This window comes from Capricornis sumatraensis, chromosome 2 (genome assembly GCF_032405125.1).
Source record: "Capricornis sumatraensis isolate serow.1 chromosome 2, serow.2, whole genome shotgun sequence".
Taxonomy (NCBI): domain Eukaryota; kingdom Metazoa; phylum Chordata; class Mammalia; order Artiodactyla; family Bovidae; genus Capricornis; species Capricornis sumatraensis.
In genome coordinates, this window is record NC_091070.1 from 81,322,930 (window position 1) to 81,385,788 (window position 62,859).

The window sequence follows — 62,859 nt, forward strand, 5'->3', positions numbered from 1 at the left end:
TGTCCACAGTCTGTTACTGATTCTTGATGGGTACACACAGAAACCAAGAGTAATTTCATGTCTGTTGAATCTGTAAAAATTCAGCCTTGTATTTTGTATGGATTTTTTAAATTTCATTTTTCTAGTGATTTATTTTTATTGGATTTTTTACAAAAGAATTGGTCTGGATTGGATTGGAAAATTAAAAAGCAATCCTGTACCACAGAAAGTTTGCAAAGCCCTGTTTTAGAAGTTCCCACACATCACAAATACACTAAAAATAAATGGATTAAGGAGCACTTGGAATCTGGTGCTCAACGGGGGCAGAGCACAGCCTGCAGGTAACACAGTTCGGGCCCCAGGAAACACCACTTTCCTATGCCCTAGACACAAAGAGCAGCCATGTCTGAATGTCACAGAGGTTTCAGGGCTGTGCTTCTGCAACATCGGAGACAGACACTGCTTCAGAATAAGAGGAAGATTTGAGTGGCAGAAGCACTTAAGTAAGAAAAAAAAAAAGACAAATTAATTAACTTGTCAAATCCTTTTTCTCAGATAGCATGAATGTAGTAGTTTCTTGCAGGATGGAGCACCGTTTCCCAGGAGGGCCATGCGTCCATTTTCATGCTTCATTCTGTGCTCCAGTTTGTGGTCCAGTGGGTACTCGTGAATCAGTGTGGTTTACACAGTTTCACATGGCGGCTGAGGAATATTTTGCACTAATCGCACTTTATTTTACCTTTAAAACAGTATATATGTTAAGTATAGATATATGACACTAATTCTTCCTATCACTGCATGAACCTAGATATTCCTTTAAGAGACAGTAAAATTTACAGTGTAAGACGTAAAATTTTATATTGTGAAATTAAAAGATTTTATAATATTTTCTGCAATAATATGGTTTATCTTAACTTTGTTAAAATATTTAAACAGATTTGTACAACTCATGTTTCACTTGCAAATTTAAATATGGTTTTTAGGGTACTTCTGTGGTGGTCCAGTGGCTAAGATTCCACATTTTCAATGCAGGGGACCCAGGTTCCATCCCTGGTCAGGGAACTAGGTCCCACATGTTGCAGCTAAGACCCAGAGCAGCCAAAGAAATAAATTTTAAAAAAATAAATAAATGTGGTTTTTAAGATTCTGATGACAATCTCACTTATTATTGAAACTTTCTCCAAATTGAAATGAATTTTTAAATTTATCTAAGAATTTCGTTGATTCAAAAAAGATAGTCTAATTTGTCATCATTTTCAATAGAGCATAAATTGTGCAAAAATCTTGCACAATGGTGATTAAGTAATTTTGCAATAAAGGAAGAAAGTAAAACAAAGTTAATGAAAAGTTTATTGTTGTTGTTTATTCGATAAGTCCTGATGGACTTTTTGAGACCCCATGAACTGTAGCCCACCAGGCTCCTCTGTCCATGGGATTTCCCAGGCAAGAATAGCAAAATGAATTGCCATTTCCTTCTCCAAATCTTCCCGACCCAGGGATCAAACCAGTGTCTCCTGCATTGGCAGGCAGATTCTTTACTGCTGAGCCACACAATAATTTATGATTTATGTAGATCTTGATTTTATTACTTATCTAAACATCACCAGCCAGTCATATCCCTATTTAGACACAGAATATCCAAATATGTGCAAAAATAAATTCTGTAATCCACTGGCTTGCCAACTTTCATTTACATAAAAACCCTAGTGTTATATTGTAACTAATTTTTCTGTCTTATGAAGGTATATTTTTCAAGATAGGAGGATAAAATATTTTTATCTAATAGTTGATTGGCTTGGCTTATAATTTTAAATATTTACCCATGTATCACGTGGGCCTCCATTTAGTATAGAGACCTGCTTAGAGTTGTCTTCCTGAGCTAAGCCACGGCTGCCCAGCAATCAAATGGAGGTTAGTGAGCTTGGTTCACACTTTAATTCCCTTAAGGGAGAGAGCATCAGGTGAATGGAGATGTGACTTGAATGCAAACATCTGAAGGGAAACATAGCTTTTAGATAATAATTATTTGCAATTGGTCTCTTGTCTCATTTATTCTTCAGGTAGTAGAGATTGTTACCTGACTTTGACTTTAAAAAGCCACTGTAGGCGTGACTGACAGTGGATATCCATAAGAACCACCTCTGTGATCCTCCTCTGCGGGTGTCCCTTCTTTGATCCTGCAGGGACAGGATCTGAGCCCTGCTGAGATAGGATGCCACTGTCCTAAATGGTCACTGGTCCAAGTCCTGCTCTGGAATCCAAGCTGCTGGTTAAGAGGAAATGGGCTTTCGATCATCCCCAACTGTCCACCCTCCCCCGCACTGGAGGTGAAGACCTCCTATGGACTGAAAGATCACAGTTTACCCTGAGGCCTCTGGACTGTGAACCCTGAGGGAAAGCACTATCATTTATACCACTTCTCTGCTGAAAGGCATTTGCTTCAGGGGGCAGGTGTATGTGTATGTCCGCACACACAGGCACCATGCATGCACCTCTCCGATAAATGCTGCAATAAACACCCTTGTACATGGGCCCTTAGGTGGAGACTTTCATTTCTCTGGAATAGATTCCCTGGAGTGGGACTGCTAGGTCAAAGGGCATATGTATTTTTAATTTCAATGGATTTTTCCTGATTGATTTCCAAGAAGGTTGTAATAATTTACATCTTCACCAGCAATGATTAAGTGCACACTTTTCCCCCATATGCAATAGATATAGAAGCTCTTTTAATTTTGCCAGCCCAAAGGGTACAAATTGGTAATCTTATTACTACTTTTACATTCCCCAGAATTGTAATGAATTTAAGCATTTTTCCATATAGTTGAATAATTTTCTTCTCTGACTTGGATTTGCATCATTTTATTTATTTCTCCGTTGGGTTGTCTTATCAACGGGTAAGAGTGTTTTACACATTACAGCTTTGACTATCACCCGCATTACAAATATTTTTTCCAAGTCTAATGCTTATTCTTGACATTGTTTGCAGTATCTTTCACCATAAAAACGATTTTTAAAATATCTATATGCAAAAATAGCTATCTTTTTTATCCCCTAGATTTCCAACCTTAGTTGGGAAGGTCTTCTAACCCTAAGTTTATACGAGGCCTCCTTGCCAAAAATTTTATTGAAGTATAACATACGTATGAAATAGCACACATATTTTTGTGGATCCATAAAATCTCACAAGTAAAAACATTCATGGAACGAAGGACCCAGCTCAAGGAACAGAATATTCCCAGCAGCCTAGAAGCTCTTTCATGTCTCCTTCCAGTCATCACCCTCCCTAAAGGTTAACCTCTACCTTGACTTCTAAAATCATAGGTTAGAGTCAAAATTTGCTCAAATGAATCATCCATATGTATTCTTTTGTGTCTAGTTTCTTTAAGTCACCACTGTTTTTATAAGATTCATTCATGTAGCCCACTCATTCTTATTCCTGTGCAGTATTCATAATACTGAATACTGAATATATATATATGAATATACATAATATTCATATATATATAAATATGCCACACTGTATTTATCTGTCTTACTTTTGAGTTGCTTCCAGCTTGCAGCCTTTACAAACAGTGCTGCTATGAATGTTCTTATGTTTGCATTTCTGTTGGATATTTACCCAAGAATGTAATTTCAGGAGAACAGGATATGTGTACATCCAGCCTTTGTAGGTATTGCCAGTTTTCCGAAGTAGTCATACCAATTACCCCCCAGCAGTAATGTGAGAGATGTCTTAGTTGTTCTATATCCTCCCCGGAACTTGGTATCATCCGACGTTTTCATTAGGTAGGTACACGCTAGTGTTGTACTGTGGTTTGTCTTGCCAGACTCCCAATATTTTCTTTTTTACATTTTAAGCCCTTAATTCAGCTGGAGTTTTATTTCTGTATATGATAAGATAGAAGTCCACTCTGACTCTGTTTCAGACACATAGCCAGATGTGCTAGATTAAATAATATATATTTTTGCCCTGCTATGTTTTGAGGTGTAAGTAGACATCTGCCAGGTGGAGTGAGGTTGGGGAGAGCACCCCACGCTGACGGGCCTGCAGGAGCAGAGGCATGAAGTGGCATGATTTGGCTAAAATTAAAAGTGTGAATAGTGGGACTTCCCGAGTGGTCCAGTGGCTAAGACTATTCCTTCATAGGGGATGCAGTTTCGATCCCTGGTCAGGAAACTAAGATTGCACCTGTTGAAGGGTGTGGCCAAAAAAAATTTTTTTAATAAATAAAAGTGTGAGCAGCAAGAGGCACAGAAGGGGAGACAGAACCAACTCTTGCAGTTCTTGCCAGAGACCACAGGCACAAGGCTGCTGCTGAATGGGTGCACAAAAGGAGGAAGGATCCCCTCCATTTCTAATATTTGAGGACCTTCTTTGAGATCCTCATTTTGAAAAGTGTGATTATCAAAATGTCACTTTCAAGGGAGTGCTCACTGAAGTATTTATTATGATCCATGACATCTATTATTTCATTTAATCCTCACAATGACTTCACAATAGGGGTGCCATTAATCTCAACTTACAGATAAGGGCTCCCCTGCAGGAGGAAATGGCTACCCACTCCAGCATTCTTGCCTGGAAAATCCCATGGACAAAGGAGCCTGGCGGGCTACAATCCATGGAGTTACAAAGAGTCTGACATGATTTAGTGACTGAACATGCACAGACACACATGCACAGATGAGGGCTGGGGGCTCAGAGAAGTCAAGTGGCCTACCCTCAGTCACACAGCTAGCAAGAGCTGAGGCTGGAACCCAGGTCTTTCTCCTTCCTGAGTTCCTATCTCTTCCATATACACTGTTGGCACTGTCCATGGACAGTGACTTGAGCTTCCAGCTGCTTTCCAAATAATGGAGCATATGATGAAGCAGAGATTTAGAGTCACTCCTTCAAGCCCCTGCAAACAGACCCTGTTGGTGGCTATTTCCTCTTCCCCAGTCACACTGACAGGTTGATTTCTTGGGAAACCGAGTTGCTGTTCCAGACAGCAATGGCCACTTCAACTGAAAGGCAAGCAAACTCAGACTGAGGTGGCTGCTCCAGGCTCCTGGGGAAGTTTATGAGTCCACAGAGAGACAGGAGCACATCCCAGGAGAACAGAGTGTGGTGATGGAGACAGAGAACACGAAGTTGCCTCTGTTCTCCGCCCTTTTCCCATTTCCAGTTCTGGGTAACAGAAGGCCCAGCTGTTCTTTTTTTTTTTTCCCAACTGGGAGAGTTCTCTACTCCCTGCAATAACTGCCCCCCACCTCTGTAACCTGCATGAGCTCTGTTCTCCACTGCCAGGGAAACGTGGACAGTCACTGACAGGAACACGTTTGTGCCCAGACACACATCAGACACGGACACGTGCAGGTGACACGCAAACTCCACGCTGACACAGCAGGGCCCAACCCCCACTTACACAGAAACTGCCTCCTGGAATAGGAGATCCCAGAGAATCAATCTAGCTCAAGGGTTTTCAAATTATGCCAGGTGAATTATTCTGCAGAAAGAAGTCACACAAATAATGAAGCAATTTCCCACCAAAGGGAAGATGTTTAACTGCTAGAGATAACTGTAGAAAAGTGCACTGAAATTATTAGGTGTCATTTTCCTCTATCAGATTGCAAAGATTTAAAAGTTTGATAATATCCAGTGTTGGTGGGGGTGTAAAGATAGGTTATATGGTAGAAAAAAAAAAAAAGATTACAATTTCTGGGATAGGTAACTTGGCAATATATGTCAAAACGTTAAATGTAGCTAACCTTAAACCCAGTGATTCCACTCATAAAATTTACCTTCAGTTCAGTTCAGTTCATTTCAGTTGCTCAGTCGTATCTGACTCTTTGCGACCCCATGAATTGCAGCATGCCAGGCCTCCCTGTCCATCCCCAATTCCCGGAGTTCACTCAAACTCACGTCCATTGAGTCGGTGATGCCATCCAGCCACCTCATCCTCTGTCGTCCCCTTCTCCTCCTGCCCCCAATCTCTGCCAGCATCAGGGTCTTTTCCAGTGAGTCAACTCTTCACATGAGGTGGCCAAAGTACTGGAGTTTCAGCTTTAGCATCAGTCCTTCCAAAGAACACCCAGGACTGATCTCCTTTAGAATGGACTTGTTGGATCTCCTTGCAGTCCAAGGGACTCGCAAGAGTCTTCTCCAACACCACAGTTCAAAAGTATCAATTCTTCGGCACTCAACTTTCTTCACAGTCCAACTCTCACATCCATACATGACTACTGGAAAAACCATAGCCTTGACTAGACAGACCTTTGTTAGCAAAGTAATGTCTCTGCTTTTGAATATGCTATCTAGGTTGGTCATAACTTTCCTTCCAAGGAGTAAGCATCTTTTAATTTCATGGCTGCAATCATCATCTGCAGTGATTTTGGAGCCCAAAAAAATAAAGTCTGACACCGTTTCCACTGTTTCCCCATCTATTTGCCATGAAGTGATGGGACCAGATACCATGATCTTCGTTTTCTGCATGTTGAGCTTTAAGCCAACTTTTTCACTCTCCTCTTTTACTTTCATCAAGAGGCTTTTTAGTTCATCTTCACTTTCTGCCATAAGGGTGGTGTCATCTGCATATCTGAGGTTATTTATATTTCTCCTGGCAATCTTGATTCCAGCTTGTGCTTCTTCCAGCCCAGCGTTTCTCATGATGTACTCTGCATATAAGTTAAATTAGGAGGGTGACAATATACAGCCTTGACGTACTCCTTTTCCTATTTGGAACCAGTCTGTTGTTCCATATGTAGATAAATATCACCGTACATAAATACTTATTAAGGAGGTTCATTATACTATTTGTTTACAAACCAGAAAATTAGAAACACCTAACAAAATCTGTTAATAAAAAACTGGTCAAATAAGGGTATCGAACTACTATATATAAAATAAATAACTAATAAGAACCTACTGTAGAGCACGGGGACCTCCACTCAATACTCTGTAATTACCTATATGAGAAAAGAATCTTTAAAAAGTGGATTTATGTATAACCGATTCACTTTGCTGTACACCTGAAACTAACAAAACATTGTATGTCAACTATACTCCAAGAAAAATTAATTTTAAAAACGTTAAGGGTACACAAAACATGGAATACTACTCATGCTAAGTCGCTTCAGTCATGTCCGACTCTTTGTGACCCCATGGATTGCAGCCCACCAGGCTTCTCTGTCCATGGAAATCTCCAGGCAAGAGTATTGAAGTGGGTTGCCATTTCCTTCTCAATATACCTCTTAATCTCCTACTATTACCTGGCCCCTCACACCTTCCCTCTCCCTACTGGTAACCATTAGTTTGTTCTCTTTATCTGAGTTTGTTTCTTTTTTGTTATATTTACTATGTTGTTTTATTTTTTAGATTCCACATAGAAGTGATAACATACAGTTTTATCTTTCACTGACTCATTTCACTAAGCATAATACCCTCCATATTCATCCATGTTGTTATAAATGGCAAAATTTCATTTTTTAACTTTTTATTTTGTATTGGGGTATAACCAATTAACAATATTGTGATAGTCAAGGGGACAGCGAAGGGACTCAGCCATACATATATATGTATCCATTCTCCCCCAAACTCCCCTCCCATCCAGGCTGACACATAATACTGAGCAGAGTTCCCTGTGCTATACAGTAGGACCTTGTTGGTTATCCATTTTAAATATAACATTGTGTACATGTCAATCCCAGACTCCCTATCTCTTCTCCTCATCCATCCCCTCTGACAACCATAAGTTCATTCTGTCTTTCTACTATGTAAATAAGTTCATTCGTATCATTTCTTTTTAAATTCTGCATATAAGCCATATCATATGGTATTTCCCCTTCTCTGTCTGACTTACTTCACTCAGTATGACAATCTCTAGGTTTATCCATGTTCCTGCAAATGGCATTATTTCATTCTTTTTATGGCTGAGTAATATTCCATTGCATATATATTCCATTGGCTATACCACATCTTTTTTATCCATTCATCTGCTTATGGACACTTGGGTTGTGTCCTTGTCTTGGGTATTGTAAATAGTGCTGTGTGAACATCAGGGTACGTGTATCTTTTTGGTTTATCATTTCATTTTCTTTGGATATATCTCCAGAAGTGGACTTGCTGGATCAATACAGTTCTATTTTCAGTTTTTTGAGAAACTTCCCTAATGCTTTCCCACAATATATTTTTTAATTGAAAAAAAAGTAAAGTACAGAAGAACAAATTCTTTTTATCCCATTTGTATTTTTAAAAACATGTTTGTGCATGCATAGAAGGTACCTACAGGGTATATAGGAAACTGTTACAGTGGATAAGTCTGAAATTGAAAGGGGAGAGGGAGGGAGGGGAAGAGAAGGGAGGCTGATTTTTTTACCTAATAACCTTTTGTACTATTTGACATTTTTACAATGAACATGTACTAACTGTATAATAAATTATTTTAACTGAAACATTTAAAAATATATTAGGGTTTCCTGCAGGATTTCACCTAGAAAAGAGTGCCACAAAAATTTTGAAGAAACTTTGTGCCACCCAACCCTACTGTACAGTCAGGAAAAATCGTGAAAGTCCTTTGAAATGGGAGGAAAAGTACCCTATCGAATACTGAGCTAGTGTAACCTTCCAGGTTATCTGACTCTAAACTGTCATTGTCTTTGAGTCCATAAGTTATAGAAAACTGAAAGTTATACAAACGATTCTTGTCCACAGCAGCAAATGAATTTTCTCAGGTGGAGATACAATTGATTTCTCCCTACTGTGGAAAAACCAATTTTGGATCAATTAACAAATTCATTTCATTATTCTTGAGTGCCAGTATGTATAACTGGTCTTTGTATTGTCCCCTGAAGAGATGTTTAACACATCACTGGTTTCCTCATTAATTAATTAAAATCTCACACGTGTTCATGTTGTATATTTATGAGTTATGATTTTTCCTTCTAAACAACGATCTTTTAAGAAAGTGGAGAAAATGAGGAGGAGTTTTGCCCAAGGTTAGGTGCCTGTGGTTGCAAATATAGAACTAACCTCCAACCCTCAAGGGCTTCCCAGGTGGAGCAGTGGTAAAGAATCTGCCTGCCAAAGCAGGAGATACAAGAGATAGCAATTTGATGCCTGGGTTGGGAAGATCCCCTGGAGGAGGAGATGGCAACCCACTCCAGTATTCTTGCCTGAAGAATCCCATGGACAGAGGAGCTTGGCAGCCCCCAGTCCGTGGGGTCGCAAAGAGTCAGACACAACTGAGCACACACATCCCGGCCCTCAAATTTGTCCATTTTACCTATACCATCAAGTAACCAGGATTGAAATGCTGTCCGCACTGACATATATTTAACTCCATATAGACTATCATTCATTTAGAAAATGCTTTCTCCCAAATATCCACACAATCACATATGCACACTCTGCTGACATGTAAAAACTCCCACACAGAAGCAAGACCCACCCATCTCACACACACACACACACACACACACACACACACACACACACACAAACTGGGCTGGGTTCCATTCTGCCAAGCAGCTGAAGGGCTAGGACTGGGGCGTGATCCCTTCCCACAGACCCTTGACTGTGCCACGCAGAGAGAAAGAGGCGGTTCCCTCACTTATAACCATGAGCCAGAGGCAGTGTGGTGCTTAGGTGTCGCGATAAGGGCTCGAGTTCAAGGAGGCAGCCAAAGCCCCATCCTTAGACAGCCCAGCCTGGGAAGTGGGTCGCATCGGGACAGGACCAGGCTCCATCCGGGCGCCAAGCCCCCGAGATCTGGGGGAGTCAAGGAAGGCTGCCCTAAGGCGGTGGCCTCCACGTTGAGGTTTGAAAACCCTGGAGCCAAGACTTCAAGCCCAGGAGCAACTGCACGGCAGCTGCGGGACTGAGCAGGGGATGAAAAAAACCCACGCTCCAAGCGCGGACAGGCTGGGCTGAAGGCGTTTCTGTTTGTTGTGCGGAAAAAGAAATCATAGGAGATGAAGACCCATTGCGGGGCCTAGTCCATGAGCCGCGAGGCTCGGGAGCCCCTCCCGGTGGCTCGCGCGGTCCCCACCCGGCGAGTCTGAGGCTCTTGCGGTGGGCTTGCGGCGCCCCCTGGGGGCTCCGAGCGGCTCTCCCTCCTGGCACGGGCCAGCCCGGAGACGTCGGCACGAGTTGAGAGGCGCTCCTAGGCTGCCCGCCAGACTGTCCGGTCCTCGGTCCCCTCCAGGCGCCGGGAGAGCTCCTGCAGGCGCGGCTCGGTTCTGATGCATCTCTGAAGGTGACCTCCACGCATCTCCATCACCGAGAAATCCCATCCTCATTCCGCAGATGAGGAAGCCCGGATTCTAAGACACATCCACGGGCTCCAAGAGGAGTCTCTGGGACCCTGAGGCCCATCCTCTCTCGTCTTTTTCCGCCTAGGGACCCCATCCTTTGCCCTAGAGAGCCTAGATGTGACCTCAGACATGGTTTGAGTCCCTTTCTACCTGCCGTCTCTTCGCGGTTTCTTGAAGCCAGAGAGGTCACCTGAAGCATCCTTCTTGGGATGGGCTGGCAAGGCTGCAGTATGAACAAGAGTGTGTGTGGAGTGGGGTTATTCTTAGCTACTGCAGAAGGAAGGTAGAGCAACTTTAATGGAGAATTATCTGAGAACATCATTGGAAGTGTCCTCGGAGGTAGGTGTGACTCTATCCTAAAGAGACATTTAAGAAACTGCAGATTCTGCCATGAGAATGTTCCTCCTTCATGGTTTGTAATAGTAAAAACTTGCGAACGGTGCAACTTTCTACCAGTAGATTAGATAACTAGTAGCCTATGCAGCGGAGAAGGCAATGGCACCCCACTCCAGTACTCTTGCCTGGAGAATCCCAGGGACGGCGGAGCCTGGTGGGCTGCCGTCTATGGGGTCGCACAGAGTCGGACACGACTGAAGCAACTTAGCAGCAGCAGCAGCAGCTTATGCAGCCATGAAAAATCATATTGGATTAAAAAAATTGGTGATATCACAGTGTTCATTATATTGTTAAGGAATAAGTTATTACAAAACAAAATATGTAATAAAATTCCACTTTTGTGAAGATGTATGTATCTGTGTGCACACATTATATTTAAAAGTCTGTAAAGGGCTTCCCTGGTGGCTCAGTGGTAAAGAATCCACCTGCCAATGCAGGAGACATGGGTTGAATCCCTGGTGCGGGAAGATCCCACATGCCTCAGAGTGACTAAGCCCATGGGCCATAGCTATTGAGCCCGTGCTCTAGAGCCTGGGAGCCACAGCAAGAGAAGTCACTGCAGGGAGAAACCTGCCCACTGCAACGAAGAGCAGCCCCCAGTCACTGCAACTGGAGAAAGCCTGAGTGCAACAACAAAGACCCAGCACAGCCAAAAATAAAGACATAGTAGTATTTTTTTTAAGTCTGCAAAGATATACAGCAAAAAACTGAACATTGATCAATGGGATTAAGGGTGATTTTTAAAGTACTCATTCTTTTCTATATTTTCTAAACAATATATACTGAATATGTATTGTTTTATAGTTTCTTTTTTAAGCAGAAAAAGTCCAGCATTCACTTACTGGAGAAAGAGCAGCCAAAAAACTTGGATAAAGGAAGTAGGAAAGAGGATTATGGGGGCCTTTCCTATGCTCACGCCAGAATAGCCACAGGAATCATGGTCACCAAGAGCGGCTCCTTCTGAAGAATGTGATAGTGATGATACATTTTCCGAAGTGTTGATTATAACACAGTTTGCCGCATGACTCAGTTTAGAGGATCATGCATTTGGCCACAGATCAGAAGCTCTGGAAGAAAAACTGCTACTGGATACCCATTCGAGTTGTACTGGATAAAGTAACTGGCCAGTGCACCAAATTCCAGAAGGTTGATGAATATGCAGTAAGTAATGTGGTTTCTTTCTTGTATCAGCTCCATGCAAATTGACCAGAGTATATAGAACAATGTTTGAGATCCAATGAAGAAGCAGAGGATTTATCTGCACCAACCTGGGCTTGTCATTCTTGGCTGTGCATGATCAGCATGTGAAGCCGTCCTGTTGATGGATTCAGCTGTGATTGGGAGCAGGGATGACAAAGTAGGCTGTCAGAGAGGAGCAAGTCATCCAGATTCTCCCAGACAAGAAGACAACACTGAAACTACATTGGGCTTTTTCCTTCTGAAATTTGGCAAAGTGGAATTTGCTGAAAAGTAAGCAGTTCAGTCTGTTTTTAATTTCACTTCTCAAGAAAGCCAGCTAACTTTCATCATGACTTATGAAGCTTGTATCTTTTTTCAAATTAACTTTTTCATAAACCTTAATTGAAGATATGCAGAATTTTTACATGTGAAAATAATTTTGCCAATGTATTACCCAGTATTTTTCCACTGTATCACCCAGTTTTTATTTGAAAAGTTATTCTCTATTGTTCTAAACAGTTCAGTGCAGTTCAGTTCAGTTCAGTTCAGTTGCTCAGTCGTGTCCGACTCTTTGCGACCCCATGAATTGCAGCACGCCAGGCCTCCCTGTCCATCACCAACTCCCGGAGTTCACTCAAACTCACGTCCATCGAGTCGGTGATGCCATCCAGCCATCTCATCCTCTGTCGTCCCCTTCTCCTCCTGCCCCCAATCCCTCCCAGCATCTGAGTACATAGTGCCAAAAACTAAAAAAATATATATAGTTTCAGCATCAGGAACGGATTGTTTAAAGAAATCAGTTTGCAATAGGTTGTAATGAACTATAATGGCCCTTTAAAGATTTAGATGACCTTTTAAAGAATGGTTTAGAAGTAAATTGCTGGAAATATTAATTCATTAACAAAAAGAAAAACATAAACATCAGGGGGGATGAATTGCCTGCCCTTTTTGGGAGGTAGGGAAATAACATCCACAATGGGACCTGTAGGCCCTGCCACTGCTACTGAGGCCAGTGACCCCAAAAATTGACCACTTGGGATGTTCGCTACCCATGGCCTGGCACTAGGGTCTAAGTCTGTGGTATTAAGAAGAGCTATTGGGCTTCCCTGGTGGCTTAGTGGTAAAGAATCTGCCTGCCAATGCAGAAGATGCGAGTTTGATCCCTGATAAGGGAAGATTCCCCATGCCAAGAAGTAGCTAAGCCCGTGCGCCACAACTACTGAGCCTGTGTGCTACAGCCCACACACACCACAACTACTGAAGTCCACAAGCCACAGAGCCCATGTTCCACAGCAAGAGAAGCCACTGCAATGAGAAGCCTGCACACCACAACTAGAGAGTAGCCCCAGATCACTGCAACTGGAGAAAAGCTTGTGCAGCAAAGAAGAGCTGGCACAGCCAAAAATAAAAATAAAGTAATAAAAAGAAAAAAAAAAAGAGAGAGAGCTACTGTTAAGGAGATAGATGCAGTCGCCTTCATTCTGCTCTGCTTCCTGTTTCAGAATTTTTTTAAGAAGAGAAGGTAGTGTGTCTTTAGAAATCAGAGATTCAAATCTCAGCACCCAACGTCCACCCCACCACCACCAACTGTGGTTTGGGGCAAGTCACATAATCTGTCTCAGTTTCTCATCTGTGACATGGAGAGAACAATATTCATATTGTGCAGTTGCTGAAAGATCTGTTATTATTCAACAAGTATTTATTGAATGCCAGGCACTATTCTAGTCGCTGACTAGGACAGACAAGGTCCCTGTTTTCACAGAATTCATATTCTAATTGGATGAGATCACAATAAACAAATGAGAGAATCAGATATGAATAAGTTCTAGACATAAAGCAGAGGGAAAGGTGAGAGTCCTCCAGGCTCATGATGTTACATTGGCTGCTCAGGGAAGCTCTGTGTGAGCAGGCTGTATTTGAGCAGAGAGATGAATGAAAGACTCCACCTACAGTACAGGAGATGCAAGAGACCCAGGTTCAATCCCTGGGTCGGGAAGTTCCCCTGGAGAAGGAAATAGCCACCCACTCCAATATTCTTGCCTGGAAAATCCCACAGAGAAGGCTGGTGGGTTACAGTCTGTGGGGTCACAAAGCGCTGGACATGATTGAGTGACCGAGCATGCACACGCACATGGATGGCAGGAAGCAACCAGGCAGAGATCCAAGGGAGAATCTGGGTGAAGGGTCCAGAGGACTACTCTGAACCATTTTCTTGTGGCTTCCCATGAATCTATAACTATTTCAAAGTAGAAAAGTTCTTTTAAAAGCAGTTAACTTATTTTTTTAAATATTCATTTATGTATTTGACTGGGTCTTAGTTGCAGCATTCACGATCTTCCATCTTCATTGCAGCATGCGAGATCTTTAATTGTGGCATGTAAACTTTCATTTGCAGCATGTGGGATCCAATTTCCTGCCCAGGTATGGAACCCCCTGCATTGGGAGAGTGTAGTCTCAGCCACTGGACCACCAGGGAAGTCCCCAAAGCAATTAACTATTGATACACACTACAGTCTGCATGCTAAGTCGCTTCAGTCGTGTCTGACTGTGCAACCCTGTGGACTGTAGCCTATCAGGTTCCTCTGTCCATGGGATTCTCTAGGCAAGAATGCTGGAGTGGGTGGCCATGCCCTCCTCCAGAGGATCCTCCTGACCCAGGGATCCAACCTGCATCTCTTAGGTCTCCTACAGTGGCAGGTAGGTTCTTTACCACTAGCCCCACCCACTATTGATACACACTAGCACATACTGTACGGTTTTATTTATATAAAATTCTGGAAAGTATAAACTGACCAATAGCAACAGAAAGTATGTCATCAGTTGCCTGGGTACAGAGTAGGAAGCAGGGATGTCTGGGCAAGAAGGGATGAGAGGGTGGACATGAGGAATCCTTCAGGGTGATGGATATGCTTATTATCTGAGTTGTAATGATGGTTTGGGATGTGTATACGGGGTAAACTTATTAAATTGTATACTCTATTGTGAATTTTATTGTATGCTAATTTTATCTCAATAAAGGTACTAAAAATCTTAAGCACCTAGAAGTAAATCATGCTAAAAATATGCAAAGCTTCTACACATAAAAGTTTACATTATGCAAAACATTTAAGTAGGTCTAAATAAATAAATGGACATATTGTAGTCTTAGGAAGTACAACTCAATACTGAAAAGATGTCAATCCTCCCCAAATGAAACTGATGAAAATCTTAACTGTTTTCTTGGTTTTGTTTTGTTGTTGTTGTTGTTGACAAGTCAATTTGAAAACGTATTCAGGAATTAAAAGAAGGCCAAGGATAGCCAAGCTGCTCTTGCAAACTAAGGCTAAAAAATTTACATTCTCATATCAAAATAGTGAGGTGCTGGTATGAGGATAAATGAATAGACCAATGGAGCAGAATAAAGAGCCTCAAAACAGATCCACGTATATGCAGATAATTGATATTGAACAAAGGTGGGAATGCAGAGTTGTTGAGAAATGACCAATAAAAGGCACTGTGCCAATTGGATATCTATAAAAATTCCCGCCACAAAATACAAAAATCAGTTTCAAAGTGGATTAAACATATAAACATGAAACATAAAAACTTACACCTCTGAAAAGGAGAATAGGTGAATATTTATTTTCATGACCTCAAGTAAGGAAATATTTTTAAAAACAGTAACAAAAAGTACCAATGACAAAGGAGAAGGCACCAATAAAAAGGAAGAAACTATTAACTACAGTAAAATTAAGAACTTTATTCACTAAGGATATTATGAAGAGAATGAAAAGACAAGCGACAGGGGTGGAGGAAAAGATATTCACAACTAATAGATGAAACCTTGTCAAAACCACAGTAAGACACCACTGCACATCTGATAAAATGGCAAATTTTTAAGAATCTATTGTTATGTATTTGGAGCAAGAGAAACTCATATGCTGCCAGTGGGAGGGTAAACTGATGGACCACTTGGAAAGATGTCTTATATTATCTAGTAAAGTTGAGGAGGACAAGGGTTAGCATATGACTCAGAAATGTCACTCTTAGTGTATATCCTACAGGAGCATCTGTATATGTATATCAGAAGTGTGTGCAGAGCAGTATTATACATAATAGGAAAACACTGGGAAAATTACAAATGTCCTACACACAGTAAAGTTGATAAATGAACTGTCATATTTTCATTCAGTGGAATATTGCATAGGTGCTGAGCAGCTAAAAATTAGAAAAGGTCACTGTACAGTGATCTGTGCAGAGATGCCAGTCCTCCTTAAAGTGAGAGAGTGGCAGTCCAGGAGGCCTGAGAAGAAAGTTAAACACAGTTCTCAAGAACCAATCAGAGCAACGGCAGGGAGTGCTTGGGCACATGTCAACATGTAGCAGACGTGTGGTAGGCTCTTTTAGGATAACTCTACCGCCCACAACCATTTGGTAACGTAGGAATTATTTTGTAGGTAAAGAAACTGAGGAACAGAAAAGTTAAATGACTTGCCTGAGGTCACACAGACAGTGGATGGCAGAAGTGGAGTTTTAAAACCAACCATCAGGGACTTCCCTGCTGGCTCAGTGGTTAAGACTCCTCACTTCTAATGCAGCACTCATGGGATCAATCCCTGGTCTGAGATCTAAGATCCCCCACATGCCACGTAATTTGGCCAAAAACAAACAACAACTGGAAAAAAAAGAAAAAACACAGGCATCAAGCCCCACAATCTCTCCATTTAAGTAGAAACTGGTGGTTGCCTGGCAACAAGCATTCACTGCCTCTCCTTTCTTTCAGAGCCCTGATTTGATCCTTTCAAAGCCATCATGATTTTGTCATGATGGACTCCCGCCTTTCTGCTGTCCCCTAGGGATGGCAGAGCAAAAGACAGAACAAGTCTGGGACCCTGATGACTGGATAGCAGAGGTGTCCTGCCAGATCAGTTTTTGCTTCCTTTCATTTATTTTTTTTCTTTATTTTAGTTTGGAAAACAACACTCGAAGGCAGAATGCTTCAAGAACCATTGAGGTTCTTGAATTAAGAAGGAAATGCAGTTTAAAGGCAGTTTCCATTTCCTTCCAAACATATGCTGCAAGGGTATCAGAACCCAAATCAGAACTATAGCATATACTGCACGATGCATGACAGGGCTGGCGGACACGGCTTGCAGAGGAACACCAAGCAGGAGGGCCTGTACACACAAAAAGGCTGCACAGGCAGTGTTTGTCTATTTTTAAAAATATTTATATATGTATTTGCCTTTGTTGGGTCTTAGTTGAGGCACACGGGATCTTCACTGCCGTGTGAGGGCTTTCTAATTGTGGCGCACGGGGTGGGTAACTGCAGCACAGGGGCATAGTTGCCCAACGGCATGTGGAATCTTAGTTCCCCGACCAGGGATCAAAACCGAGCCCCCTGCATTGGAAAGCAGATTCTTAACCCCTAGACCACCAGGGAAGTGCCCAGGCAGCGTGATGGCAGTATTCCAAGGAACCTGAGGTGTCCAGAGAGCACCATGGGACCAGCCCGTGCTTCCCCTGCATGCTGACTAGTTTGCCCTGTGAAGCTCTTGGGTCCCCGCCAGACAGAAGCACTGCACCTCCCGCTTTCCCCTGCTCAGCACTCTCTCCGAGCAATTCATCCTGAAGTGTAAACGTAGGACTACTGCACCGTTACATCCCCACACACTAAGAAGCTCCCAATCCATGCAGCAAGGTTTGGTCACTGGCAAGGAACCAGCACACCTCTCTTCACTGCTTTGCTGCCACCATTCTTGTCACCCAGCTCCTGCGCCTCCAAGGGCACCGCCGCTCCCTATGCAGCAGCCCAGCCTCTGTTTTGCTGGTTTCCTCCTGATGCAGCTTAGGGAGGAGGATGTCTGACAGCCTGAGAGCTCTGGCTCCAGACACAAAGCCTACTCTTTTCAGATCCCAGGACCCTTTATTTCTTCTTTTTTGTCTCCTAGGAGTTTTCTATAACCGTCAAAGCTGTGCTCTGATGCTGGCCTTTGGGTGTGACCTGTGTTGGGCGATGTCCCCTTTAACAGCAAAGGCCTTGACACGGTATGGACTTCAGCGAGCACCTTGGATCAAACCCTAGAGGCTTGAAATGATGGGAAAAAGTGGGTTATCCCAGCTTTCATGAGGCCTGTTTGGTCCTACTTTAGTTTCTATTCCAAATGTGGGAACAAACTTGCCTCTTAAAACCTTTCAGGTCACATGGGTTGTGTGCTGGCTGGTGGTTATGTCACGGCTAAGGACTGTGCATGTGTTAGTCGCTCAGTCGTGTTCAACTCTTTGCGACCCCATGGGCTGCAGTCCTCCAGGCTCCTCTGTCCATGGGATTCTCCAGGCAAGAACACTGGAGTGGGTAGCCATTCCCTTCTCCAGGGGATCTTCCCAACCCAGGGATCAAACCAGGTCTCCCACATTGTAGGCAGAGTCTTAACCTTCTGAGCCATCAAGGAAGACCTTGCCTTAAGCTAATTTGGGACTGACAGGACTCTGCTAACTCCGTATATAAATATGGGATCTGCTCCTTGGCCTTCCAGGTCAGGGTCTTGGGTGGGACACCTGTAGCCTCCATCTGCCTCTGAATTTTCTGAAATAAAGTTGCTTTTTGCTCTCACTTCAAGGGCCTCAGAGAGATAACCAATAACAATGGCCATGTCTGGAAGCAATTTGGGTTGGGGGAGGGGTGCCTTGAGGCTTGTACAGTCCTTTTCTATTTGTTCAGAACTGGGCAGCCCCACCTATCCACTTAGGGCTGTTTTGTATAACTGCCCCCAGAAATCTAACTTCAAGAAAAACAATTGGTTTGTAAAGCATTCCAGAGTCATTAAACAGATCGATGATCAAAATCTGAAATGACTATTGCTCACTAATGAAATCTTTCAAGAGGAACTGTAGTGCCAAGAACACTGAATGCCTGCCCCTGAGCCCTTAGTGAGGAGTAGAAGGAATCAAGGTCCCTGTGACTGGTATGAGACCAGAAGCCCCAACAAGCTCCACCATGACGGGCAACGCTCACTCATATTCTGCAATTCCTGCAGCTCCTGCCTCTAATTCTCGGTTAGAATTAGATGAGCACCATGTCCAACCCCATCACCACCCACAATGCAAACTGACACTGAACCACCAACCAATAGGAGCACAGAGCATCTATCTCTAGCTTGCTGCAGTTGCCCACAGAGTACTAGCAACCTGTTAGGACTTTTTTTTTAGCTGCACCTTGTGGAATGTGGGATCTTAGTTCTCCAATCAGGGATCCAATCCAAGGCCCCTGCATCGTGAAGCTCAGAGTCTTAACCACTGAACCGCCAAGGAAGTCCCCTTTGGACTTTTACAGGAGAAATCAACTTCCGTTTTGTTCAAGCTGCTGTTGTTTGTTACCAGCCTGGGTTCTTGAACTCTTTAATCTACAGAAATTAATAAGAGGCCAAACAAGAAATCCAGGCAAGGCTTTACTGGAACTCATGATGTAGCACAAGGCAGTGAAAACAAGTAACAGATGTCTTTGCTGGCTCTCTAAGGGAGGACGGGTGAGCTGGTCCCTTAAGGGGGGTGAGGGTAAGGGTGGATTGGTGGGTCTGGTTGGAAGGTTGGCTCAGGTGGTTTGCCCACCCTCTTTGTGGTGCTGTGTGCAGGGATCACATTCAGTACTCTGGTTTGGCTCCCAGCACCTCAGAAGTGGCAGCTGGCAAAGGGGAGGAGAATGGGAGAGGGTTGGATTGGGAGTTTGGGATTAGCAGATGCAAACTGGTGTATATAGGATGGATAAACAACAAGGTCCTACAGTATAGCACAGGGAACTATACTCAATATCCTGAGGTAAGCCATAATGGAAAAGAATATGAAAAAGAATGTACATATTATGTATGTACAACTGAGTCCCTTTGCTGTGTATGAGTAATTAATACAGCACTGTAATTCAACTACACTTCAATTTAAAAAAAGGTGGTGGGGGCGGTGCTTCCCTGGTGGTTCAGCCGGTAAAGAATCTGTCTGCAATATAGGAGACCTGGATTCAATTCCTGGATAGGGAAGATCCCCTGGAGAAGGGAATGGCTACCCACTCCAGTATTCTTGCCTGGGAAATGCCATGGACAAGAAGAGCCTGGCAGGCTACAATTCATGGAGTTACAGAGTCAGACACCACTGAGCAACTAACACTCACTTTCAATAAAAAATATGTTTTAAAAATTAATTAAATTTAAAACAAGAAGTGGCAGTTGTGTTTTAGCCTTTTTGTATCTTATAGTTCATAATTTGCCTGACTCCCCATGTATGCAGTTATTTTTAGTCCCTCACAGTTTCTTTGTATTCTGTTTCTCCAGGAGGAGGGGAGAAGACATTTCCCAGATTCCAGCCTGTCTCAGCTTTGCCTCTGTGAGTAAACCTCAAATTCTAGTATGAAATATTTGAATGTTGCTAATAGAGTAGATCTTAAAAGTCCTACAAGAAAAAAGAAAATTGTTATGTAGGTAATAAATGTTCACTAAACTTTTTGTGGTAATCATTGCACAAAATGTATGTGTAGTACACCTTAAACTTGTACAATGTTATATGCCAATTATATCTCAATAAAACTAGAGGGGGGAAAAGTTCTGGCAGGCCTTAGGAAAAAGCAGAAGAAATCAGTACAAAGTGCTGGCAGCTTAGCAAGTCTCCTGGGAGCCAGAAGGGAAGGCCCCAGGTGGCTTTCTCTTTACATCACTTTTCCTCTTCCTCTAAGCTTGTTTGCTCCATGGTCTTCCCACAGTTCAGCTTCCTCAGCTCCCCCCGCTAAAAACTCCACCTTCGGAATATATATAACTGGCCCTATCTAACCTTCAACGTTACGTGACCTTGCAGGTCCACAACCCAAACCAACTAGCTACAGACTCTCGACTCTTGGCTCAAATTCTCAGTGGACAGACGTGCTTTCTGGCCAGTGAATTCACTGCTTTTGAATTACATGCTGGTTCAGTCACTTACAGGGTGGTAGGAAAACCTGCTCACTGGGGGTCATGTGGGGGAGCAGTCTCTCTGGGAACTAACTGGCACGTCTCCCTGAGGTGAGAGAAGGGGCAGGTAACTCTAGTGAAGACAGCTTCACACAGATCTCACTGGCTCCTTTCTTTTCTGTAATAGCCCAGATCGCTTCCTGTATGAACACCTCTTTTGAAAGGGATGTTATGGTCAGGTGGGCTGGGTGGGGTGAGACAGGGAGGGTAGATGACCAGGATGGGGAAATGCTGGGGGAAATGAAGCCAAATGCCCAAGATCAAAGCTAGAGAAATAAAGAACCACTGCCAAGCCCAAAGGTCAGGAGCAGAGTGGAAAATCGGACGCAGAGCCAAGGTCAGGAGCCAGCAGGACTGGAAAAATGGAAACCATCCAGGAACAAGACCAGGCCTGGCAAGACTACTGCTGAGAATAAGCTGGCAGCAAGCCTAGCTTCACTGACTCTCAACCGAGGCTCACACACAGAAGAGTCATAGTGAAGACAGGGTCTGCTGGGTTTAAGTCATGTAACCAAGGGAGAAGAGGAGAAACCGGGGTTTCTTATCGCAGGTCCAGAACCCCTTGTGTTGTACACAAGATTGTGTGCATTTGTGCATGTTCTGAGGTTGTTAAAGGGAACAGCGCCCCCAAAGGGTTATTTTAAGGTTCGAAGCTGATCATCCAGCGAGGACAATCCCTGCGGACTCCCCTCAGTCTCGGCAAACGCCCCCAAGCAGCTGCAGGTCTCGGTCACCCTCCAAAGGCACAGAATCCCCCTGCCACTCGTGTCCCCAAGGGCTCACAAGCAGCGCTGCTGCCATTGTATTCCTCCGGGGAGCGCCAAGCCCCGGGTCTGAAAGAGGGTGAGTTTAGCTAACAATGGAGGATGGACAGACGGGCAGAGGGACCGATTAAAACAGGGGGAGTGTGATTTGTGCCCCTCTGAGGAACTGAGGGTTCAGCTCAAATGGGAACACCGACAGGCTCAAAGACTGACATGAGGTTTACCCGCTTCTTCAAAATCGGTCTGGTTTATCCTACTAGGAAAACAAACGGATCCTTGCCTCTCTATTTTTGGGTACGGATGGAGTTCTGGGAAAAGGTACAGCGCCCGGACAGGCATTATGGCCTTTGTCCAACCTCCCTCAGAGACTCAAAACCGCGCGCGCCCCCAAGAGCTAAGATTCCGACCAAGGAAGAGGAGTCTCCGCCCCTCTCCACCGCCCCGTCGCGCCCCGCCGCGCCCCGCCCAGCCGAGGGACCACGACGCGCCGGCGTGACGTGGCGCGCGAGTCTGCGTCGGCGCGTGCTGAGCCCGGAAGAGGCGCGGGCCGGGCCAGGAGGTGTTCTCCGCCGCTTCCACGCGTCTGTCTCCATGGCGCTGTGGCGCGGCTCCGCGTACGCTGGCTTCCTGGCGCTCGCGGTGGGCTGCATCTTCCTCCTGGAGCCGCAGCTGCCGGGGTCGGCCCTGCGTTCGCTGTGGAGTTCGCTGCAGCTGGGGCCCGCGCCCGCGCCCCCAGGAGCCGGCTCCCCTGAGGGCCGGCTGGCAGCCGCCTGGGACGCGCTCATCGTGCGGCCGGCCCGGCGTTGGCGCCGCGTGGCCGTGGGGTGAGTGCCTGCGGGGCCTGCCTCTCTGGGTGTCTCCAGGAGGTGCGGGCGCTCTGGGCCTCTGGGGGCCGCCTTGGCGGAGGTCAGACGGCTTGGGAGCTGGGAGGTAGAGCCGGCGTGGAAACAGGTTCCTAGAGGTCCCCCGGAGGGCCCCCGGTGCTGGTGTCCACACCACCTGCCTGGCTGGAAGCGTCGCACGTCTGGGACGAGCCCCATTTGTCACTGCTACCGGGACTCACCAGACTGCTTTTTCCTCTGTGCTGGCCCCTGCACCTTCCTCGTCTCTGTAGGACCAACCCCTGCTAAGTCGCTTCAGTCGTGTCCGACTCTGTGTGACCCCATAGACGGCAGCCCACCAGGCTCCCCCGTCCCTGGGATTCTCCAGGCAAGAACACTGGGGTGGGTTACCATTTCCTTCTCCAGTACATGAAAGTGAAAAGTGAAAGTGAAGTCGCTCAGTCCTGTCCGACTCTTAGGGACCCCATGGACTGCAGCCCACCAGGCTCCTCCATCCATGGGATTTTCCAGGCAAGAGTACTGGAGTGGGGTGCCATTGCCTTCTCCGGGACCAGCCCCTAGAACCAGCCTAATAGCCTCTTGGAAATCCCGCTCAGCCTGACTCGGTAAAGTTCAAGTCGCTTTCATTCCAATCTCGGCTCTTCTGGCGGTTACTCCTTTGCAGTCAGAAATGCTTGGTCTTTCCATTTCAGTGGCACTCTCTTGCTTCTGAACTACTTGAAGGTGTGGTCGCTGTCTTTAGCTGCTGAGTTTCTTTATGCCTTGTTTTCGCTTCCTTAATGCCATAGTCTGGAGACCACCACTCTACTGAAACTTCTCTCTCAAAGCTTATCTAAGCCTTGTGGGTTTTCATAATCAGCTTCCACTTTTAGTCTTCACTGTCAGCTCTCTGCAGCCTTCCACACATTAAGCATGCCTTCTCCTTGAAACTCTTTTCTTCCCCAGATTTCAATGACATTGCAATTTTAGGATTCTCCCAAATCACAGTGCCTCCTTTATATTCTCCTCTTGCTTATAAGTAAATTATTCCCTCTACGAATTTTAGTTCTTGTCTAAGTTCAACTTGAATATCTTGCCACAAAAGCAGATCTTCTACCAAGCACGCTACTAGTTCTGTGAGTATTGGGACCACAAAGGGTAAGGTAAAGCAGAGTTATCATGAAGATTAAATTATCTTTGTTATTTAGCATAGTGTCGACTTTAAAGAGCAGACAGCTAATGTTAGGTAGTACTTATATATATGTTAACATTTTTACTGTTTCTTCATGTGTATCTTCTTTTAACTCTTCTTTCAAGTTCAGGCACTTTCACCTGTATCCTTATCAGCTTAATTGTCCTCCCTGGTTTTGTGAGTCTTCAGTCAATTCGTGGGCTTTCCAGGTGGTGCAGTGGTAAAGAATCTGCCTACCAATGCAGGAAATGCAAGAGACATTTTCTTGCATTGCAAAATGCAATGGGTTTGATCCCTGGGTTGGGTAGATCCCCTGGAGCTATTCTTGCTTGGCAAATCCCATGGACAGAGGAACCTGGTGGGCTGCAGTCCATGGGATTGCAAAGAGTCAGACATTACTGAGCACACGCTTTCAATAAATATTCATTAACTACATGGTATGCGGCAGGTCCATGCTAAGTTCTAAGAATCCGGGGATGGATGAAGCAAGGTCCCAGCCTCATTTTTTGGAAACAAATATGTTCATTATTGCATTAGTTCACTCAGGCTGCCGTAACAGAGGACCTCAGACTGGGGGCTTAAACAGCAAAAATTTATTTTCTCACAGTTCTCCAGGCTGATAATCTAAGAGGAAGTCCTCTCTTTCAGGCTTGCAAATGGCTGCCTTCTCACCGTGTTCTCACATGGCCTTTATTCATGAGCACTTCCGGTGTCTCTTCCTCTTCTTAAGCTGACAGTAGTCCTATGGATAATGGCTGCATACATGCGTACTCAGTCACCTCTGACTCTTTGTGACCCCAGGGGCTGTAGCTCACCAGTCTCCTCTGTCCATACAAGAAGACTGACTTGCCATTTCCTGCTCCAAGGCATCTTCCCAACCCAGGGATCGAACCCTCACCTCCTTTGTCTCCAGCTCTGGCAGGCAGGTTTTTTTTTTTTTTTTTAAACCACTGCACCACCTGGGAATCCTGGATAATGGCCTCATTTAACCTCAATTACTTCCTTAAATAGTCCCTATCTCCACATATGGTCACATTTGTGGTCAGGGCTTCAATATGAATGGGGTGGGGTGGGGGAGAGGGACATAATGCTGTCCATAACAATTTTTAAAAAGTGCTTTCTTGTGTCCCAGAGAATAACTAGTAATTCTTCCCAGGATGAGGTTTCAAGAGAAGCTCCATCTACAAGCTGACAATCCATTTGCTATTGCTACATCACACATTACCCCACAACTTAGCTTAAACCAATGGTCATTTTATTCCATGATTCTGAGGTTCAGTTGGGCTCGGCTAGGCGATTCTTATTTGGGGTTTCGTGCAGTTTCAGGCAGATGACGGCTGGGCCTGGGATCATCTCAAGGTGTTGATTGTTGTCGTCAGCTGTGACCTAAGTCGTGGTTTTACCTGAACACATACAGGTGGTTTCTCTTTGTAACTGTTTAGCTTTCTCACCGCAGGATGACTGGGTTAGGGGAAGGAATTCCCCAAGAGGACCGGGCAGTAGCGTTAATGCCTTTTATGACCTAACCTTAAAAGCACACAGTGTCACTTCTCCCATAGGCTCAGGTCCAAATGGTTTTGAGGAGACGGGACAGAGAACACACCTGGGAGGGAGGGACGTCAGCGTCTCATTGTAAAATGAACACGTGGGACGGGACATCTTGTGGCCACCTCGGAAAATATATTCTGCTACAGTGACTTGCATGGCTCAGGCCCTGGAGAAAAAAAGAATTTATCCACAAGAAGGCTGGGGAATCAGCCCACCTGGGAAGAGAGAACCAAATGTGAAAAGGTATTTGGCTTGTTTGGCAATAGCAGGTTGGTCCTGTGTTTAGGGCAAGGACTTTATAGATGTCAAGCTGAATCTGAAAGGGGCCTTATGTGTCAGTGTGGGTGATGGGAAAACCATAAAAGTTTATAAGCAGGTACAGTCCATGGAGTCGCAAAGAGCTGGACGCAACTGAGCATGAATGGGCGTGCACACACACAAATGATGCTGAGTCCTTTTCACAGACTTAACTGGAGGAATGGAAAATTTGAGAGTGGTTCTGACCTATTTGACTGCTTCACGTTATTTTTGTGGGTAACAGACTAATAAAGAGGAAAGTCTTGAGACCCTGACACTAGCTACAAAGCCATAGAGCTTTATCTTGTTTGGCATTGGCGCTAAACAGGTGAGATTTGACAAGAGGTTAGATGTGGTAGAGTAAATAGAGGCAGTTCCAAATGACACGTTCTTAGTATTGGGGATATTATAACTTCGTGTAGGCAGACACATATATTGTCAAGCTTTCCTAGTGGCTTAGTGGTAAAGAACCCACTTGCAGTGCAGGAGATGTGGGTTCAGTCCCTGGAGAAGGAAATGACAGCCCACTCCAGTATACTTGGCTGGGAAATCCCGTGGACAGCGGAGCCTGGTGGGCTACAGTCCATGGGGTCACACAAGAGTCAGACACAGCTTAGCATATATACTGATTTGCCCATGATCTCACAGCTGTCAGGTGCCAGAGGTGCAGCTTAAACCTGTTTGTGGCTCTATGTGCCACATTGTTGCCATGAAGAGAGATTAAGGAAGGAACCAGTATGTGGTGAAGGGGAACCAGTTTGGTTTCAGAGGGGAGAAATGTGCATGCCTATAGGATTATAGAGGAAGCTGAGCCCTCAGCTGCTGACAGCTAGAGGCTGTAGTTGAGGAGCATGGTCGCAGTTTGGAGACTCCAGCACCTAGGTTGAGGCCAGAGGCTAGACAGCATCACCCAGGAAGAGAACAAGAAGGGAAGGTAAATGGCAGGGGTGGGGGAGGGGTGGGCACTGCCATGTAAGGGCCTGATGGGAAAGGACCAGAGAAATAAAGGAGCGGTTTCAAGAAGATGGTCAATGGCAAGCCCACAGCCACATTTTTCTAAAATGTATGCTGCCTCCTCTGCTTCAGAATCGGGCTCTGGTCCTAAGACTTGTTGGGTGCATGATGAATCCCTCATTTTAGCACTCATTCTCCCTCACCTGCTGCACTCTGACCTTTGAAACCTGCCTTGCTCTTCTTGGACCATGTTCAGACTCTCCTAACTGGATCACCATTCCTGTTGTGTCCAGGCACAAGGTTAATCCCTTATTCTATGTCTTTGTGCATGCTCCTTGTGGCTTTCAATGTCAGATAAATCTGGGTTTGAATGTGGGCTCCTCCAGTCATGACCTTGGAATGTTAGTTAGCCCCCAGCCTTACTTTTCTCAGCTGAAAGCAGTGATGACTACTTCCTATCTTAGAATGTTTTGCAGATTGGTGTGGTCTGTCTGAAAATGCCTGCCTTCTCTGTCCAGGGCATCATCCAGGGTGTGGCCCAAGGACTACTGATCCTGCCCTCTTGGGTTTCTCTTCTCTGTGATTGTGTATCTTGGAGCGATTATGATTAGCTTTCATACTATCTCAGGCATAGTGTGAAAGCTGAAAAGAACCTTAGGAAACGTTTTACAGATGATAAAACAGAAAGGAGGTGATAAGAACCACGGTCCTTGTCTTTAAGGAATTTACAGACTAGAAGAAACTATTCCTCTTTCCCACCCCAACCCCAAATCTCTGATAATATGCCTGGCAGCCCTGGCTCCCGGTGCCCTCTGCTAGCACAGCTACTTGTGTAGGCATTCAGCGTCGGTTACCTCATTTTACCTTCCAGTTGTTTTATCTGTGTCTGTGTTTTCTCAAAACTCACATTGTAATCTTTGATACATTTCTGTGAAATTCTGTGTAAGTGTCAAATGAACATAATTTTGTCTTCTGGTTTTTTTGTTCTGCCCACATACTTCTTTTCCCTATAAGTAGTATGGTTGTTTACATTTTAGTATGCTGTTGAATTTATGTAAGTGCAGAGAAAGATTCCTGTTCTGTTTGAAGCATTATAAAATATAACTAGAAAGCAGGGGTAAAGGTACTTTGTTTGGTATCTGGCACACAGTAGGGTACAGTGATTTTATTTTAATAGCTACCAAGTAAGTTTTTTCCTAAGATTTTCCTCTTTAGTATTCATGGCGTAATTAGGTGGGGGATGGAAAATGTTCCTGTGGTAGTTACATTGTTTAAACTCAAAATTAGTTCGGTTGGGTTTCGTTTTGTGCTGCAAAATGTGCTAAATAGTGTTCTTTTTGGTTTTGTCTTTTGTAACTGGAACTTTCTCCATTCTCATCTTTAAGAAATCAAATTACTTAAGTTCTCAGCAGAACTAGATTCGAAAGTGATGTGTTTATTGACGTCTATTTTGAAGTCGTTATTTCCAAATATGGGTACATCCCTTGGTATCTGAACCTTTGCTATGCAGACTCAGGACCCAAATCCATTTAGATACATTTATTTTAGGTAGGACTGCTTCATGGAAATAATGTCCCACACTATCCAAACTTTCACTGTGTGAACATTGGAAGCCTTCTGGAGTCTGAGAGCCAGGGATACCTGTATTCCTTTTAAGCTTCTACCCTTCAGACATCTAATGTGATGTCCAGTAGAAATAAAGGACACTCCGTGTGAGGTGCCATGGAGACCAGTTTACAAGGTGTGTGGTTAGCATCATGTAAGGCTGTGACGTGCGGTCAGTGTGTTTTATGTGCTTTGTATGATAGGTAGACTCACTCAGGTTATGCTTTCCCAGTTGACCAGAGTAATTATGTATGTTTGACTTCAAAAGAATAAGACCATTTGAGTATTTAAATGCTGTATGGTAGGCAAAAACCTCTTAAAAAATGTGGGATTCATAGGAGAAGAGTTAATAATAGAATCTTAATGAGAATGTAGTCAGTTTTGTGTGGTGAGGAGGGCTGTGTCTCTTCCAGCCCTTGTAAACCTCCCTTGAGTGATGTAAATGATATCTAACCCACATGAGGACCTTTTAAGAATTATTTGTTCAGTTCTAAAAGTAATGTATGCTTATCAATATTAAAATACATCTAATGAAAAATAAAATTCCTCTCCCTTCCTGCAGTCTCTTTCCTCATCTTTAGAGCTGGCCACCATTAACGATTTGGTGATCAAGAGATTTTTAAAGGAGACTAGAAGGGAGACATTGTGGTTATATATTATACACCAGAATCCAATCCATTGGGCCTTCTTGATGGATGAATTTACCCTCTGATTTCATGAAAAGTGAAAATGAAGTCACTCAGTTGTGTCTGACTCTTTGTGACTCCATGGACTGTAGCCTGTCAGGCTCCTCCGTCCATGGGATTTTCCAGGCAAGAATACTGGAGTGGGCTACCATTTCCTTCTCCAGGGGACCTTCCCGACCCAGACTCTACCATCTGAGCTACCAGGGAAGCACACAACTTCTGGTTTCATAACTACTTGGAACTAATGTGGAAGGGAAGCCTCCCTTGTCACCCAAAGCCTTTTCATTTGGTCATCCAACCCCACTGGCCGGGATGGCAGAGGCAGGAATAAAGGTGCCCGGGGACCTCATCTACCTGCCCAGAGTATTTGGAACTTCTTTTTTAAGAATTGGCTTTTGGAAAACACACACACACACACACACACACACACACACACACACACACACACACACACACACACACACACACACACACACACACACCACACACACACACACACACACACAACACTGAAAAGGTAAGCCACAACTTCTCCATGCATGCATGGGAGAGGTAGGGCCAGACAACCTTATGTGTATTTTATAAATCTGTATGCCTTAACCAGGTGATACCACACTGACTGCTTACTAGTATTTAAAGTTCATGATGAACACCTGCCAAGTGTTGAGTTGTTACAAGGCTGCAGGTGCACTTAAGTCTTTAAGCCATCACTCAGCTCTCAGTTTCACCTGGAAGTAAGTAGTCAGTGTATCTTACCACCATCCTCAGCTGTCTTTTGAGGGAAGGTGGCTCTTGACCAAAACTTTTACTTTGCTTACTCTGTAGCAAGCAGTGTTCCTAAACATGTATTATCTTACTTGATCTTCACAACGGCCCTGTGAGTTAAATACTCATATTACACGATTTTAGAGAGGAGGAAACTGAAGACAAAGAAATTAAAGTGACTTGCCCAGGTCACACAGCCAGGGTGAATCCAGGCAGTTGGCTCTGCCATGATTTTCTCAGAAATGGTATATTTGTGTTACGATACTTCGTTCTGAAATGCTGAGCACTTGTCTTCTCTCTTTGTAATGAGTGTAAAAGTTTATCAAGCTACTGCCAGGATAAGACATACATGTCCAGATAAAGTAATCCTCCTTCCACCATATGCTGTTTGCCTTCCAGGCCAGGTTTCAGATCCACTACCTCTGTTTCTCTGTTTCAACACAGGCCTCTGAAACATTTCCCTGGTGTTAAATGCAAAGCTGTTGCCCCAGTGCTTCTGTTTGTCTCTCACCATCTCTTCCTTCCTTCCTTCCAGCGTCAATGCATGTGTAGACGTAGTGCTGTCAGGGGTGAAGCTCTTGCAGGCACTTGGCTTGAGTCCTGGGAATGGGAAAGATCACAGCGAGCTGCATTCAAGGAATGATCTAGAAGAAGCCTTCGTTCACTTCATGGGGAAGGGAGCAGCTGCTGAACGCTTCTTCAGTGATAAGGAAACTTTCCATGACATCGCCCAGGTTGCATCAGAGTTCCCAGAAGCCCAGGTCTGTCTACCAGTGGTAAATTAAGATAGGGTGGGAAAAGATACTTTGTATGGTTTCTAGGAGCAACCAAGCAGCTCTTCTCCAGTTCGCCCATAGAGGGTGATTGTTGGCAATACAGTTCTGTAGTGTTTTTCTCTTTTTGGAAAAGTGTGTCTCTGACCTTCCTTTAACTCCGCTGTTGCTAGTCATTTCAATTCAGCCAACATTAACGAGGCCTACTTACTAAAATTTTAGTCCTGAGTTACCCATGAGATTGCTCTTCTTTCCTGTTACTCAGGTTTAAAGTAGGAAAATGTCTACTCCACAGTTGTTTGGGTACTGCTTGGCTGATACCATGCAGTAGTATTAATATGGCTCAGTTCTTCCTGAACCAAAAAAGGCCAAACCCACAGAGAAATAGTGACAGTGTCACTCCTCCTTTTCCCATATTGTAACAGTCAAAAATGTCTCCCATCATGTCAGATGTTTCCAGGGTCTGGCCCATGACCCTGAGAAGGGATGCAAAATCACCCTGATTGAGAACCTCTGGTCTAGTTTGGTGGCTCTCTGACCTGAATGCGCATCAGAGTCATGTGGAAGGTATTGAAACACACATTCCTGGGCTGCCCTTCCAGAGTTCTGATTAGTACATGTGGGGTGGTTCCAGGAATTTACCCTTACAGCAAGTTTCCTGGTTATGTTGATGCTATTCTGAACACCTTGTTCTGAGAACCTTTTGTCTACAGGGTAAAGACTGTCAGAGATAGAACTTAGGAGTCTCCTTACCCACCTGGTGGTCACAAACAAGGCTCTGGAGCCTGCATGGTCCAGACACTTCTTGAAGGCTCACACACCTCTTAAGGGCAGGATTTTGTTGTTCAAGCATCTCTTTTACGCCCACTGCATCTCATGAGCATCTCATCCCCAATTTTTACCTAAAATCTTCTCTTACCCATCACCCCAGTCTGGGTGTATTTCTCACTTGGGGAGCTCTTAAAGTTTTTTTTATTCTTCGGAAGCCACCCATTTGAACATTAGCAGTGGGCGCAGGTATTTCCCAGCTGAGTTTCTCAAGGAGACAGCAAGCTGTTAAAACCTCAGTTAGTCATTTTGATAGCTGAATTTGGTAGTGAGATTCTGATCTTTTTTTTTTTCCTTTCTGTACACACAGCATGGCTTGTGGGATCTCAGTTCCCCAATGGAATCCTAATCACTGGACTACCAGGGAACTCCCAAGATTCTATCTTTTATGAAATAGTCTTGAAAGTTCTAACAAGATGGCAAATCTACTGCTTAAAAGTCTTTAAGATCGTAGTAACTAAAACACCAGTTTGCTTTCTGTTCTAGTCTTTTAGGCCTTTTGTTTCATAATGCAAATATTTTTTCTACAAAAATTTTATCTATCTTTTACATCATCAAAATTATTTCTTAACATTGTAAAACCTAAAATGTGTTGTTTATCTTCCACTAGTCTGACACTTCATTTGGTACTTTGTCAAACTCCCTTAAACTATAAGGCAGATGGACTGATAAACAGCACTTAATAATAACTATTATATGAAAACTCTAAAATCCACTACATGGAATCTTAATGTTTCTCCTGGGATTTTTAGTAAATTCTTCTAGCCATCAGAGTTAAATAAAAAACTAAGGTTAACATGTTAAAAGGCCAGATTTCAGCCTGTATATCACAAAGTTTCAAATTTATCTCTAGAAAGCCATACTGTCCCATCTGAATCCAGTGATCCGTCAGCACAAAACTTGGCTGGACTAAAAGTGTTGTTGAGCATCTAGAATTGAGTTGTTTAGTCTGTGCCTCTACATGGGGCTAGGGACTAGAGAGGTAAGGTGATAGCATTCATTCCTTCCAGACAGGGCTGTTGATGCAGTTTCTCAGCTTACATAGTAGAGCATCAGCTTTATTTCCTATTTGTCAGGTTTCCAGAGCATGTGAATCCATCCTTAAAACAAAGGAGTACGAGAATTCTCTGCTCTTCTCCTTTAGTCCTCAGCTGAGAGATGTGGTGTGTCTTCTTTTAGAACTCATTTCCTTTCCTGATGCATCAATGTGTGTTTCTTCCTTTCTCAAAATCTGGCAGCAGTTACTGAGCAGTTGCTGTGAGAAGACAGTCCTTGCCCTGAAGGAGCTAGACATGTCCCCAGATGACACTAGCGCAAGAGGACAAGGGCTGTAGTGGAGGTCTGTTCTGAGTCTAGAGGTGGCAAGTAGCAAAGGATCCGTAGTCCTCTCTGGAAGGAGGATTGTGGAGATGGAGGTGACCATAGGGAAAGGGCAACAGAAAGCAGTACAGAAGAGGTGACGTTACAGCTGATACTTGAAAAGTGATACTTGAAAAGTGATCCCTGACCAGTGAGTGAGAAAGGGGAGCCATCCTGGTCAAAGCAGCAGCATGTGCTTAAAGGCATAGACACAGAGAGGAAGGCAGACTTGGAGAGCTGTAGACAGGTAGAAGCAGAAAGGAAAGCAGGGGACAGATCAAGACCCGTGTACTTCACTTAGAGTTGGATTTTAAAACTGATTGAAGAAGATACATGTATCCCAGTGTTCATAGCAGCATTATTTATAGTAGCCAGGATAAGGAAGCAACCTTAAGTGTCCATCAGCAGATAAAGATGTGCGTGCGCACGCGCATGCATGTAATAGAATATCACTCAGCCATGAAAAAGAATGAAAGTGTGCCATTGTAGCAATATGAATGGACTGGGAGGGTATTATGCTTAGTGAAATCGTGTCCGAGAAGGACACATACTATATGATATCACTTAGACATGTGGAATCTAAAAAATACAACAAACTAGTGAATGTAACAAGAAACAGACTCACAGATAAAGAGAACAAACTAGTGGTTATCAGTGAGGAGAGGAAAAGGGGGAAGGGGCAATAAAGGGGTAGGGGATTAAGAGGTACAAACTGTTAGGTATAAAATAAGCTACAGGGATATATTGCACAATATGGGGAATATAGAAAATATTTCATAATAACTATAAATGGGATATAACTTTGAAAAGGTGTGAATCACTACATTGTACCATTGTAACATATATCAAATATAAGGGAAAAAAAATTGAGAGTTGGATTTTAGATCATTGTAGTATCGAACAATTTTCAGGAGGAGACTGACATAGTTGTACACTCATTTTAGAAGGATCACAGTGCAGAAGATAAAGTCTGTCCATACTTGTATTTCCTTTTGTTTCATTTATCTGTTCTGGCTGCCTGGAAGCTCAAAGCCAAGGTTGATCTACAGTTACGGCAATTATACTGTTTTCCAAAGGTAGCAATTTGTTGTTTTTTTTTTTTCACCTTTCCTTATAACTCATTGTCTCCTCATCTGTGGAGTTAATGTTTTTATTAACCCCATCTGTGTGTACTTGTTGTAAAGTCACCTCAAATTTTTGGGGGGAAAAAATGGAGTATAATTAAATAAATCAAAACATTATTAAGCTTGAGTAGCATAGTTATGCTAAAAAACTGCCTAATAACCTTGAACTGTCTTACAGCACTATGTAGGAGGAAATGCAGCTTTAATTGGACAGAAGTTTGCAGCCAACTCCGATTTAAAGGTAAGTCAGATTCCCAGATTAAAACCTATGTCCTTCACTAGTATTGCAGTAATTTTAGGGGCAATACTAAGTACCTGTCCATTCCTTGATTCAACTTGCCTGGGATTCTCATTAGGAATATAGTCATCGAAGGAGAGGAGTGGTAGCTAATGATTCCTGAATGTTTGCTACGTGTCTAATGTTGTCTCCAGTGTGTGACCTTGATTACCTCATTTAATCCCTGCAATAACCTATAGGGTCATAGATACTGTTGTTGGTACTGTTATTGTCATGCTTTCTATGTGAAGCTTGAGGCATAGAGAGGTTTACAGCTAGAACAATTGTATTGAACAAATAAAACGGTTGTAACCTCAGACCCCAGAGTCCATGTCCTCGAGTACCTTACCAGGTAGTCATTAAGAGCATGTGGGGGCTCTGGAGTCAGTGCCTGAGGCTGGGGATTGTGCAGTGATGAGAGAAGACTTAGTTGGCTGATTCTTGAGGCTGGATCCAGAGTGTTAAAAACAAAGGCCACTAGATGGGGGTTGTTAGGGTCATGTCTTCAAGTCTTATATCATTTGGTTTAAGTAGAAGTAAAATCACTGCTATTTTCAAAATAGCTTCTGAGTAAGAAGTTCTTTTTTTTTGCTGCAAGTGGAATAGGTCCGAGAGGGAAAGCCAACAAGGAGGTTATTGCTGTTGTCTTGTAAAAGCAATCATTTTGCAGCGAGACCACAGCACTAACCTCCTTGCTGGCTTTGGCTCAAGTAGCCAGAAGACGAGAAACATGTCTGTCTAAAGCCTAGTGGAATCACTTGGTGATAGACCATATGTAGGGACAAAGAAGGTAAGTTTAACAGAGATGGTTCTGAAGTAAATGAACCTGAGAAGTGCAGAATAGATGTGACTACTGACGATGGAGAGAGGAAACCAACAGTTCCTAGGGGTGCAGAATCAAAAGTGCAGAGGCGGACCCAGAAACACAGATAAATGATCAACAGTTTGAGGGGACAAAATTCATATGGACCCACAGCGTACACCGAGAGATGGATGTGCTTCGATACAGAGAGCATATTAAAGTGTGGGCATTCACTTTTTTATAAGGATTAAAGTTTTAATAAGAGATTACAGTGGGAAATTTCTTTGAGTCACTGTCTTTATAGATAGTAATAAACTCTCAGACAAAGAATATTTGAAGTTCCAGAGCTGATCTTTAGAAGTATTGCTATCTAATGGATGGAAAAGAAGATCAATCATAAGCTCATTGGAGAGAACCCAGGCCCTTTGTATCAGAATCCTGGGCATTTGTTTGCGTCCCTAGAAGAATGCCCTCTTGACCCTGAGAAGTAATTTAATTCTGTCCCTGGAAGTTCTAGGTTAGATGTTCCTTTCAGTATTTCCTCCTCTGAGACCAGTATTTGCTGTTGGTCATTGGAGAAGCTGGGCCTGAGACCAGTCCAATTGGAAAGTATTCTGGTAAGAAAAAGGGGAAGGGAAAAAAAAAAAAAGAGTCTAACCTTAGTAAAAGATTGAGGGGAAGAAAAGGGTATCTGTTACTCCTTCATCAGATTGTTGATCTTCATAATAATCTGATGAATTTAGGTATTACCATCCTTTTAAAGAAAGGAGGTCCAGAGAGGTTAAGTAATGTGCCCAGGGTCACCCAGCTGATGGTGGGTGATAAAACAATAAAGCCAGGATTCAAACATCAGGCTCTGCCTTGACCTCACCACCCTATACTGCTGTCTCAGATTCAATTTAACTTGCTGAAATGCCTCTCAACATGACCAAGTGATATCTAAAAACAACCACAGATTAAGGAGAAGGAAATGGCAACCCACTCCAGTGTTCTTGCCTAGAGAATTCTGTGGACAGAGGAGCCTGGTAGGCTGCTGTCCATGGGGTCACACAGAGTCAGACACGACGGACGCGACTTAGTATGCATACGTGCAATGGAGAAGGAAATGGCAACCCACTCCAGTGTTCTTGCCTAGAGAATCCCAGGGACAGAGGAGCCTGGTGGGCTGCCGTCTATGGGGTTGCACAGTCAGACATGACTGAAGCGACTTAGCAGCAGCAGCAGCAGCATTTTCCATAGGTAATAATAATCATTAACATTTTCATAGTTCTTACTGTTTTCCCAGGCACTGTCTTAAGTGCTTTACTTATATTAACCTATTTGATCCTCAGAAAGCCCTTGAGGGAGGTCTATTATCATCCCCATTTTGTAGATAGGAAAAATGAGGCATGAAGAAGTTAAAGCTGTTCAAGGCCACATACATAGTAAGGAGTGGAGCTAAAGTTTGAACCCAAGTAGTCTAGCTCCAGAGTCCAAGCAAAGACCCTGGTGAATATAATAAAGGCAGATGTTATGGAATGGTGAAATAGAAGCCAGATAACAGAAGAGAGCAGTGTCTTTATGAAATATATTCTGGAATTTAGCCAAGAAGGAGATGTTGGATCTTGGCAGATGCTGCTTCTGCATCTGTTGAGATGATTGTGTGGTTTTAGCTTTTTACTTTGGTAAATGGTAATTACCCTGATTTTTCAAACGTCAAACGAACCATGTATCCCAGAATAAACCTCACTTGCTTCTGATGTAGTACCCTTTTTATACATTGTTGGATTCAGTTTACTTACATTTTGTTTAAAATTTTTACATCAATTTCCCTGGGGGATATTAATCTGTATTTTTCTTTTCTCATATGTCTGTCTGATTTTAATATTAGGGTAATACTGACCTAATAGAATGAATTGGGGAGTATTTCGATTTTTTTAAAAAAAGTATTTGTGTGGAATTCACCAGTGAAGCCCTCCAGGCATAAAGTTTTTCCTGTTTGGTTTTTAGTGTTTTATTTTTCCATTTCACTTTGTTGTTGTTTTGGGGAGGGGAGATTAAAAAAATTTATTGGAGTATAGTTTATTTGCAATGTGGTGTTAGTTTCAGGTGTACACAAAGTATATCAGTTATACATATATTCACTATTTTTTTGAATTCTTTTCCCATATAGAGGCCTGAAGTTTTTGATGTGGGAAGGTGTTTAATGATTTGATAAAAAGAAATTCAGATTATCTACTTCTTGAGTGTGCTTTAGTAGTTTTGTCTCTCAGGAAATGTGTCCATTTCATCTAAATTGTTGAATTTATTGACTTGAAGTTAATCATAATGTTCCTTTACTCCTTTAAGTCTGTGGAATCTGTAGTGATGTTCTGTCTTTCCTGATACTGGTAATTTATATCTTTTTCTTTTTCCTTTTCCTTGATAAGTTTGGCTATTGGTTTATCAATTTTATTGATCTTTCCAATAAATAGCTTTCAGTTTCATTGATTTTTTTTTCTATATTTTTTTCTTTTCTATTTCATTGGTTTCTATTTGTTTTTAATTTAGCTTTCATTTTCTAGTTTCTTAAATTCGTGGCTAAGGTCACTGATTTGAGAGCTTCCTTTGTTTTCTGATGCAGGGTGTTTAGTGCTGGAAGAGTGAAGAGTGAAGTCGCTCAGTCGTGTCCAACTCTTTGCGACCCCATGGACTGTAGCCTACCAGGCTCCTCCCTCCATGGGATTCTCCAGGCAAGAGTACTGGAGTGGGTTGCCATTTAACGTCCCCCTCAGTACTATCCCCCAGATTTTGATTCTTTGTTTTTATTTTCATCCAATCCAGATGCTTTCTGATTTCCCTTTGATTTCTTGAGGTGAGGTATTTAATAGCCTATCTTGTGGGATACTTAGAAGTGTTATTTAGTTTCTAAATATTGAGAGGGTTTCCACATGTCTTTATATTATTGATTTCTATTTTAATTCCATTGTGATCAGAGAATATGCTTTTCTGATTCCTGTTAAATTTATGGAGACTTTTATGACCTTGCCGATAGTGTATCTTGGTGAGCACTTGGGTGGAGTGTTCTATCAATGTCAGTCAGGCCAAGTTGATTGTTTTCAAGTCTTCTAGAGTCTTCTGATTTTCAGTCTGCTTGATTTATCTACTATTGAGAGAGAGATTGACATCTTCTACAATAATTATAGACTTGTCTGTTTCCCTTGAAGTTCTGTAACTTTTTGGTTCATGTGTTTTTAAGCCCCTTTTTAGATGCATAACTGTTTAGAATTGTTTCATCCCTTCATGGACTGACTTTTTTTTATCATTACCAGGGATAAAGAAAATAATTTGATAATATTCTTTGCTCTGTAATCAATTTTGATTAAAATAGCCTTTCCAGTTTCGATTAGTGTCATCATGATATATCTTTTCCCATTTGTCTGCTTTTAACCTATTTGTGTCTGTATATTTAGAATGTGTGTCTTGTAAGGCAGCATACAGTTGAGGCTTGATTTTTAATGCACTCTGACATTGCTTAGCTTTTTATTTTTCTGGCTGCGCTAGGTTTTCGTTGCTGTGCTCGGGCCTTCTCTAGTTGCTGCAGGGAGGGGCTGCTCTCGCGGTGCACAGGCTTCTCTTATTGCAGAGCAACAGCTCCAGGCCGCGTGGGCTCATTAGTTGCGGTGCATAGGCTTAGTGGTCCCTCAGCAAGTGGAATCTTCCCACCAGGGATCAAACCCATGTCCTCTGCATTGGCAGGCAGATTCTTAACCACTGGACCATCAGGGAAGTCCTTCCTGTCTTTTAGTTGGGGTATTTAGACCATTTTCATTTAGCATCATTGTTGTTATATCAGGTTAAATTTAAATCTCACAGCTTGCTTCTTGTCTCTTAGCGGTTGATGGGATTAATGATGCACCTTTTTAGGTTATCACAGTCTGCTTTCAACTGACATTATTAAACCACCAGATGGAATGTAAGAACTTTACAGTAGTATGCCTTCATCTCTCCCCTCCAGTCTTCATACTGTTGTTGGCATATTTGTTACTTCTAGACAGACTGTACATCTCACACTATGCTGTTAATACTTTTCTTCAAATAGTTAATTATCTTTTAAAGACAGTTAAATAATAAAAAGATCTTAGGTACTTGGAGTACCATTCCTGGCATTCTTTGTTTGTTTAGATTAGTATTTCCATCTGGTATCTTCCTTCTGCCTGAAGGATTTCCTTCAATAGTTCTTGTAGTACAGGTCTGCTAGCGATTAATTCTTTCAGATTCTGTATATCTCATTGTTGCTCAGTCAGTAAGTCCTGCCTGAATCTTTATGACTCCAGGGACTGCAGCACCCAGGCTTCCCTGTCCTTCACCATCTCCTGGAGTTTGCTCAGACTCATGCCCATTGAGTTGGTGATGCCACCCAATCATCTCATCCTCTGTCATCCCCTTCTTCTCCTGCCCTCAATCTTTCCCAGCATCAGGTAGCCAAAGTATTGGCGATCCAGCATCAGTGCTTCCAATGAATAGTCAGGATTGATTTCCTTAGAATTAACTGGTTTGATTTCCTTGGTGTCCAAGGGACTCTCAAGAGTATTCTCCAGCACCACAGTTCAAAAGCATCAATTCTTCAGCACTCTGCTTTTTCTTTATGGTCCAACTCTCACATCTGTACATGACTACTAGAAAAACCATAGCTTTCACTGTATGGACCTTTGTCAGCAAAGTGCTGTCTCTGCTTTTTAATACACTGTCTAGGTTGGTCATAGCTTTTCTTCTAAGGAGCAAGCGTCTTTTAATTTCATGGCTGCAGTCACCGTCCACATTGATTTTGGAGCCCAAGAATATGAAATCGGACACTGTTTCTACTTTTGCCCCGTCTATTTTCAATGAAGCGATAGGACCAGATGTCATGGTCATAGTTTTTTGAATGTTGAGTTTTAAGCCAACTTTTTCACTCTCCTCTTTCACCTTCATCAAGAGGCTCTTTAGTTCCTCTTCGCTTTCTGCCATAGGGGTGGTGTCATCTGCATATCTGAGGTTATTGATATTTCTCCCAGCTTCTTGGTTCCTGCTTGTGATTCTTCCAGTCCAGCGTTTCTCATGATATACTCTACAGAGATGTTAAATAAGCAGGGTGACAATATACAGCCTTCACGTCCTCCTTTCCCAATTTTGAGCCAGTCCGTTGTTCCATGTCTGGTTCTAACTGTTGCTTCTTGACCTGAATACAGATTTCTTAGAAGGCAGGGAAGGTGGTCTGGTATTCCCATCTCTTTAAGAATTTTCCACAGTTTATTGTGATCCACACAGTCAAAGCCTTTAGAGTAGTCCACGAGGCAGATGTTTATTTGAAATTCTTTTGCTTTTTCTATGATCCAGTGGACGCTGACAATTTGATCTCTGTTTCTAGTGCCTTTTCTGAATCTGGCTTGTACATTTGGAATTTCTTGCTCCACCCACTGTTGAAGCCTAGCTTGAAGGATTTTGAGCATTACTTTGCTAGCATGTGAAATGAGCACAATTGTATGGTAGTTTGAACATTCTTTGGCATTGCATTTCTTCGGGATTGGAATGAAAACTGACTTTTTCTGGTCCTGTGGCCACTGCTGAGTTTTTTACATCTGCTGGCATATTGAGTGCAGCACTTGAACAGCATCATTTTAGGATTTGAAATAGCTAATCTGAAATTTTGTCACCTCCACTAGCTTTGTTCATAGTGATGCTTCCTAAGGCCCATTTGACTTCACACTCCAGAATGTTTGGCTCTCAGTGAATGACCACACCATTGTGGTTATCCGGGTTGTTAAGATCTTTTTTGTGTATTCTTGCCACCTCTTATTAATACCTTCTGCTTCTATTAGGTCCTTGCCATTTCTGTCCTTTATTGTACCCATCTTTGCAAAGAGTCGGACACGACTGAGCAACTGAACTGAACTGAACTTGCATGAAATGTTCCCTTGGTATCTCTAATTTTCTTGAAGAGAGCACTAGTCTTTCTCATTCTATTGTTTTCCTCAATTTCTTTGCATTGTTCACTTAAGGCTTTCTTTTTTTTTTTTTTTTTACTTTATTTTGCTCTACAATACTGTATTGGTTTTGCCATACATTGACATGAATCAGCCACGGGTGTACATGAGTTCCCAATCCTGAACCCCCCTCCCACCGCCCACGCCATATCCTCTCTCTGGATCATTCCCGTGCACCAGCCCCAAGCATCCTGTATCCTGTATTGAACATAGACTGGCGATTCGTTTCTTACATGATAGTATACATGTTTCTCCTTGCTCTTCTCTGGAACTCTGCATTCAGATGGGTGTATCTTTCTGTTTCTCCTTTTCCTTTCACTTTTCTTCTTTCCTCAGCTATTTGTAAGGCCTCCTCGTACAACCATTTGCCTTCTTGCATTTCTTTTTCTGTGGGATGGTTTTGGTTTCCACCTCCTGTATAGTGTTACGAACCTCCATCCATAGTTCTTCAGGCACTCTATCTACCAGATCTGATCCCTTGAATCTGTTTGTCACCTCCACTGTATAATCATACGGGATTTGATTTAGGTCATACCCGAATGGTCTAGTGGTTTTGCCTACTTTCTTCAATTTAAGTCTGAATTTTGCAATAAGGAGCTGATGATCTGGGTCAGCTCCAGGTCTTGTTTTTACTGACTGTATAGAGATTCTCCATCTTCAACTGTAAAGAATAAAATCAGTCTGATTTTGGTATTGACCATCTGTACCTCTGAAAACTCCTTTGGGCTCATTTGTACAGAGGGATTTGTAGGGCTTACCCAGTTTTTTTCTGTTTCATAGGTATCACTGTCCTTTGTGGCCCAGTGCCCAAATGTTCTGAAAACCGTTGTTTCATGTATTTTATCTGTTTTGTTGTGATTGTTTCAGGCAGGAGGGTAAATCTGGCCCTTGTTGTCTCACCTTGGAAGCCAAAATTCTAGCCAAGAATTAGAGAAAATAAATAAAATTACAGGGGTGAGACTTTTCAGATTTGGCAAACAGCAGACATGTGTCAAGGAGAGGGAGATGTATTTTTGCCCACTAGCTGGGATTTCTTAGATACATGAAAATGCCTCTGTACAAACAAGTGATTAATTAGCAAGTAAAAATACTTTTGGAAGCTTCTGATGGGGCATATTAAACCTGCACTGGTGATGATCATCTCTGAGGACTTTCCTTTGATTCCTGGTCCAAGCCTTCATGCCTCAGTGGTTTTGAGTCTGTCCTGGTCATGAGTGGGGCCAGAGCTGGCATGGCAGAAACAGCAGAAGGTGTGAAATGGCTTCTAGAAGGAACTGCCAGGAAGAGGCCCAGGTTGGAGTTGAAGAAAATGCTTTTTAAAAGTTGCAGCATACCTCCCCCCAAACTTAATGAACTGAAGCACTCTTTAATTCTTCTGCTGAGAAGTCAGTCCTGTTCACAAGGCAGCCTGACCCCACAAGTTAGGTCACTGGTTGATTAGAGTCTTGTGACCCTGAGGTTCTTTTCTATACTGTGTAAAAGTCAACCAGTTGCTTTTGTCTGGCAGCTTTGAGCAGACAGCACCCTGTATCTCTTTGCTTACACAGGATGTGAGTCAGTAAAGAAAAGAAAGTGAGGTACAGTGCATCTTAGTCTTCTCAGGCTGCCCTGATGACAAAATGCTGTAGACCAGGTGGCTTGAACAACAGAAATTTGTTTTCTCACAGTTCTGGAGGCTGGACAGCCCCAGGATCACAGTTGCAGCAGGGTCTGGTTCCTGGTGAGAGTTCTCTCTCCAGCTTGCAGACTGCTGCCTGCCTGTGTGTCCTTCTTTAATGGATGTAGTGGAGAAAGAGCAATCTCTTGCCCTCTCCCCCTTTTCTTCTAAGGCCACCAGTCCGATTGGATTAGGAACCCACCCTTATGGCCTCATTTACGTCCTGAAAACCCTTTCCAGTATCATCGACAGTTAGACCTTGACATGGAAACCAGGGGGGCGGGGGTAGAGGTGGGGAACAAACATTCAGCCCCTAACAGAGTGCCTGGGATTCAGCAGACGCACGAGTGCCTGTGTAACACACGTGGGTGCTTGACAAGGGTCTTTTGTCAGCTTCTCATTTCTGGGTACTTGGTGTCCATACCCTCCAGGCCTGCACCCTGGTAGGAGCTCTTCAGTCCATACCTCCAAACCAAAAGCTTTCAGAATTGGATTTGGAGTCCAGTGTTTTTTGTTGAAACAAATGAAAGTGCTGGATGTACCTTACTGAACAGATTTCATGGGAAAGGGGGCAGATCTCCTGATAGACTTCATATTGCTTGTCTCCAGGTTCTTCTTTGTGGTCCAGTTGGTCCAAAGCTGCATGAGCTTCTTGATGACAATGTATTTGTCCCACCAGAGTCATTGCAGGAAGTGGATGAGTTCCACCTCATTTTAGAGTATCAAGCAGGTAAGAGGAAATGAGTAAGTAATGGCGTAAGCCTGGTCAGAAGGCTGTGTGTTGTCAGGTGGGGGTGTGAATGTGCTAGAAATGTTTCTTTGTAAATTGGCAGGGCCCTGTTCATGCCTTACCACAGGTTTCCTGGTCCCTGGTCCTACAGAGCTGATAAAGGCCCTTGTCTCAAGGGAGAATAATGGAGAGTATTACAACACTGAATAAAGTTCCCAGGTCCTCAAGTATGATTGATCTGAACCCAAGAGAAATCAGGTGGTAGGAGAGCAGGCACCTTAAATGAAAATGTGTGAGACACATGTATATAAAGTTTTCCTTCATTACGAAGAAAAGAGAAGGGCAGGTAACATCTCTGAGCTCTGTGCTGGGTTCTGCCCTCGGCCTTGCTGGCCAGCTGTTCCAAGCTGCTCAGGATTAATTCCAGGCCTCTGGCAAACTTCCTTTGAAGGATTTTCCTTTCCTTTGGGTGCATTAGTGGAAGTGTTTTATATTTAACTACACATACTATTTCCCATTATATAATGTTGCAAGATTTATAATTCCAAATTCACCCCATCCTACCCCTACTAGATTTTATGTGTTAAACAGAACACAGATCTGATTTCTGAGAGATCCTAAATACCTGAATGTATTTTAATTGCTTGAGTCCATGTACTTGCTGTTGTGTCTTTCCTGTGCATAGAACTCTTGAATTTCTGATTCACATTATTAACTCAAGTTAAAGATTTAAGCATCTAAATAGACTAATTGGTACCTTAAAGCAGTACTTACTTAATAAGCATTAGCGAAGTACTTCCAAGTCTGACGCTTAAGAAACCCTTACCTACTAGAGTAATTGACTTTAAGAAATAAAATAGAGTGCATCTTAAAAATTACGCCTTCCTACAAGTACAAAAAGAGAATGTTTCTGTTTCTCTTTTGGATGCTTACTGGAATCGAGGGGGTTAGGAAGGGCAGAGTCTGAAAATTAGAGCCAGAATGTTGGACTGGGCAGTTCCCATCTGCACAGTTTTTGAGTTTCTCTCCATTTTCATGGGCGAGCAGAGTAATGGTTTTCAGTGCCTGAAGGCAGTGGTGAGCAGTGAACTGCTTCAGCGAAAGGCATGAGTCAGTCTGCTGACTGGAAGGGTCTAGAGCAGAAGGTGTGCCTTCGGGGCGCCACTGCCGCTGCTGCTAGTTCCACGCCTGTCTCATGTTCGCTTTGTTGGTGCTCCCTTCAGAACTTGTGGTCCCTGTTCCAGTCATTTTCCCTGGTGATGGCAGAGTGGAGAGAACTACCACCAAGCCTTCGGTGTATTTGACAGCTGTGCCTTGTATGTGCTAAAGAAGACAGCACAGCTTATCTTGAAGAGGTTGTTTCCATCCTTGGGTTTACAAGCTTCCCACTTTCGTTTTTCTTTTCCATGCCTTATTTCTTAGTACTAAGCAGTGGCCTTCCAGTCAGCTCAGTGTGAAGTTACATTTTCATCAGCCTCTGGAGGAAACCTAGTCTCGTGGCGGCAACCCTCAGGTCAGCTCTCTTAACATAAATCCATCCCCAGCATCTCTAACCTAGATGGATAAATTCCCAGACGGGATTTGTCAACATTTGTCCCTTCTCTCTTACCAGCCCTCCTCAGAGAAGCTTATTTTCAGGCTTTGGGCAGTGAGTCACTGCACTGGTTTTGCTGACTTACTGGCTGAAGGGCGGGATCATAAACTGAGAAAAGGGATCACTTAAGGAAATAAATTCAAAACTTAGAAAAGAAGGGCATGGGCTTTTATCACAGGCTCACCCTGTCTGCGTCTCAGTCATTTTGCTTCTCGAGCCACTCCATCCGTCCTGAGGAAACTTCCAGCAGTCAGCTCTCCACTCCCCTCCTTGTCTTTGCCTTGCGGAAGCATGTTTATTTTTGCCACCCTCTCATTTCTGCTGAGGAAATCAGTTTGTTTTGAATGCTGTGTGGCTCTTCTCTCCTGGGTTAAGTTAGAGCATGCTCCTGCACAGTTTCAGTCTGAGTAGCAGTTCCAGGTCTTGTCCTGCGGAGAATACCCGTGTTGCATGTTTTTATCATTGTACAGAATCTTGTTGGTTGGGGAACTGTTGCTTTAGAATGCATACCCCATATCGCTTGTCATGGGGACCTGAGTCGCTGGTCTGTCCTCTTCCTCACTGTTCCTTTGCTGATTCGGTCTTGTGGCTGAATGCCAGGTGTGGTGTGAGGCAGTAGAAGTGTGTTGGTAAAAGAAGACATGGGCCCTTTCCTCAGCCCACACATCACTACAGGAGGACTCTTGAATAAATGATGGCACAGTCACGTGCCAAGTCCTCTAATACAGCAGTGGCCTGGGGGAGAAGGCACTGGAGTTGAGTCTGCTCGGAGGTGACAGTTCAGTGAGGCCGCCCTGCATTGGGCCTTCAGAGATGAAGCAGGGGGGGATGCTGCCATCAGCTCTGTGGATCACCATGGGGCGTTTTCTTTGGACAAATAATAAGATATGGGCGAGGAGTTAAGAAAGGAATGTGGTGTTTTAACAAATATAACCATTATATCAGGTTTTAGGAAATTGGTGCTGTTTTCTTTCCTGCTTTCATAGATTTTTTATACATGTGTCCCACATATAAAATGTTTTTCAGAGGAATGGATTCAGTAAAGCTGAATTCAGAGTAAGGGGAGGATGGCTGCCACTCCCCCCCACCCCCCAAAAAAAAACAAACACAGAGGCCTAGCGGAGGCAGGAAGGAAGTGGGGCGCTGACCCAGGGGACAGATCAGCCTGCAGCGTACAGGGACCCTCTGCCAGGGTTAGTCTGCCTTGGGAAAAACTTTCTGAAGGAATAGCCAGTAAATGATGAAACCAGTGAAAAACTAGGCTTCATCATATGGACTTGAGTTTTGTAAATGGGACAGATGCTTCACCTGGAAGGAAAGCTGTGTACACTCGGGTCATAAATCATGCCAGTTTCTGGCAGCACCCCAGCCTGGGGGTGACTGCTTCCACCTGGTGCTCAGGGGGACATGGCCTCTAAGGAATTGCCTAGGCAGCCCTTAGGCTGAGTTTTGAGATTTTCAAGACTTTAAGGAGAGGAATGTGGGATCTGCATGGTATGGCGCAGAGTGGGCTTAGGAAAACCTCTTGCCCCCACACCGCCCCCTGCCTTAGGACTCAGGCCCTAGCACCCTCCCCTCGAGTGCTTGGCAGCTGTGTGTATGTATAGGGGGGTGTCTTAACTGGTACTTCACCACCTAACTGCACATCAGGAACTACAGGGGGCTGCCATCTGCACATTAAAAACTAGGTTCTGACTAGGCCGATGCTGAGAGGCACTCCTGAAGCTGCAGAGACTCCCAGCTACCCCTGCCCAGGACCCAGCTGGGGAGGCTCTGGCCTCCTCCTGCTTGGATGAGATTAGTGAACACTGAGTGGCCAGTCTCTGCAGGGGGCCGTGACTGGGCTGTGGGAATCAAAGACACACAGTGTTGAGTGGGGATGTGGCCCAAAGATGAGTAATGATACAGGTTTGAACACTAGATAAAACAGTAGAAAACTCAAAGCAAAGTGACAGATCCTCAGACCATGTAAAGGAAAACCACTGGATCCTCAAAGTAGCGGGAGCACACTGTGGGCTGAGCAGTCAGCAGCCATTTAGGGAGGAAATAAGGCGTGAACTCAGTCTTTATTCCTTGTTACAGTCATTATTCCACAGCAGCTTGCTCACAGGCTAGAGCAGCCATTTACTCTTAGCTTCCAGATCAAATGCCCAGAAGCCACCAGTGGGCAGCAGGGCTGGGGGATGGGGTGTGGTCAGCCTGCTCTTGGAATTCCAGCCGCCTCAGGTCCCAACGAAATGACAGGTGCTAGGCCGCTCCCGTGAGGTGGAAGTTGCTTCAGGAAAGGCAGCCCGGCCTGCATGAAGGCCCACACGGTGTGCTGCACACTGGTGTTTGGGAATCATACTCTGGGTGGGGAGGGACCCGGGCTCCTGGGTATGAGAGCTGAGGGGGCAGGAGAACTTTCCTGGGACTCCAGGGGCGTGACCCTGCCAGCCCTTGACAAAGGCACACAGCACCCATACTGTGTTTTTGTGGGGTTGGGGTTTCTGGTGCATTGCCAACCACTGTCCTGGCCAGGGCACCGTGCTCCCCTTAGGCCGTGGCAGCTGGGGTTCACTCAACCAGAGGCCCGCCTGCCCCGAGCCAAGGCTCTAGTGAGGCCCTGCCTTCCCCACACAGCTCGGAGACTCAGAGCCTCTTCCTTTTCTTCCCATTCTGTTGACTGGGCTTTTCTAGGGGAGGAGTGGGACCAGTTAAAAGCTCCCCATGCCAACCGGTTCATCTTCTCCCACGACCTCTCCAACGGGGCCATGAATATGCTGGAGGTGTTTGTGTCTAGCCTGGAGGAGTTTCAGCCAGACCTGGTGGTCCTCTCTGGATTGCACATGATGGAGGGACAGAGCAAGGAGTTCCAGAGGAAGAGGCTCTTGGAGGTAACGGTGGCACTGCTACAGAATTTCACAGATCGCAGCTCATGTCTTCCTTCGGATTCCTGCCTCTCTGGGCCTCTGCAGCCTGCACCGCCTTGCCCTAGGTCCCAGCCTCCCGGGATGGGCCGTGGTAGCCAGGAAGCCTGCCTGCCACTCCAGCAAGGCGCCTCACGGTGTTCTTTCAGGCGCAGGCGGCAGCTTGAGTAGGACAGGTCAGAACATCATCTTGCCTGAGCCTCTGCTTCCTATGCTAAACCAAACATAGCTGCAGGCTGCAGTGTTTGTGGTCTGTGTCCTTCATGTTTTCCGTATCATCTCATTCACATCAGCATGTTGCAGGATCACACAGCAGTTGAAGCCAATTGCTCAGTTTAGGTCCCCAGGAAGAGGCTGGCTTTGTGACTGTTCAGGGAGGTTCCCCATGTGCTCCAAGTCCTTAACCCCAGCGCCTCCCTGCAGAGCCTAGTTGTCCCTGTTGGGCAAAGCCTCCCTTGTCCACAGAGAGTGTGGTTGCCCACGTAGCCAGAGCTCTCATGAGGATGCACTGCCTCTTGGACCCATCCTTCCCTCTTGCCTGACTCCTTGTTTCTGATGGCAGTGCTCTCCTCTTGTCTCTACAGGTCGTGACCTCCATTTCTGACATCCCTACAGGTGTTCCAGTTCACCTGGAGCTGGCCAGCATGACCAACAAGGAGCTTATGAGCAGCATTGTGCACCAGGTAACCCACGGGCAGTACTCGGGGCTCAGTGTGCTGTGGGAGCCATCTCACCCAGACCTGGTCCACGAGATCCAAGTCAGGAGCCAGGACTGCCCTGGAGCAGGATCTCCTGCTAAGTTAGGAAGATGGCAGAGTTACTGATGGGTTCATGGGGCAGGGTTATTGATGGGTTTGTTTAGTTCAGTTTAGCCAACTAAGCTAAAAGGTCATGTCTGACTCTTTGTGACCCATGGACTGCAGCACACCAGGCTTCCTTCTCCATCACCAACTCTCGGAGCTTGCTCAAACTCATGTCGATCGAGTCGGTGATGCCATCCAGCCATCTCATCCTCTGTCATCTCCTTCTCCTGCCTTCAATCTTTCCCAGCATCAGGGTCTTTTCCAAGGACTCAGTTCTTCACATCAGGTGGCCAAAGTATTAGAGCTTCAGGATCAATCCTTACAGTGAGTATTCAGGACTGATTTCCTTTAGGATGGACTAGTTTGATCTTGCAGTCCAAGGGACTCTCAAGAGTCTTCTCCAACACCACAGTTCAAAAACATCAATTCTTTAGCACTCAGCTCTCTTTATAGTCCAACTCCCACATCCATACATGACTACTGGAAAAACCATAGCTTTGACTAGACAGTACCTTTGTTGGCAAAGTAATGTCTCTGCTTTTTAATATGCTATCTAGGTTGGTCATAGCTTTTCTTTCAAGGAGCAAGCATCTTTTAATTACATAGCTGCAGTCACCATCTGCAGTGATTTTGGAGCCCAAAAAAATAAAGTCTGTCACTGTTTTCATTGTTTCCCTATTTATTTGCCATGAAGTGATGGGACCAGATGCCATGATCTTATTTTTTTGAATGTTGAGTTTTAAGCCAGCTTTTTCACTCTCCTTTTTCACTTTCATCAAGAGGCTCTTAAGTTCCTCTTTGTTTTCTGCCACAAGGGTGGTATCATCTGCATATCTGAGGTTATTGATATTTCTTCCAGCAGTCTTGATCCCAGCTTGTGCTTCATCCAGCCCAGCATTTCACATGATGTACTCTACATAGAAGTTAAATAAGCAGGGTGACAGTATACATCCTTGACGTACTTCTTTCCCAATTTGGAACCAATCTATTGTTCCATATCTGGTTCTAACTGTTGCTTCTTGACCTGCATACAGATTTCTCAGGAGACAGGTAAGGTGGTCTTGTATTCCCATCTCTTTAAGAGTTTTCCATAGTTTACTGTGATCCACACAGTCAAAGGCTTTGGCGTAGTCAATAAAGCAGAAGTAGATGCTTTTCTGGAACTCTCTTGCTTTTTCTATGATCTAATGGATGTTGGCAATTTGATCTCTGATTCCTCTGCTTTTTCTAAATCCAGCTTGAACATTTGGAAGTTCACAGTTCACGTACTGTTGAAGCCTGGCTTGGAGAATTTTGAGCATTACTTTGCTAGTGTGTGAGATGAGTGCATTTGTGCAGTAGTTTGAACATTCTTTGGCATTCCCTTTCTCTGGAATTAGAATGAAAACTGACCTTTTCCAGTCCTGTGGCCACTGCTGAGTTTTCCAAATCTGCTGGCATATTGAGTGCAGCACTTTCACAGCATCATCTTTCAGGATTTGAAATAGGTCAGCTGGAATTCCATCACCTCCACTAGCTTTGTTCATAGTGATGCTTTCTGAGGCCCACTTGACTTCACATTCCAGGATGTCTGGCTCTAGGTGAGTGATCACACCATCATGTTTATCTGGGTCCTTAACATCTTTTTTGTATAGTTCTTTTGTGTATTCTTGCCACCTCTTCTTAATATCTTCTGCTTCTATTAGGTCCATACTGTTTCTGTCCTTTATTGTGCCTATCTTTGCATGAAATAGTCCCTTGGCATTTCTGATTTTCTTGAAGAGATCTCTAGTCTTTCCCTTTCTATTGTTTTCCTCTATTTCTTTGCATTGATTACTTAAAAAGGTTTTCTTATCTCTCCTTGCTATTCTTTGGAACTCTCCATTCAGATGGGTATATCTTTCCTTTTCTTTTCTTTTCGCTTCTCTCCTTTTCACAGCTATTTGTAAGGCCTCTTCAGACAACCATTTTGCCTTTCTGTGTTTCTTTTTCTTGGGGGTGGTTTTGATCACAGCCTCCTGTACAATGTCATGAACCTCTGCCCATAGTTCTTCAGGCACTCTGTCAGATCTAATCCCTTGAATCTGTCGCTTCTACTGTATAATCATAAGGAATTTGATTTAGGTCATAGCTGAATGGTCTGGTGGTTTTGGCTACTTTCTTCAATTTAAGTCTGAATTTGGCAATTAGGAGTTCATGATCTAAGCCATAGTCAGCTTCCAGTCTTGTTTTTGCTGACTGTATAGAGCTTCTCCATCTTTGGCTGCAAAAAATATAATCAGTCTGATTTTGATATGTTTCACGGGGCGTGTTACCAATGGGTTCGTAGTGTGTGTTTCTCCTTCTAGCATGGGGAGGCTGGAAGTGAATGCCCTTTGCAGTGGAACCCAAAGGAGAAAACCAAAAACCCAACTCCGGTGCTTTCAGTTGAACTTCAGGAAGCTTAGAGAAAGGAAATTTGGGGGACACTTCACTCGCTTGCCATCAGGCCCCCAGGTGTTCAGCCTTTGGACAGTAACAATGATCAGATAAATCCAAGAGTGGGATGCTTGAGAGCACAGATTTTGAAAACCAGGATTGGAATGCCCACTTTGCCTGCCACTCTCCAGCCCTGTGAACTTAGGCAGGTTAGTTAACCTCTTGTTTTTTAACTTCTTTCATGGGTAGTATATGGTTCAAAATTCACAAAATATTAAAAGATGCGCAGTGAAATCTCCCTTCCTCCTGCCCTTGTACCCACTGTTAGTAACCTCCTTACGAGTTTTGTCTCATCCCTCCAGATTCATTGTGTGCATATATAAGCAAATGGGGAAGAGCCTTATAATCTCGTCCCTCTTTATCCCAAAAGATAGCATAGCATACTGCATAGACTGCATAGACACTTTGCTTTTTTCCACTGGGTGCATTTTGGAGATGTTTTCTCTCTCATCACGTGGGGAGTCATCAGGCTCCCTGCTGCCACGTGCGTAGAAGCAGCGGTGGTGCACACAGGGTCTTGAGTGCCAGCCGGAGCCGAGGGTTTGGCTCACTGCCCTTTTCTGCTCCTACAGTGCTGCCGTGAGTTGCCTTTTACATGAGTTTAATTGGACCCATGACCAGGTACATGTGGATGATACATTCTCAGAAGTTGAAGGGCTAGATTGGGGCATAAAAAGCATTTGTCAGTTTGATCCTGCAAAGTTGGCATCCATGAGCACAGCACAGGTTTACTTCTACTTCTTTACAGTGCTCTTTTCCTCATATCTTTGCCACTGAAATGTGATTTTTAAATGTGCTTTCTCATCAGTCTAACCTGTGAATGGTGTTTAGGGCAGTTTTAGGCTCGCAGCAGGAGTGAGCAGGATGTAGCGTTCCCACTTAGCTCCCCCACCCCCAGCACCCCCGTCCACAGGTGGGACGTTTGTCATGGTCAGTGACCCAACACTGACAAGTCGTCGTCATGCAGAGTCCACAGTTTACGCTAGGGTTCACGCCTGGTGCTTTTCAGTATGATTTTTATTCATGTATTTCTCTTCTTGAGGTTATTTTTTCACTTCTTTAAAAAGCCATCTTTGTTTCATTTTCTACATAACTATCTACCTAACCTTTCTAAGCCTCAGTCCCCTTATCTGTAAGGTGGAGGCAACCCCTTCTTCCTTCAGAGCGTTACAGCAAGAAGTGAGTGAAATAGAGCCGTTAGCTTGGCATCTGATATAGACTATACAGCAAACAGAAGTGCTGTTACATTAGCACCCCTGATTTTTATATAAATACACACAGGGCTCATATCTCTTGCACAAACATTCACTTTATGCAGGTCCCTGCTCTAAGGAAGGAAGTGCTAAGTAAGAAAGATCGTGAGGTGGACATCGTGGTTCCCCTCAAGATAGAAGACCTGGCTCCTGTTCGGTGCTGTTTTCCACAGTGTTACTGTCGCCTAACAGTCTTCCTAACCCACACCTGTTCAGAAAACTTAGATCTGACACGAGGCACTCTCCTTGCAACCCTGGCTGTGGGGTGGGCTCTTCTTTGTGTGGGTATAACACCTGCTGATGTTCGGGAACTGAGAGTCAGGCCCCATCAGTGATGAGAGGCTCTGCTGCGTATGCTGAGGCAGAGACTGGGCACTGTGGAAAGGAATCCAGAGTGCACACACTCTGCTTTGTCCTCCAGCATGTAACAGGAGGCTGGCTCTAACACAGCATCACTGCACCTTCCCAGTTACTGTACTTGATATTGCAAGTGGAGATAGTTAGATGTGTGAGAGCCAAGATAGTGACCTTGATCTGTCACTTAGTGACTTCAGGGGCAGGGAGTCCTCTGGGAAGGAAGAAAGATGGCCCTGCCTTCCCTCCCTGACTTTCGTCACTGGCCGTGTCCTAGGAGGTTAGGAGCTAGGTGTCCATCAGAAAGAGACGCCCATTTTGTTTCTGTTAGCAGGTCTTTCCGGCCGTGACTTCCCTGGGGCTGAATGAACAGGAGCTGTTATTTCTCAGCCAGTCGGCATCTGGACCTCACTCTTCTCTTTCTTCCTGGAATGGTATTCCTGATGTGGGCGTGGTCAGCGACATCCTCTTTTGGATCTTGAAGGAACATGGGAAAAGTGAAAGCAGAGCCTCGGACCTCAGCAGGATCCATTTCCACACGCTGGCCTACCATATCCTGGCGACTGTGGACGGACACTGGGCCAACCAGCTGGCTGCCGTGGCTGCAGGAGCCCGCGTGGCCGGGACACAGGCCTGCGCGACGGAGACCATAGACACCCGCCGCGTATCTCTGAAGGCACCCCACGAGTTCACGACCTCCCGTTTGGAGGCCGGCTCCAGGGTTGTGTTAAACCCAAATGAGCCAGTGGTCGAATGGCACAGGGAGGGCGTGTCCTTCCACTTCACACCAGTGTTGGTGTGTAAAGATCCTGTTCGAACTGTGGGCCTTGGAGATGCCATCTCAGCCGAAGGACTCTTCTATTCAGAAGTACACCCTCACTCGTAGGAAGGTTGTTGGGGTCATTTTTCTGATGAAGGAAAACTAGCCAACCTAAAAATGACAGGAATTCAGTGGTCTGGGAAGTAGGATCGAGAGTGTCAAAAACCATTTCTGTTGATCAAACTGAAAGACAGCCAAAGAAACAACAGCAGATTAAACTGTACCAGATACATTCCAGCCTTTTGACAATTACACAGAAACATTTCAGGTTTTAATCGCAATTCAGCTGTCTACTAACAAGACTGGATTTTTGTTCTCGTTTATTTTTATGTTGTGTGTTACAGGGCTAAAAACTTGATTCTCCAACCCTTTTCAGGTATTTTAGGCCAGACTCCTTGCCCATGAGAGCATGTTGGTTGGAGAAAGCACTCCCTTCTTGCCCACCTCAGATGCGCATGCTCACTCACCTGTTCTCCCCATCTCTGAAAGCCCAGTGTGAGTTCTTGCATTTTCTCAGCTCAGCACCCATGACAGGATCATAATTTCCATTCAGTGTTATAATGACAATATTCAACGAATACACCTTCTCAGTTTTCTGCTCCCGAATTAAGACAGAGCCACAGGTAAGGACAAAATAGCCCTCCTGTGCTTCAGAGACACAGCAGAGGCTGGGTGCCCCATGGAGCCCTTGAGGGGGCCAGTCACTCTGCAGTTAGGGGCCTGGCTGGCCTGCAGGGTGGCGCTGTGAGCCGGAGGGCTGCACCTTCCTGTCCTGGCTCCTTAACTGCAGACTGGCTGGTCAGAGGCTGCTGTGCCTGGGCCCACCCTCATTGCCCAGCTCTGGACATGATTTCTATAGCAGAAGACTGATCTGTGTTCATTCTGATCCTTGAAGGAATTTTACTTTTACAACTGGAATCTGCTTCTGGGTGTATAACAGATCATGTATGTTTTACAGTGATACATCACATCTGTTAAAGAGTTTGACCTCCTAAGAGCCCCAGGATCATAAATAAATTTGTCATATTATGTATTTATTTTTATAAATCGAGACTTCAGCGTGCTTTTAAATATATTAAAAACGATTTACATTTCCGGAATCCTAAGTCTGTCTGTGATTGATTTCATTTCTGCCATGATTCTGGAGCCAGCTAAGATGTAAATCATTTTGATCTTGACTTGTGACTTACATGTTCCTCCGCTGTTGAGGTGTTTGACTATCTTGTCTTCCCCATTGCATTGAGTCTGAGCTATAGGTCTGTCCTCTGGTTTAAAGTGACATGCTAGTCTCAAGCAGTCAAGCCAATATGACCCAGTAATTTGAAAATGTGTGTAAAGAGCCTTCTCGATTTGTTCAGAGAGCACTGGGAACACATGTCAACTGGGGGCAGGCCTTCTTGGGTCAGGGGTGATCATTCACACTGGGCTCACAGCAGCAGCTTCTGGAATCTCAAAGCCACCTCACGTTCTCAATTTATGATCTTTCCTCCTGGTTTGGCTGAGAAGGAACAGCTTGATTACTCCTTTGAAGACAACTTAAGGCTAGAGAACTATGCAGACTGAAATTCAAAGCCAAGTAGCTTATTAAGGGAATCTCTGGCTGCTACCTCATCAGTCTGCCTTGAAGCTCAATTAAAAATAATTTAGCAGTCTTCTGTTTTTATTAGAAAAGCTTAAGTGAGAAGAAATTTCTGTTTTCCCAAGAAAAGTCAGAATAACTCATCATTTATGTTCTAACCCTAAGCAGCAATACTCTGTGTGATCCTTTTCTTACAGGCAGCCCTTGTCCTTAGTACATTCTCAACAAGTTCTCCAGTTCTCACTGGTGATGTCAGGAAGATGATCAGGAGGTGTGGACAGCAGTGTTTTCCAAAAGGTGGGTTTTGAACTATTAATCATCACTAAATCAACTTGGTTATAAAGTATCAAAATGCATCATACATTACAGGAATAATTCTTTTAAGTATTGTTTATAAAACTATATTCCTGAGTGTGTGTGTGCAGGTATGAGTGTACATGCATCCCTCTGTGAACGTCCCACCATCCTACAAGCACATTAAGCTTTGGGAGGAAGGTTAACTGGGCTCCATCACTGAGGACGGACAGACGATGCTGCGGTGAGTTGGAAGGGCTGAAGAGACTGAAGAGGTGGCGCTGCTGGCCCCATGGCTGTGAGCTATATTTTACAAAGGCTTCCATGTATGATTTTATATGAAGAAGAATAGTTTGAAAATCCCCTGGACTAGAAAGGATGCCTGGTGAAAAGGATCCTTCCTAAAAACTTCTAGCACTCTTTGCATTCCCTTAAAACTGATTGAACGTTCAGGGAAAGCTGCAGCACACATAACACTGTCTGGAGACATAAAAATTCAACCAAAACTCAGTAATGTTTACTGTGCAGATTCAGATTCAGTTTCCATGCTCTTACTCTGTCAAGTTTGAGTGGGGCAGAGGTAGTTATTCATCAGCAGAAGAAATCTGGATTCTCTGCAGGGCTTGAGATGGCAAGTGTCATATGATATGGGTACCTTTCCTGAGCTTCATCTTTCCTCATCTGTAAAATGAGACTTGTAATGGTCCTTACCCTGGTAGTGTTTTTAATTAAAAAGGAATGCCGAGCAAAATATTAGCACAATATGTGGCACACATTTAAAAGTTGGGTAATTGTCAATTACAACTGAACAGGCCATTTCCTGGGTCTCTTTAAAAATAGTCACTGAAACGCTACCACAGCGATCATTTAACATTTTTTTATCTTTTGTTAGGTAAAGATTTTCATTCAAACAATGAAACTGTAGAAGTTTCAAGTCCACTTGGTAAGTTTTGGGAAATGTATATACATACCTAACCCGAGTGCCTGTCCAGATACAGAACATTCCCATCACCCACATAGTTCCGTCAGGCCACTTCCAGGATAGCATCAGCCTCAGCCCTGACCCCCAAAGCACACATCATCATCTTTTTCATCATAAATTGTTTTGTCTGTTCTGGAACTTCTTAGAAATGGAAACATACAATATTTATATTTTTGTATAAAGCTTTTTTTTTTTAATGTTTCCTGACTTTGACTTTTTAATTTTTATTGAAGAATAGTTGATTTACAATGTTGTGTTAGTTTCAGATGTACAGCAAACTGATTGTTATAAATGTATATAAATATGTAGTGTGTTTTTTTTAACATTTTCTTCCATTATAGGTTATTACAAGATACTTAGTAACCCAGGCCATATAGTAGGTCCTTGTTGGTGATTTATATATAGTAGTATATATATTTTAACCCCAAACTCCCTATTTTATCTTCCCCCTTTTCCCTTTGGTAACCATAATTTTGTTTTCTTATGTCTGTGAGTCTCTGTTTTGTAAGTAAGTTCATTTGTATCATTTTTTAGATTCCACAATAAGCAATCTATTTGTCTTCCTCCCTCTGGCTTACTTCACTCAGTATATTACTCTAGGTCCTTTCATGTTGCTTCAAATGGCGTTATTTCGTTCTATTTTATGGCTGAGTAATATTCGTGTGTGTGTGTGTGTGTGTACACCACCTCTTTATCCATTCATCTGTGGATGGACATTTAGGTTGCTTACATGTCCTGGCTATTGTAAATAGCACTGCAGTGAACACTGGGGTGCATGTATCTTTTCAAATTATATTCTTCTCCGGATATATGCTCAGGAGTGGCATTGCAGCATCGTACAGTAAGGAACACCCATCAGTTAAGTTCAGTCACTCAGTTGTGTCCAACTCTTTGCAACCCCATGGACTGCAGCACGTTAGGCCTCCCTGTCCATCACCAACTCCCAGAGTTCATTCAGACTCATGTCCATTGAGTCAGTGGTGCCATCCAACCACCTCATCCTCTCACGTCCCCTTCTCCTCCCGCCTTCAATCTTTCTCAGCATCAGTGTCTTTTCAGATGAGTCAGTACTTCGCATCAGGTGGCCAAAGTATTGGAGTTTCAGCTTCAGCATCAGTCCTTCAAATGAATATTCAGGACTGATCTCCTTTAGGATGGACTGGTTGGATCTCCTTCTAGTCCAACAGACTCTCAAAACTCCCCCAACATCACAGTTCAAAAGCATCAGTTCTTCAGCACTCAGCTTTCTTTATAGTCCAACTCTCACACCCATACATGACTACTGGAAAAAACATAGCCTTGACTAGACAGACCTTTGTCAGCAAAATAATGTCTCTGTTTTTTAATATGCTGTCTAGGTTGGTCATAGCTTTTCTTCCAAGGAGCAAGCGTCTTTTAATTTCATGGCTGCAGTTCACCATCTGCAGTGATTTTGGAGCCCAAAAAAATAAAGTCTGACACTGTCCACTGTTTCCCCATCTATTTACCATGAAGTGATAGGACCAGATACTGTGATCTTTGTTTGCTGAATGTTGAGTTTTAAGTCAACTTTTTCACTCTCCTCTTTCACTTTCATCAAGAGGCTCTTTCGTTTTTCTTCACTTTCTGCCATAAGGGTGGTGTCATCTGCATATCTGAGGTTATTAATATTTCTCCCGGCAATCTTGATTCCAGCTTGTGCTTCCTCCAGCCCAGCGTTTCTCATGATGTACTCTGCATAGAAGTTAAATAAGCAGGGTGACAATATACAACCTAAACGTACTCCTTTTCCTATTTGGAACCAGTCTGTTGTTCCATGTCCAGTTCTAACTAACTGTTGCTTCCTGACCTGCATACAGGTGTCTCAAGAGGCAGGTCAGGTGGTCTGGTATTCCCATCTCTCGAAGAATTTTTCAGTTTACTGTTATCCACACAGTCAAAGGCTTTGGATAGTCAATAAAGCAGAAGTAGATGTTTTTCTGGAATTCTCTTGCTTTTTCCATAATCCAGCAGATGTTGGCAATTTGATCTCTGGTTCCTCTGCCTTTTCTAAAACCAGCTTGAACATCTGGAAGTTCATGGTTCACGTACTGCTGAAGCCTGGCTTGGAGAATTTTGAGCATTACTTTACTAGTGTGTGAGATGAGTGCAATTGTGTGGTAGTTTGAGCATTCTTTGGCATTGCCTTTCTTTGGGACTGGAATGAAAGCTGACCTTTTCCAGTCCTGTGGCCACTGCTGAATTTGCTGGCATACTGAGTGTAGCACTTTCACAGCATCATCTTTCAGGATTTGAAATAGCTCAACTGGAATTCCATCACCTCCACTAGCGTTGTTAGTAGTGATGCTTTCTAAGGCCCACTTGACTTCACATTCTAGGATGTCTGGCTCTAGGTGAGTGATCACACCATCATGATTATCTTGGTTGTGAAGATCTTTTCTGTACAGTTCTTCCGTGTATTCTTGCCACCTCTTCTTAATATCTTCTGCTTCTGTTAGGTCCATACCATTTCTGTCCTTTATCGAGCCCATCTTTGCATGAAATGTTCCCTTGGTGTCTCTAATTTTCTTGAAGAGATCTCTAGTCTTTCCCATTCTGTTGTTTTCCTGTTTCTTTGCATTGATCACTGAAGAAGGCTTTCTTATCTCTTCTTGCTATTCTTTGGAACTCTGCTTTCAGATGCTTATATCTTTCCTTTTCTCCTTTGCTTTCCACTTCTCTTCTTTTCACAGCTATTTGTAAGGCCTCCCCAGACAGCCATTTTGCTTTTTTGCATTTCTTTTCCATGGGGATGGTCTTGATCCCTGTCTCCTGTACAATGTCACGAACTTCCGTCCTTAGTTCATCAGGCACTCTTATCTATCAGATCTAGGCCCTTAAATCTATTTCTCACTCCCACTGTATAATCATAAGGGATTAGATTTACGTCATACCTGAATGGTCTAGTGGTTTTCCCCACTTTGTTCAGTTTAAGTCTGAATTTGGCAATAAGGAGTTCATGATCTGAGCCACAGTCAGCTCCCGGTCTTGTTTTTGCTGACTGTATAGAGTTTCTCCATCTTTGGCTGCAAAGAATATAATCAGTCTGATTTTGGTGTTGACCATCTGGTGATGTCCATGTGTAGAGTCATGTCTTGTATTGTTGGAAGAGGGTGTTTGCTATGACCAATGTGTTTTCTTGGCAAAACTATTAGTCTTTGTCCTGCTTCATTCCGTATTCCACGGCCAAATGTGCCTATTACCCCAGGTGTTTCTTGACTTCCTACTTTTGCATTCCAGTCCCCTATAATGAAAAGGACATCTTTTTTGGGTGTTAGTTCTAAAAGGTCTTGTAGGTCTTCATAGAACCATTCAACTTCAGCTTCTTCAGCGTTACTGGCTGGGGCATAGGCTTGGATTACTGTGATGTTGGTTTGCCTTGGAAATGAACAGAGATCATTCTGTCGTTTTTGAGTTTGCATCCAAGTACTGCATCTCAGACTCTTTTGTTGACTATGATGGCTACTCCATTTCTTCTAAGGGATTCCTGCCCGCAGTAGTAGATAGAATGGTCATCTGAGTTAATTCCAGTCCATTTTAGTTCGCTTATTCCTAGAATGTCGACGTTCACTCTTGCCATCTCCTGTTTGACCACTTCCAATTTGCCTTGATTCATGGACCTAACATTCCAGGTTCCTATGCAATATTGCTCTTTACAACATCAGACCTTGCTTCTATCACCAGTCACATCCACACCTGGGTATTGTTTTTGCTTTGGCTCCATCCCTTCATTCTTTCTCGAGTTATTTCTCCACTGATCTCCAGTAGCATATTGGGCACCTAATGACCTGGGGAGTTTCTCTTTCAGTTTCCTGTCATTTTGCCTTTTCATACTATTCATGGGGTTCTCAAGGCAAGAATACTGAAGTGGTTTGCCATTCCCTTCTCCAGTGGACACTGTCAGACCTCTCCACCATGACCCGCCCATCTTGGGTGGCCCTACATGGCACGGCTTAGTTTCATTGAGTTAGACAAGGCTGTGGTCCATGTGATCAGATTGGCTAGTTTTCTGTGAGTATGGTTTCAGTGTGTCTGCCCTCTGATGCCCTTTCACAACACCTACTGTCTTACTTGGGTTTCTCTTACCTTGGATGTGGAGTACTCTTCACGGCTGCTCCAGCAAAGTGCAGCCGCTGCTCCTTACCCTGGACATGGGGCTGCTCCTCTCAGCCCTCCTGCGCCCACGCAGCCGCCACCTCTTGGACGTGGGGTTGCTCCTCTCTGCCACCGCCCCTGACCTTGGATGTGGTTTCTCCTCACGGCCACCCCTCGTGACCTTGAACGTGGAGTAGCTCCTCTCGGTCCTCCTGCACCCACGCAGCTGCCACTCCTTGGATGTGGGGTTGCTCCTCTCCGCCGCCGCCCCTGACCTTGGGCGTGGGGTAGCTCCTCTTGGCCACCGCCCGACCTTGGGCGAGGGGTAGCTCCTCTTGGCCACGCTTCTGCGCAGTCCGTCATAGCCGGCGCTGTTAAGTGCGCCCCGGCTCTGCTTCGGGAAGCGGGCAGAGGGAGGGAGGCAGGCGGGCCCTCCATTCGTCTTGGGGGCTTTTCAGCTCCTGCGTGCTCTGGAGGGGGGCGGACAAGGTTGCCAAGGGTGTCTTGGTCAGGCTTATCTGGGCCCCTGGGAAACGCACATGCCATTAACCCCGCCCCCGACAGAGCCATCAGAACTTACACAGGACTAGGGAAACAGACTTTTGGAGGGCACAAACGGGACCTGTTATGAACCAGGATCCAGGAGAAAGGAGCAGTTACCCCAGTGATGAGAGACTGACCCAGACTTGCCCGTGAGTGTCCAGGAGTCTCTGGTGGAGGCGTGGGTCAGTGGTGGCTTGCTGCAGGATTGGGGGCACTGAGTGTAGCAGTCTGTGCATGGGACCTTTTGAAGAAGGTCGCTATTATCTTCATTACCTCCAGCGTGAAGGTAGGTAGTTTGGCCCCACCCATCAACAGAAAATTGGATTAAAGATTTTCTGAGCATGGCCCCACCCATCAGAACACCCACTTTCCCCTGAGTCAGTCTCTCCCATCAGGAAGCTTCCATAAGCTTTCTTATCCTTCTCCATCAGAGGGCAGACAGACTGAAAACCACAATCACAGAAAACCAATCTGGTCACATGGACCACAGCCTTGTCTACCCCAATGAAACTTATGAGCCATGCCATGTAGGGCCACCCGAGATGGACGGGTCATGGTAGAGAGTTCTGACAAAACGTGGTCTGCTGGAGAAAGGGAATGGCAAACCACTTCAGTATTCTTGCCTTGAGAACCCCATGAACAGCATGAAAAGGAACCTCCATACAGTTCTCTATAGTGGCTCCACCAGTTTGCAATCCCACCAACAGTGTGGAAGGGTTCCTTTTTCTCCACATCCTTACCGGCATTTGTTACTTGTAGACTTTTTGACATTATACTATTCTGACTGGTGTGAGTTGATACCTCATTTTAGTTTTGATTTGCATTTCTCTTAATTAGTGATGTTGAGAATCTTTTCATGTGCCTTTTGGCCGTCTGTTCATCTTCTTTGGAGAAATGTCTATTTAGGTCTTCTGCCTATTTTTTAGATTTTTTAAAAAATATCAAGCTGTTGGTATATTCTGGAAATTAATCCCTTGTTGGCTGCATTGTCTGCAAATACTTTCTCCCATTCTTTGTCTTCTTATGGTTTCCTTTGCTGTGCAAAAGCCATTAAGTTTAATTAGGTCGTGTTTATTTCCATTACTTTAGAGATAGATCCAAAAAGGTCTTGCTGCAATTTATCAGTGTTCTGCTTATGTTTTCCTTTAGAAATTTTATAGTATTCAGTCCTACATATAGGTCTTCAGTCCATTTTGAGTTTTATTTTTGTATAACCATGTTAGAGATGTTTTCATTCTTTCACATGTAGCTGTCCGGTTTTCTCAGCACCATTTGAAGAGAATGCCGTCTCCATTGTATATTCTTGCCTCCTTTGTTATTAATTGGCCGTAAGTGCATGGGTTTCTTTCTTTGCTTTCTATCCTATTCCATTGATCTAGATTTCTGTTTTTGTGCCAGTACCATACAGTTTTAATTACCATAGCTGTATAAAGCTCTTCTCATTCAGAGATTATGTTGTATGTAGTTTGTTGCTTTTTATGGCTACATAGTATTGTGAATACTTTTATGAATGTTATCAAGTCTGTGTGGACATTTTTCTTTCTACGGTAAAAATCATTTTTGAGTAAAAATTCTACTCCATTGGAGTAGAATTGCTGGGATAGATATATATTATGGGATGGGTACAGACCTTCCTCCAAAGTGGATGGACCATTTTACACTCCCACCAATGATGGATGACTATTCTGTTTGCTTCTTGTTCTTGCCAACATTTGGAGTTGTGTTTAATTTTAGCCATTTTGATGTGTACCTGATGTGTCCCTAGTGGTACTTCATTGTGGTTTCACTTTGCACTTCCCTGATGATAGACAATGGGCACGTTTTCACATGCTTACTGGCCATTCATATGTGGTCAGTATATATGGCCATATATCTTTGTGAGGTATCCAAATTTTTTGCCTGTTTTTTTTTTTTTTCCAGTTGGGTTGTGTATGTTGTTGTTTGGGTTATTCTTGGGTTGGCCATAACATCTTACAGGAAAACTCGAACTTTTTCACCAACCCAATAGTTTTCATCACTGAGTTGGAGTTTTGGTTTTTTTTTTAAATATTTTCTGGATATAAGTCCTTTGTCAGATGTATTTTGTGAATCTATTCTTCTAGAATATATTCTCAATCTGTAGATCTTTGTTTTCTTTATGGTGTAATGGGAAGGTCTCAATCCTGTCTTCTAAAAATTT

The 62,859-nt window shown here is 43.8% G+C and overlaps 1 protein-coding gene across 4 annotated transcripts; it reads left to right on the top strand.

The window, feature by feature from the left end:
* The first annotated feature begins 22,168 nt into the window (after positions 1-22,168).
* On the top strand, positions 22,169-54,218 carry ADPGK (ADP dependent glucokinase). 4 transcript variants are annotated; one of them, XM_068964961.1, is made up of 7 exons: positions 22,169-22,401; positions 29,981-30,206; positions 33,708-33,770; positions 42,859-42,979; positions 47,253-47,449; positions 48,067-48,165; positions 52,681-54,218. In XM_068964961.1, the coding sequence occupies exons 1-7, from the start codon at positions 22,169-22,171 to the stop codon at positions 53,233-53,235; spliced, it is 1,494 nt and encodes a 497-aa protein (XP_068821062.1). In that variant the 3' UTR covers positions 53,236-54,218. The 4 variants fall into 4 exon arrangements, with proteins under 4 accessions (XP_068821062.1, XP_068821063.1, XP_068821064.1 ...); XM_068964962.1 differs by having other exon boundaries at positions 52,684-54,218; XM_068964963.1 differs by lacking the exons at positions 42,859-42,979; positions 47,253-47,449; positions 48,067-48,165.
* The last annotated feature ends 8,641 nt before the right edge of the window (positions 54,219-62,859 follow it).

Bases quoted from the DNA above. Each gene is read 5' to 3' on its own strand.
- ADPGK (XM_068964961.1), top strand. From the start codon at position 22,169: ATGGCGCTGTGGCGCGGCTCCGCGTACGCTGGCTTCCTGGCGCTCGCG. The intron at 33,771-42,858 runs GTAAGTCAGATT...GCTTGTCTCCAG, and splicing joins CAGCCAACTCCGATTTAAAG to GTTCTTCTTTGTGGTCCAGT. The intron at 48,166-52,680 runs GTAACCCACGGG...TGTTTCTGTTAG, and splicing joins TGAGCAGCATTGTGCACCAG to CAGGTCTTTCCGGCCGTGAC.